The sequence below is a fragment of the Thamnophis elegans genome, chromosome 5 (assembly GCF_009769535.1).
Source record: "Thamnophis elegans isolate rThaEle1 chromosome 5, rThaEle1.pri, whole genome shotgun sequence".
NCBI lineage: Eukaryota > Metazoa > Chordata > Lepidosauria > Squamata > Colubridae > Thamnophis > Thamnophis elegans.
The window spans coordinates 28,604,393-28,665,340 of NC_045545.1; the positions used below are offsets into that span (position 1 = coordinate 28,604,393).

Here is a 60,948-nt window from a genome sequence, read left to right on the forward strand (position 1 = left end):
ATGTTGAAGAACATGTTTCCTTCTTCTGCAAAGAAATAGCTGGCAATGTCTTATTTAGTATGTTTCTTCAAATTCCTGATGTGCAGACATTGTAAATTTAATTTTGGGTAATAGCAGAATTAAAACAAAGTTGCTTTTCTATCATCATCATTATCATCATCATCACCATCATCATATACTATAAAAAGATTATAGTAGAAGCTTGTTGTGGTATCTTGTTCCTGCCTTGCTTAATTTTCTTTTCTTTTCAGTTCGTGCTTCTACGCATGTTGTCAGGTGGGAAGTGCCATCATTTGAGTTCATTAGTCAATAAAATGGCATATATTATTGGGGCGCTGTCAGTGTAAATTGTTTAGAGCGTTTCTAAAGCATAACTGCCAACAAGGTTAATGGAAAGAAATGTGTGTTAAAATCAGTTGTCAAGCTGGAGATGGAACAAAATAGATAAATAGACTGGTTTTGCAGCAGTTTAAAATGTGTTGTATGGAGACTCTAAGGGACCCACAGACAGGTGCAGAACAACAGGATTTTAAATGTTCTCTTTCTTTTGTCCCATGCTAAAAAGATTGTTCTTTAGAAGAAGAGGTATTTTTCTGGGTAGGTATCACAGTTTAGCATCGCTGTGGGGCTTGCCAAGATCTTTTCAACAGGGGTGGGATGATTGTTAATCCCTGGAGTGCTAAAGTTGCTGCTGACCTTTTATTATTGCAGCTATTATTCCTGCAATAAAGGAAATGAATGATCATTGAGATAATCAAGGAGAAGTGATGTGAAATGGTCCTGATAATAGCTGGAAGTAGATTTGCACTGAGAGGCAAGTTATTGGGGGGGGGGGGTGACAAGGAGGATACACCAGAAGATAAGTTCATGAAGATAATCTTGATCTAGCCCCAAAATTGGAAGCTCTATATAATTCAGAATATTTTCCAGCAGAAACCTGAATTTAATGGTCCTTATTTCTCATCACATATAAGTTTGATCTTCAACAACAAGCAAAGGCTTGTACGTTCACTTGAGTAACATATTGCTTACTGAAATGAAATCATTAAAGTGGTCAATTTAAACCTACATACGCATAAATACTTTGGTTCAAGTATGTCTGATTGTCAGTTTTTCAGAACTGGTTTGCCATTGCCTCCTTCCTAGGGCTAAGAGAAAGTGACTGGCACAAGATCACCCAGCTGGCTTTGTGCCTAAGGCAGGGCTAGAACTCACTGTCTCCTCGTTTTTAGCCTGATGCTGATGCCTTAACTACTACTCAAACAAATGGTGATAATGATGATGATGATGATGATGATGATGATGATGATGATGATGATAGAGAGAGGGAGGGAGGGAGGGAGGGGGTGAGGGAGGGTGAGATTTCTTTTTCCATATAACAGCTTTTTTTAAGCATAATAATATCAATTACTATTAACTAATTACAATATGCTATAATGCACAATGTTATAATTATTATATCCCCACTTTTTGATTTTTAAAAATACTATCAGTAATGATAGACAAGAAAAGCCTGCTGGATTAACATAGTATGTTGATTGGGTATCACCTGCACTCCAATGTAACAAAGATCTGTAGTGAAGAATCATAAAGAATTTTTAAAGTCAGATATTCTTCCATTTATAGATATAGATAATCCTGTAAAAAATGCATATCATCATGCAGTATTCACAATGTGGACATTTATATATGGAAGAGACTGTTGTATCCATATTGGCAATTTATACCATAGATGTAGATAATACAAAAGTATATCATATACATAATGGAGGAACTGGGGAAAGTGATAAATTTTCATTTATAGCTTCAGACAAACTCAATCATGGAACTTGGATCAATGGGCAATCAAACGTAATACAGGTAAGGATGTCTACAAGGATACACTTTTTTTGGTTGTCGGCTAAGTTTCTTGTGTGGACCAATTTGGGAGAGACAGAAAACATGCAAAGAGGTCAAGTCTCATGACTTCCATGATAGTTTCCCACCTCTCTTTCTTTATATTTTTAGAGTTTTCTACCAAATCTCCCCCCCCCCACCCCGTACATTTTTTCTTAAAAGTCTGTAAGGTAGCAACCTTTTGTATTCATAACATGTGGCTTTAAACAACAAGAAGACATTTGTTACATGAGTTGGTCTTGAAGCTCCCTGATAGTCTGGCAATGAATATCTCAACTGGTTTTAAGAGCCGTGGTTTGTATCTGAACTTTAGTGGTTGCCTTTTTAACTGACCTATGAAATTCAGCTCTGTCCCTTTAAACCTGCTGTTTGCTTTGAGATACTCATTTTCTGCCCTTATTCAGGATTGTAAGTCTGGTAAATCAGCCTCAATGGCCACCAGAGAGAGACATCTCTGGCAAAAGTTCAGAAATCAGTGTTTCGGAAAGATTGGTTTGACCAACTCTCAGGTGGATGCATGTTTTTGACCAACTGCAGTCAAATTCCAAATGACATTTAACTTCTCCCTTGCTGCGCTTCTCTTAATATATGTCAGTCTGTGTAAGCTTTCTCTTATTGGGGTTCAAGTGTGTCTCTTTGATTTCTTAGGCTTATATCTTAAATATCTAATTTTGATGTGATTCTTTGAATAGTCCTGGAAAAAAGCATGCATGTTAAAACATGCCTCTACCAATTAAAAAACAAAATAAACAAGATTTATCAACACTTGCAATGCATGTAACTCATTGATGTTGTGCATTTTACTCAGAAGTAAAGTGAGTGAGTGGGTTGCTGGTCTTGGAACATAAGGAGTTAATGACGACATGGAGCTCCTAAGTTGCATGTTTCGTAAAACTCATGGCCTAGTTTAGTAGTCGTTTGTCATAAGATGTCAGATAGGAAACCATCACTTAAGGACCGCAGAATGCAGTCAGTCAAGCAACTAATTGGTTGGACAATGGCATGAAGGTCTCTGTCCCGGAAGAGGGTACATTATCAGAATAGTTGAAGCAAGACTAGATAGATGAGCATCTCAGTGGTATAAAACTGAACACTTGGCTGAATTACACTAATGTCAACTGGGAGGGCAGCTTTGTTTTTTTTTTCTTTGGGAACTGAACATCACAACAGAAAACTGAAATATATCATTTCCCCATATCTCCAGGCTGATTTCTGAATGAACCTGCTAGTCAGTTGAATGCTTGAGATCATGAGGCCAAGCTGTAAGGGACTTGAAAGACCACGAGCTTAAATACCTCAATCTCGTTCATCTGAAATGCTTCCAAGTTCTTTGTTTCGTTCAACATACCCTTCTTGTCATATAGAATTCTATTCTAAAGAATTCTATTCTATATTGCCTTGCCCAGGCAATAGTTAAATCTGGAAATCATCATGCATATGATGATGTCAATATGATGATCTATTATCATTGCAAGTTCTCCTTTTTACCTTCATTTTACCAACAGACAGAAAGTTAAAGTGGTTCCCAAACTTCCTTTAATGACCAGTTCAGCCACCATACAAATCCTTAAAAAATGGAGATTTCCAATCCCTATTAGAGTCCACAGCCTGAAAGTCACATATGATCTCGCTAGGTAAATTATCTGGAATTCAGACAGCTGGCTTTGGCACTCGATTGTAATTCCTGAATAAGTTCAGGATTAGCCATGTATATCACACATTATGTTAATCCAATTTTAGGCATCAGATGCTAAAGTTCTACATGGGGTTAGCCTTGAAGAGCATTTGAAATTTATAGCTGGTACAGAGTATAGCAGCTTTTTGTGCCCTTCGTGTGGCCCATGTTACACACCGTTTTGTGAACTGCACTGGTGTGCTTGTGGGTGTTGGTTATCACATTTAAAGCCCTTCACAGCACTGGTCAGGTTACGCTAGGAATTGTCTCCTCCCATTGGGATTGCCCTGTCTCCCCTGTGCTGGGATAATGGGTTGCAATTTATTTACTACTGGTTCGCTCATGCACGCATGATCATGCAACACTGTCCAGGTGGGTGGGCAGAGTCTCCTGCCGCTGCCACTACCAGTTTGCCCGATCTGGGGCAAACCGGCAGCAACCCACCTCTACTGTGCTGGCAGAGGAGGCATACTGTGGGGCTCACCAGCCAGGGAATTCCAGGTGGCAGGTTTCAAGAGAAGAGCCTTCTCTGCTGTTGTTCCCACCCTCTGGAACATCTTGCCTCCCAGAGTGAGGTTGGGACCCATTCTCCTGACATTCTGCAAGAGCTTGAAGACTTGGCTTTGCCAGTTGGCCTGAGACTCCAATGAGTGAACATCACACTGGAAGTGATTGATAAACAGATCCCACCTTTCCCTACTGATCCTATTCCCTTTCTCCCCATCTTTTAGTTGCAACTGATAAATTGTATTTTTATAGTGTTTTTTTTCTTATTGTACACATGTTTGTGTGTTGTTTCATTCTTTTTAACATCATAAGCTGCCCAGAATCACTTTGTGGTCAGATAGGTGATAAATAAATTAAATAAATAAACAAATAAAGGAAGTTTGATACTAGAGTTAGAATAACACTGAATAAAGGGGTCTTATGACAGGTCTCATAGGTGTGGCCATTGCAATACCCCCATGATCACATGATTCAGGGCTGACAATTATGACACTACGGTGTTCCACAGTAACATGACCACTGCACAGAGCTGTGATGGTTCAGTGGTTAGAATGCAGCATTGCAGGCAAACTCTGCCCAAAACCAGGAGTTCGATTCTCACAGTCTCAAGGTTCACTCAGCTTTCCAGCCTTTCAAGGTCGGTAAAATGAGGACCCAGATTGATGGGGTAATGTGCTGACTCAGTAAACCACTTAGAGAGGGCTGTAAAGCACTATGAAGCTGTATATACGTAAGTCTAAGGGCTATTGCTATTTTCAGCCTTCACTGCCAGTTTATGACAAGCAAACTCAATGGGGAAGCTAGCAGAAGGTTGCCAGTAAATGTAGCTTGGTCATATGACATTGTGCCTTACAACTGCATTGTTTAGCCCTGGAGTTCTTGCTCCCAATTACCATCAGTACAGCAACACCCTGTCAATGAAAACTACCTAAATGCATTTCTTCTGTCTTGCTTGAATTCAGTTTTATTTTTTTTTTATTTTTTTTTTGGCCTCTGTCCATTCCACACCTCTACTCATGGGAACCTTGTTTAAAAAAGAAGGTAGGAAGGGTTTCATCCAACTATCAATTAAAAATTATTCCTCAAAACATGACCTTATTGAAATCAGTCTTCTTTTGGTGACTCCTGAAGTTGTATCACTTTGTGTGATAGAACCACTTTGTGAACTCCCTTGATTCCTGCTCAGGCTGTTAGATAATAGTTGGGAATGAAATGCCATAAAGGAGAAAATTAATTAGTATCCTTTAATATCACTGCGTCAAGGGGATGCGGTAGCTCACTGGCTAAGATGCTGAGTTTCTGGATCAGAAAGGTTGGCAGTTCAGTGGTTCGAATCCATAATGCCGTGTAACGGAGTGAGCTCCCATTACTTAACCCAGCTTCTGCCAACCTAGCAGTTTGAAAGCATGTAAAAATGCAAGTAGAAAAATAGGAACCACCTTTGGTGGGAACGTAACAGCGTTCCATGCGCCTTTGTTGTTTAGTCATGCTGGCCACATTGCCACAGAGACGTCTTCAGACAGCGCTGGCTCTTCGGATTAGAAATAGAGATGAGCACCACCACCCTAGAGTCAGGAATGACTAGCACATATGTGCAAGGGGAACCTTTACATTTACCGTTACTATTAAAACTATCTTTACAATAATAATGAAGGTTGGTCTGCAAAACACAATGCCTGTGCCTGTTTTAAAACACACTGCTTATCTATGCGTCTGTATTTAATATTAATATAGCTAATTTTATTTTTTTTCCAACTAGCTTTGTTTCTAGGACAGTACAGCAATTACATGAGTCATTGTTTATCTAACAATGCAATTAGCATTTTCAAGCCTCTGCTACTTAAAACACTGTCTTAAAACATATTTAAAAAGTCACCTTGCCTTAGAACTGTCATTTTTAATATGCCAGAAATTATGACCGGGAATTAGGCAGATTAAAATAATATGAGTTTCAAAGAGTTTGAAGTCATAAATAAATGGTTTATTGTGACTGTAAATAGTGTGTGTGTGTGTGTGTGTGTGTGTGTGTGTGTGTGTGTAATCATCCTGCATAGATAAGTGATTTTCTTTCCATAGTTACGCATTCTCCTTCTGTTCTCCTTTTAAGACCATTTTTTTTGCAAAATTCTTTTACTCAAAACTATTTGTCACATCACCATACGGTATGTCATAAATCCATCCCCTGAAATAACTTTAGATAGTTCTGAATGTGATGCATCAGATACAACAGGCAATACAATAGTTCCCGACACACAAGTGTCAAAAGTCAGGGTCAATATATTTTCTTTAAAAGGGGTTCTAACCATCCATGGGAATCTTCTCTGGTAGGCCGTATTTATTAATTTTATTGAAGCTCAAGGGTTTAACACTGCAAGGGGAGAACATATATACAGTATCTAAATGATATAACAAATGAAATGCTTTATCATTGTTTTATGGTGTATTTCAATAAATGAGGCTTTGTTCTATCTCCTATTCATATAGGATTTCATAAGACTTTAATAAAATGTATGCCCACATATCATTGTCATTACTATTATGCAACAAGATGGAAGAGATTCTGGCTTTTGCGGTATGTATTTCTCTGGGAAAGTTTTGAGTTTCAATTTATTGATCCCCACCAGTTCTCATCTTTCAATATAAATCAATTGAAGAAAAGGCCAAAAAACGTTATAATGTGTTTTTGTGCCCTCCTGATCCTTCCAGCAAAAGACAAGAGTATCGTAAAATGCTGACTGTGCTGGGTTTTTAGTAGAAAAAAATCAAACTATAGAACGCGGAGAAGTGAAGTGAGAGCAAAGGTCACCAAACCAATAAGAAAAAGAAGAATTTTTCCTCATTGATTAACCTCCACTGTGAGTATTAAATGCTACCCTGATTTATTGGAGCAAATGGCTTCTTTGCTTGTTTTTCACAATTCGGAAAGTATACATTGCATCAATTTGAACTTCTTGCATTAACTATTCATACACAGCATTCAATGTTCACTAGTGAATCACCTACATTTGGAAATCTGGACAGGTCATTATTGACAAGCTTAAGAAATAATAATGTACACATACTGCTTTAGTATATGTGTACAGAGGATGTAATTTTGAGAATCAGAAACTTTATTGTTTTACAGATAATATATAAACAATGAGATAAATGCTGGTTCTCTTCAGGAAAGTTCAGATATTATGCTAAGGCACCATTGGAGGGAATCCTCACTCATCCCAAAGGCAAGAGAGCAAGGATTTATTTAAAATAAATTAAAAAGGAGTTAACAGAACTTTTTAAAGTTTGGTTCCTAAGCATTATTACAGATAATGCTCCCTGTCATCTGTTCATTCTCAGATGAAACATTTTTAATTACAATCCTTATTCACAGTTTCTTTACAATGGTGTTTTACATTTTTAAAGTTTGTTTCATCATCAGATTTAAAATAAAGCGGTCGTATATAGAACTGACGGAAACATACTATTTGTGAAACCATTGATCATTTTAATGAAACTTATATGAACAGGAGATAGACTAAAGCCTCATTTACTGAGACACGCCATAAAAACAATTATGAAGCATTTAGTTTGATGGATGGATGGATGGATAGATGGATTTAGAGATAGATAGATAGATAGATAGATAGATAGATAGATAGATAGATAGATAGATAGATAGATAGATAGATAGATAGATTAGATAGCTATAGATCACTCTATATGATGTTGACATAATGCACATTTTCTTGTTTTATGGTTTGAGAAATGTCAGCTAGAAATGTGAAGAAATTTGGAAAGTTCAACACAGAAGTATGATTAGTCCCAAACTAATGAGACAAGAGAATTCAAAAGCTACTGAACAGACATCATGTCTTCCAAGGTAATATTTAAATGGAATACTCTGATTCACATTTCATAGCAATCACATTTGTTTTTCTGTTCCAACCTTCTCAAACTATAAGATGATCAGCAACAATCCCAGTCTCCCTAGCAATCAGAAATGATGGAAAGTGTAGCCCAAAATATTTAGAAGGATTCAGGCTTCACATATCCAACTGATGAATTAGCATTAAAATATTCAGTCTGGATGATGGTATACCTGATTTATGTGAAGGAAGGCTAGCAACAGGTTGAACGGTTTCTACTCTGACTGCAAAGACCTTTGATCCATAACAGATCCCTAAATCATCTTTGTGACAAGTCAAGATGCCAATTTTATCATCATACAATATTTACAATGCTGGTATACCATATCACACATTTACAGCAGTATTAATGTTTCTACACCCCCCCATCCCCATTGGAGCTTTTGGTTAATTGCAGTGCTTCTACACTCTAAAGGGAATAATTAATAATTGCACACTGATTAATATTACGATTATCAGATTAGCATTTGTTGTAATTGTTTACCCCGTGATAATTGTTTCATAATTTCACTGGTTGCTGATTTGTTTATCATTTATTTATTTTGCTTTCCTAATACGGTCTACAATAGGTATGAATTTCTGTTTAAAATCACCTAACATACTTTTGTCCTTAAAGCATACACTATCACTTTTAAAGCAACTGGCAATTTGGGAGATATTTTTCTCTATTGCAACTAACACCCCAATCTAAAGGCCCTAAGAATGGCATATTTTCCTTGCTTAGAAATGGAAAAATGGCTAAGAAATGGAAAAATGGCTAAGTACCGTATATGGAATGACTGGTGAATAATCTGAAGGGAGAAAAAAAATGAATGTCTACAGATGCAGTCAGTGGTACCTTGGTACTCAACTGCTTTGAAACTCATCAAATTTAATGAAGCTTTAGACTTCATTAATAGAATCACACTTGCTTTCCAATTTAGTAGTAAAAAAATTCCCTTCCCTTCCACAAGTATGTTCCTCTGTAGTATAAATATAAAAGAACTAAGTCTATTTAACTTGGTGAAGGGGAGGTTTAAGGGAATAATAAATACTAGAAAGAATATAATGTAGAATATAGAGTTTTTTTCTGCAGGATTAGAGATTCATGGGGGGGGGGAGTTCCCTCCTCATGAATCTCTTCTTGAGGAACTAACATGGTTAGTAGTCTCAGTATATGGAAGAATAAAGTTTGATGGCTGTTTTTTTTTTCTGATACCCTGTCCTATCAGTCTTGATTGAAATAGTTTTCCTTCCTTGATTGCTCTTTGAGCTGTTGTTTTTTCTGTTTAGCTAGGGCTGATTCTTGCTTGTCTAGTATTGATTAATAGGCATGATGTGCTTAGGGATGCTTGCCTCTTTCCTTGGCCTTCATTTGCTTCCTTTTTCAAACGGTCTGTAGATGGAGCTTATGTCAGTGTGTCTGTTAATGGTAAGTTTGTCAGAGCACATTTTTGCATTTTTGGATCAGGTTCAGGGTCTAAAATACCTGGCTCTGACTCAATCCTACCAAGACTTCATAGCTGTGGATAGTAGGGCCAGCTGAATCTGGAAATATTCCATCTCTAACCTTGGATGGAATAGCACCTGCCCATTCAAGAGTACTTCTGGACTCAAAGCTCCTGCTCAATGAGGAGGTGACAACTGTAGCCTGGAAAATGTTTATACAAATCCATCTACTGCACCAGATACGCCGTTTCCTGGACTAGGAAGCCTTTGGACAGTCACTCATGCAGGGGTAGGCTCTGGCACTCACTACTGCTGGTTCACTCATGGGCGCACTGCATGTGCACTTCCTATGTGCTTTGTGCACATATGCAGTGCAGTTAAAATTATTCTGTGCGTGCACAGAACCCAAAAACAAGATGCCGGCGCCTATGGGGCATGGTAGGTCTGGGTCGCTGCCGGTTCCAGCGACCCAGGCCGCCAAACGACTACCAGTTCAGCCAACCCAGTCCAAACTGATAGGAACCCACCACTGCACTCATGCCTTAGTTGCCTTGACTACTGCAACACATTCTACATAGGGCTGCCCTTGAAGACCACTCAGAAGCTTCGGTCCAGATTCCAGTACTTCAGACAGTGATGAATATGCCACAGTATGCCCATGTAACAACCTGTCTACAAACTGCACTGGTTGCCAGTATACTTCCAGTTGCAATTCAAGACACTGGTTATGCCTAATAAAACCCTACATGACCTAGACCCTAGTTATCAGAGGGACTGCCAATCGTTCGTGTATTTCCAGCCAGTAAGAACCAACAGGTTGGCTCTCTCCCTTCAATTAAACAATGGCTGTCCTCCAAAAAGAGGTTCCTCTGGAGATCCATGTGATTCCTGACCTGATCGCTTTCAGGAAAATCTTGAACAGGTTCTTCCAGTCCTTGTGCAAAGGTGGTTGTATAAATATATATAGACCTTTTTTCTCTCTGAACTTGAGCAAGGAAGGATAAATGACACTAATGTTATTTTAAACAGCTCTTTAATTTTTTAAAAAAATGTTCTATGTTGTTTGTTTATAGTGCATAAACCGAAACAACTTTGGAATTATTTTGCTCTCCAGTTTAATATCATTCTCACTATAATGATTCCTGTATATTGTATTCTGTGTCTGAGTGTGTGCACATGAGTGCATGCACATGCATGTATATTCTGCACTGCTTAGTGCTACAAAATCCTAATTGTACTTAAACACGTGCTTAAGTGCTTTGTTGAACTGAAGCCCAGGATGGGAATAAAACTTCATCTGGATCCTACAATCCTAAAATTGCTCTTACAGCACTTAACTGATTCTGGGCAGTGGAACCGGTGCCAGCAATGTGCTTTCAAAATTGGTCTGTAAGACCCCTTCGTGGCAATAGTATATTAAAATATGAGGATAAGGAGATTGCAACATCATTTGCTGGGTTTATATGTTGCTCCATAGAAGATGAAAAGCTCCAGGTATGGAAAAGCTCCTGCAGGGTAGGAAATGAATAATGTCAATGCAGTGATCAGATTTTAAACCCTGGACATTCTTGATTTTTAGAAGCTTTCATACTCCTCCTTTTGCCAAATTACTGCTAAAAATCTAGCAAAAAATTCTGATTTTTCTGTTCATAATTCTTTATCTAACACTTCTCTCATCAGTTACAGATGAGGCCCAGATCATAAGAGTTACAACAAACTCAATACAATCTGCGAATACAACGTTAATGTTGTATTAATTAAGTAGAGTGCTTACTTCTGTTGCCAGAGCTGAACATAGCAAGACCTTATGGCTTGGACAAAGACAGTTTATAAATTAGTAGCCACAAGCACTTATTCATGGTAGATTGTTGAGGTTTGTCACATAACCATGATCTGGAGTGGGTGTCAAAAGCTATCTTATAGCATGCAAATGTTTATCAGAACTATGATATACGTATAGCCTGATGTTAGAGGAGGAGATGGTATTCTGAAGTTGACCTTCCTTCCCTAAATCCTTCTTGCTTATCTTCTAGGTCCGTGATGGTGAACCTATGAGCACGCATGCCGGAAGTGGCACTCTCTGAGCATGCAAGCCATCACACGTTGCTCTTCTGGGTTCTGTTGTGCTGGGAAGCTGCACACTGGCCACCTGGTCTTCTTGTTTCTGGTGTGCATGCATCCCCAAAGACCAGCGGGGCGGTGCACATGTGCGTGCCAGAAACCAGAAGATTTGGCCTCAGTGCCAAAAAGGTTCACCAACACTGTTCTAGGTAATTATCTAAGTAATTACACAGTTACTTATGTAGATGTTTGTATGCCAATTGCTGCTTATATTTAGAAACTTATATGCCTATACATGGTAGGAACTGCCCTATTGCCTTTTTTCTTTTTTAAAGATGGACAGGATCATAGCTTTGGCCCAGTTCTCTGGAAAGTATGCAGAGGAATAAAGGAAAAGAGAAATGCAAGAACTGGAGCCAATAAAGAAAACGAGAGATGCAAGAACTGTAACCCACCAATCTATATGGGTCTTAATTAGTTCAGCTGGAATGAAATCATTTCCTGGGGATTTCCTTGTCTAAAGCTGCTCAATTAGTTGCTTAACTTTTGAAGTAGTGATTGGGGGCCAAGAAGGGATACCATTATTGGTGCAGTTTAAAAGAGTGTAGCAAGGATTTACTGAGGCATTAAGCTCAGGGTTTTGTTACTACTTCTAGACAACGTGAAAAAATAATATTGCTACCATTATACGCATGTTCCTCAGTGGATTTAATTTTAAAGGCTGTAGATAATCTAAAATCTTTGTGAGAAAAACAGATTGTTGTTTCAACATGGAGTAAGCTGACATGGATTTGTGATTGTACTCAGAGCAGAAAGCATATTTTGTGGAGGTTTTTATATAGAGGAAGTGTATTTGGGGTTCTGTGTATGTATGTGTATTCATTGAAACTTTTCACCAATATTCTGAAGAGTGTTGCAAATCTGGACATTCTTAATTGGCTGATTCAGAAGAGTGGGACAATTATTTTCAATTATAACATAGAACTTACACAATTAGAAGTCATGTTTTTAATAGATATTTCAAACAAGATCTGGAATATTCTTCCTCAGGATGACATCCCTAAAGAAGAAAATGAAACATTTTAATACTATACTGTGCTGAACAATTCAAAGATGGCAATCATTGCATAGTTCTGAAGTGATAAAGAATTGCTGCCAGTCCATATTTCTCTGGAAAGTTGTCTCCATTAATTTGACTTCATATTAAGAGTGTGCAAAAAAATTTTCCACATAGCACTTTCACTGCAAGCTGGTGGTATTTTGAGTATCCTAGAAGTTGTTAGGCGTTACAGTACTCCTATTCCAAGCAAACTGTTCTGTTCCAATATTTCAGGGGTTGCCACAAAGAAGAGGGGGGGGGTTCAACCTATTTTACAAAGCCTTGCCTACAAGAAGGCAAGACAAGGAATAATGGATGGGAACTAATCAAGGAGTGAAGCAACCTAAGAACTAAAGACACATTTCCTAACAATGAGAACAATTAACCAGTGGAACGGCTTGCCTTCAGAAGTTATAGGTGCTCCATCACTGGAGGTTTTAAAGAAGAGATTGGACAACAATTTGTCTGAAATGGTAGAAGGACTCCTGCTTGTGCAGAGGACTAGAAGACTTCCAAAGTTCCTTCCAATTCTGTTATTCTGTATTCTCTTTCTGGCCCTTCCAATATATACTGATGAGACTGTCAGCTTCTGATTTCAAGTGTTGTAATTACTATCTTTCAATGCCGATTTATTTCTGTAAGTGTTTCAAAAATGTTCCCTGATTTTATATAATTGTCCTCCCCATAAATGAAACATTACATTTGGAAAGCTATTGCTCTAGACTGACATTTTAAAAATATGACCACAGGGATATTGCAACAATCATAAGTGTGCAAAATAATCATGTCACTTTTTTCATTGTCGTTGTAACTTTGAATGGTCACTCAAGGAATGATTGTAAGTCAAGGACTAGCATTTCCCCTCTTTGCGTTTAGTTTGGAATCTCCAGTTAAACAAGGACAGAAGTTTAGAAAGATAAGAAAGCTAAAGTCAGACTGAGTTGATAATACTGAAACTTTTTGTTTCAGAATGGACACAGTAACTGAAGAGAAAAAGATATCTCCAGATTCACAGTGGACCAGTAATTCCCCTACAATTTTTCTTTGCTCCTTTTGATTTCAAAATATTAACCTTTAAAAACCATAGCTATTGACTCCTTCTTAAAATATCGGGACATAGTAAACTGAAAAGCTTTATAAATAACATGTTGTTTTATAGCAAAAAGAGAATGAGAACTTTTGTTATTTTGTGACCTTTACAGAATAAATGCCTTTTCAGTTGTTTTAATTAATTTTAAATGGGTTGTATTTTTCAAGCATTTTTTCATTTTTGTCAGTAAAAACAATGGAGCATAATATTGCTATTTAAAAAAATTAAAATTATGAATCGCTCTTTTGCTTTTAGAACATGATATCCTAGGTTTTGCACAGAATAAATGGTGTTATTTTTGAGTGGGTTGTCCAAGTATTTCAATTAAGTCCTAAGAGGTGTGTAAGGGGCATGCATAAGCGCACCAATGTGCTTACCATCCCCGTCCTACTGTCCCCACTTATTTGTATCCATTTCCTGTAATCATAATATGTTTATGCTTATATCTGTTATCTTATACATGCTTGACAAAATAAATTAAATTAAATTAAGAGTAACAAAATTTGCAATCCTCCAAGATACGTCCTGAATAGTACCTTCTTGAGATATTCTTCTCAAAAAAATTGAAACAACTTCTGCAACTGAAAAAGAAACATATAAATATGAGCTAGAAGTGGAAATGTATACCTATCTCTGTATCTATCCATCTGCTTCCATCCTGTATCTTTTATAAAGTGGCGATAGAATAGGGAGGTCTTAAACTGAATGTAACCATTCTTTTCCTCCTTGCAGCTGCTGGTAGTTGAATCCGTTTTTCTCTAAACACCCCTTGACTTTTTCCATTCCTTTTTTTTAATTGACTTCCTAGGAGGGATACGGCTTTTTCACTGATAAGCTAAATCAAACTATTGTTGTCACAGCTTTGAAGCACCTGAGTTCTATCCACAGAGAATAACTTCCTCTCCTTTCACATAGTCCTTCTGCAACCAAGATGTCACTACCAGATGTGGCTTCTCCAAGGTGATCCAGGTGTTTCTGCTAATGTGGATCACTTTTGATTGAGTTAAGACCAAAAAAAAGCTCAGATTGTCGGGATGCCTGGGGTTTCATTATGCTTGGGGGGCCATTTCCTTTTTTTAAATGCCTGTTTTGCATTTTATACTTTCAGCTTTGCATTAGTTTGAGCTGGATTATAATCCCCATTTAGAAAATTTACACAGTGCTGGCTGACAGGTAGTTTTTGAGTCTGAATATTTAAATTATTGTGCTGCAACCAACCACCTACTATTTTATTTTTTTAAGAGAGGCCCATCTGTGCCAGGGGATTTTCATGTAAAACAAAATATCCAGCTGCTAGAGTCAATGGAGAGACTAACCCAAATTTGGGTCAAGAGTGACACCGCGTGGCCAAATTTCTTTTTTCCACCCCCACCCTCCCCCTTGTATCTTTCCCTTTTCCCCCAATGTCTTCCCACTTTTTGCTTTTTGGCATTTGGTTCCACATTGCTTGCTTTAAAAAGACAGATCCTTGGGGCAGTACCGTTTTGGTTTCTACCCAGAACTTTGGTCAAAATATTCAAAAACCTTCTTTTTCTGTCCTTTCTAAACTATTAAACTGCAAAGTGAAAACGGAGCTGACGCTGCAGCCATGAATCTGGAAGTTAGACATTGTTCTGGCACAACACCCCCTTCCCCCCCCCCCGCCCTCGCTCTGTTGCTTGGGGCTTTGTCTGCAGCGTTTGGCTTTTGGCCCTTTTAGAAAGAAGTTCTCTGAAGATTAAACCGAGATCGCAAAATTAATCTCATTTCTGGTTTATTTCACAGCTGACCTTGAATTGAAGAGATTACAGACCACCATGTAACATGTCTCTCTGGGAGGATGACAGAATTAAATCATGGAAATGTCTAAGTTTCCCCAATGTTAAAATGTCTTACTAAAAGAGACAGGGAAGGAATTAATAAAATAAAATAAAAAGATGGAAGATCTTACTTATATTTGTGTTTGATTTGTGTGCTTTGTAGTAAGTCATCTACAGCTTTTACATCATTGCACAATACTGTAAAAAATTACACCTTGCTTGTAATAAGCAGACAAATCAAACATAATCAACAAATTTTCCATAAATGAATATGAATATATATGTATGTATGTATGTATATATGTATATGTGTATATGTGTATGTCTGTATGTCTGTATGTCTGTATGTGTGTGTGTGTTTGTGTGTGTGTGTGTGTGTGTGTGTGTGTGTATAGATAGATAGATGATAGATAGGTAGGTAGGTAGGTAGGTAGGTAGGTAGGTAGGTAGGTATGTATGTCTTTGGTTATTTGGGTTTTCTCCCGCGTAAAATTGGAAGTGTCTTGGCCAAGACACTTCCAATTTTACGCGGGAGAAAACCCAAATAACCAAAGACATACATACAAACACCCGCGAAAACCTCATAAAACGTGTGTGTGTGTGTGTGTGTGTGCGTGCGTGCCTGCCTGTCTGTCTCTATTCACCCAGCTATCTTATCCTATTCCTTATACCTCAGGCTTTCCATAAGAGGCAGAAATATTCCAGATTCTCTTCGTGATCTCTTGTGAACAGGAAAACAAAAATGCAATTAATATAAATAAGCATTCTTTTCTAATAGACACAATAAGAATTAACATTAGAAGATCCATTTTATTTATTCAGTTAGCAAATTTCTATTCCACTCATGTCTCTGGGCGGTTATAAAAATAAAACAGTAAAAGCACATAAATGTGTTTTTAAAACAAATCTTAAAACCAGATTAAAAGAAAGTTAAAAAGAACAATTGCAGAGCAGTGCCCTGGTTTAGAGGTTTAGACCCTTGTCTCATACTTAGGAGTTTGAGAGTTCTAGCCTAGGCAGCAAGAGATATTTTTCTATCTAGGCACAAAGAGAAAATATTTACTGTGAACTCTGCATAGGTGTCAGGAAGGGCATCTGATCAGAAAACGCTCAACTCTATATCAGTCGCCCAACTCCACCCTGATAAAAGGGATTACAAAATCGTAAAAGGAAGAAAAAAACAATTGCAGAGTTAAAGGGTGGAGGAAGCACCTCCAGTCTACAAACTGCTCTTAGATACAACCACCCCAGGGAGATTGGCAGAATCAGGTCTTGACGCTCTTCTGGAAGGCCAGGACAGAAGGGCCCTGCCTCGCCTCTTGGGCAACTGTTCCATAGTGCGAGGGTGAGAGACCGCCTCCTGCCAGTCACCTCAGATCCCACAGACTAGGCCTCCTCTGAATTCCATCTGCCGGCCAATGTCGGCTGGTGACTCTTCGGGGGAGGGCCTTCTCTGTGGCTGCTCTGGCCCTCTGGAACGATCTCCCTGTGGAGATCCGGACCCTTACTACCCTTCCAGCCTTCCGCAAAGCAGTTAAGACCTGGCTGTTCCAGGCAGGCCTGGGGTTGTTGAACTATCCAGCCCCATTCGAGGTTATGGCTGTTGTAGAATTTTAAATTGCTGTTTTTTATTTTATTTTTTGTATCCCCTCCCTTTTTATTGTTAGCCGCCCTGAGTCTCTTGGGAATAGGGCAGATACAAACCTAATCAAATCAAATCAAATCAATTGTAGAGAAGGCTCTCTCTTTTTTTTCTAATTATTTGTTTCTAATTCCTTTTTCTGAAAGGGCAGCACCGCAAGGGAAGGCAAAGATATTGAGAGTTGAGTGGGTATCAAATTCTTATTCTACCATTCATACTCAATAAATGTGTCAACTGTCACATATGACTACCATTTCCTGGAATAAAACCACATCACACTCATGTTAGAAGCACCAAGGGTTGAAAGGATTAGCCAGTGACATCAACGTTGCCTGGTGGATGCTCAGTTGGGAGTTCCTTTCATGTTCCTGGCAGGAGCTGAAGCAAAGGATGGGAGCTTATCCTGCCCCACGGCACCACTTAGGTCTCAAACGCAGGTTTGCTAACCTCCAACCCAGAATCCTAACCATGCAAGCCACTGTTCTCCCTGAAATATGATAAAAGTGTATTTCTGGTCCTGTTCATCCTTGCCTCAGTAGAAGCCGGATGCTCTAAACGAAACCTTTCTAATATTATTTGTTCAAACGTATTTCAGAATGATGTTTCCATGTTCTTTTCAATTTTAGGGGACTGGGATACTTTAATTATCCACATTAGCAATACCAAAAAGGTCAGAAAGGCTGAGAATCATCTCCTTGTCTTTCATCTATAGACAAAGAAATAAGCAATAAGAATTATTATGGCTCTTCTCCTAGAGACCTTCCTCATGTTACATATCTGTTTGATGATGTAGACCTAGATGTTCCATCAAGTCTTTTAAAAAATCACTATTAAACTCTTCTGTTTCTAAAATCATGTATGTGAATATCTCCTTGTCCAATGCAACTTAGTTCAAATCTGCTCCAGAATCCGTATAAATTTGATTAATAGATCAATAAAAATAAATACATTTCCCTGAATTTCTGCATAGTAGTTAAGGATAGAAAGTATTGAGGACCATTTTTTTGCTACTGATGGATGCCATTCTTCCTGAACAACATTCTGTAGCATTTTTGGTTACAGCCTATTGTTTGCAAACCTAACAATATTAATTATAGATGTTCCCAGGTGTGATGAAATCATAATCATTTCCTCGGACTCCCCCCCCCCCCGATGCCTAAAATATACCAATTAATTTTTATTACATTTTTCTTTTTTCTTTAGAAGTAAAATGTAGCGAGTAAGAATCTTTCAATAGGAACAAATTTTTACACAACCTCTTCTATTACATGAGAAAAAGGACAAAAAGATATCCCATTAATTGCACTCCATTTTCTTGCTGATGTTGCAAAATAAGTCATCATAAAATTATGAATATCTTTGCTTTTCAGAATAAATTAACCTCTTAGAAACATAATGGTGGACACAGAAGATCATCTAATGAAAGACCACAATTAAAATAATGCCCTAACCTGTGAAAGTAGAGTCCACATAATTGCATAAAGGAATTCGATTTGTTTTGCTATTTTAACCATTGTGTTCTCTCAACCAAGGAAATATTTCTAGGCTTGAATAGCAATGAACTAAGAGAACTTTTCTAGCTTTCTCATTCAGGTACGTTGCCCTTCATGTTTTATGATCCATAAGCAGCATGAACAATGTGTAGGCTGCCTAAGGGATCATGGGATGGATGTGGAGTTATTTACTTATTTGCGGAGGTGCCCCACTCTTCATGACTCTGGGAAGCATATAATTTTAAAAGAGCAATGCATTAAAAAAAAACAGTGGCCTGAAGATAGACTTACAAAGAAGACCCAATCCAACAAGAACTCCTCTCTCTCATCCTACCGCATGATGGAAAGGAAGAGAAGAAGATCTTCATCAGATGGAAAGACGATATCTGGAGAGCATTGTCCGATGTCCAGTTTAAGAGTTCTAAACAAAAAGTTCAAATAAGCTGGTGCTGAAAATTCTAATGCAGGTTTTGCTATCAAGAAAAGCTAAGGGGGTTATTTTATCATTTCTATTGTTTTTCAATGTGTTTAGCTGCTTGTGTTGGCATCTGATTTTTATAAAGAATTAAAAGTTTCTCTTTCCCTCTTTCCATTTTCCTGCATACCAGTCAGAGGTAATGTGACATCATGGACCCATATATCTAAACAAATCTGACTTTGTGTCCTAATTTGATACTGCTAGTAATGGAAAAGGACATTTGACCTAATACAGTTTATGGTCTTCTAAAACTAAAGCATCAAAATCAAGAAAATTAGAAAATGTTTGTGTTCTTTCCCCTACTGTAATTTTCTGCTAAAGTCTAACACAGCCTGACATATTTCATGTAAAGAAATAAATGTTCATTTACTCCCCACCCCCTTCTAAATTTACTATGAGTTTATTTTGCAAAAGTGTTGACAAGTTGGCATGAGATTGAGATACAAACTACCTACTTGTCAATAGCTTCATGGTATCATACATTCATTTGTTCGTTCATTTGTTGGTTTGTTTGTTTGTAATTATTCATTCAATCTGTATAGCCACCTATTTCAGTCAAGGACTCTGAGTTGTTTACAATTCCCAAACTATAAAAACAATTTAATTTTTTTAAAACCATCTAAAATAAATGTACACAGAAGCAGAGATAGTTAACCAGTTGACATTAAAATGAAGAAACAAGACCTGTGATGGGATTCAATTTTTTTTAGTACCGGTTCTGCTTGGTGGACATGGCAGAAGAAGGATACTCTAAAATCTCCATTCCCACTCCACTCCAGGGGAAGGTTACTGCAAAATCCCCATTTCCTCCCAATCAGCTGTGACTTGGGAAGCAGAAAAGAGATGGGGGCGGGGCCAGTCAGCGGTGGTATTTACCGGTTCTCCAAACTACTCAAAATTTCCACTACTGGTTCTCCAGAACTGGTCAGAACTTGGTGAATACCACCTCTGTACAAGACCCTTAAGACAGTCACTATTGCATGCTCAGGAATGCACCCAAATTTTTAAAGCCTTACAAACAGCCAACAAGGTTAGGGGCATTCTAATCTCTCAGGGGCTACTGCAGAAAAGGCCTGTCTTCTAGTCCATGCCAGGCAACACAATATCTGCAGCATACCCAATCTGCTAGAGTTTCAGTAAATAACTTCACATTTTTTATGAAACATTTTTTCAAATAATAATTATTAAAAGAATCTACCAACATAAGTGACCGATATTGCTAAATGTATAGTTGTGCATTGAGGAATTGCCATGGGAAAGATTTATAGCATTTTGCTTTTAATAATATTGACAAAATATTTAACAAAATAAAAAAAATCTGAATTTAACCACTTACTGCTTCTTCTACTTTGTTCCACTGGAGTTCCCAAAACATAGTTTTGGGAAGGTTCAGGAAGAAAATGGCTGTAAGAAAGAATTCAAATCTAAATCAAGTCAAGTTTATTACCATCACAGACCAGAGACCAGAACAAATAAAAACACTCAATGACTATCCAGTTAAAAATGCTAGAATAAAACAATAAATAACATAAAATCTACATTAAAATCACAATTTGGCATTGGATCTGTCAGTTACACATGGCCTAACTACACTATAACATCAATCCATAAACTGTGAGGCCTGCAGTCATTAAATACTAAAATGTAAAGCAATAGTAATGAAAAAGGGTTTGCTACATTAGTTGCATAAAATAGCTATGGTGGATTAATCATATGTTTCTGATGACTCCCCAGTGCTGTTGCACAAAATCTAGCCATCTTTGCTGTAGTCACAGTCTGTTGTATAAAAAAGAATTAATTAATGAAAGGGGAGCTGGAGTATTCACCATATTTACATCAAAATGTTTCCAAGTTTTTGTATTATGACAGTAAAACCTAAGGGTCGAAAAAGTTATGAAAATTAGTTTTAATTTTCCTTTAATCATCATAATACAGGAAATATCCCAGACTCCTTGCCTTCACTTGGGAATAGATAAAGTTCCATGGAGCCTGGGGAAGGGGCCAATCCTGGATCTCTTGTGCTGTGCAATGATTCAAAGTTAATTCTTCACTTCAGGCTTCTTCCCTGCCTGGCTGGGTATTTCCAACATCAGTGCAGTTCTTACTAAATATCTTTAATTTTCACCCAATTGTGTTTAAAATTAACTGAAGTCTATAAACCTCTTAGGATGCCTTTTAGGGGCGGGATGGCTCAGTGGCTAAGACACTGAGTTTGTCGATCAGAAAGGTTGGCAGTTCAGTTGTTCAAAACCCTAGCGCTGCGTAACAGAGTGCGTTCTCATTACTTGTCCCAGCTTCTGCCAACCTAGCAGTTCGAAAGCATGTAAAAATGAAAGTAAAAAAATAGGAGCCACCTTTGGTGGGAAGGTAACAGCATTCCATGTGCCTTTGACATTTAACGTCTTTGGACAGTGCTGGCTCTTCGGCTTTGAAACAGAGAGAGCACCGCCCCCTAAAGTCAGGAACAACTAGCAAATATGTGCAAGGGGAACCTTCACCTTTATAAACCTCTTGTTAATGTTGTGCCCATAGATATCAAAGTAGTGGGTATGTATTTGTTGCTTTCAATTACTTTAATACGTCACTTAGGGTTTTTGAGATTTACTGAATATCTTAGCTTGAATGAAACCAATAGATTTGGATGCTTGTGGAATCGATGTGCTGGCCTCTGGCTCTAATCAGTTCTTACTGTGGTTAATAGCTTCTGAAATTTTCTTATTTAGAGACAGTAATTCCACCAGATATAATTTATTAGGCATAATTACTTAATTCTGTACAATTTAGTGCCTCTTTGATTTTGGCTTGCTGGGAAATGTGATAGAAACTCACATAGTTTCTATGTGAGTTTCACAACATACAAGTATTTGTGATTTGTTTGTTAGATTCTGGAATAAATTATCCATATCCATCAGGACTTACATTCTATTTATCAATAGACACATAGCACAGGCTGGTTGAATACTATTGGATGGCTAGCTGAATTCTGGAAATGAATGATTATGAAAGGGAATGACTAGATGGATCTAGAAATTATGAACATGTTTAGGAGAGGGAGATGATCAAACACTCTAGAACAATCGTAATGGCCCTATAGGGAACATCTGACAAGATGTTTAGGTGTGTTGAGGTTGAGGCTAGCTAGAGCCAGACATTTGTTTAGTGATTTCACAGGAACAGTTTCTACTCATGAATGTACTCTCTAAACAAGTCCACCTAACACCTATTTTGTTGCTCTTCAGTTGCCAAGCAAAGGTATTTTCATTCTCTTATACCTTTAATTGAGTATACACTTAAGTTGTATCTTAAAGTCACTTTGATCTCTCTGGATATATTTTCAAATAAAAGTGTTCTACTTTTTGCTATTTACAGTTGCAGTTATGGCAGCTGGACTTTGTTGCTTTGTTTTCATTTGGGTTTTTTCTCTGTGGATGGATATCACCCAAAAAGCTTCTGCTGCAGAAAGACATATAAACCAAATAAATGAATAACAGCCTCACATCGTGCTTGTGAATGCTGCAGAGCTACAGTAACTGGTTGCCTGTGGCGGGAGGCAGGATGTTGAACTAAGTGGGTTATTCTAGGAGGACTCTTTGTTCTTATGTCCCTGGTAATCTAGTCTGCCATCTGCACTGGTTTAGATAATGTAACTGTAGTCATAAGGATAATATTAAGAAAGTTAAAATGCAGTTTGTTATAGTTAGAAGTGAAACTGGGAACACAATACAGCGTTTTATCCTCACACATTTGCAGGGGAGAGTAACTGGAAATATCGTGAAATAATGCAAAAGTATTATAGGTGAGCATGAGAGTTTACCCAAGTTTACCAAATTCAAATTATGGGCTGATGTAACTGCTTTGTGGCAGTGAATGGTAGCACATATTCTAGTCTCAACTGAAGAAAGGAGAAGGAGAGGGAGAGGAGAGGAGTATGGGAAGGAGATGGGAAATCAAGGAGACTGCTTACTCAGCCAGGGCAGAAATGCAAGTGGTTGCCTATGAAAAATAGAAGGGTTGAATGGAGCATGAGCTTCTAGAGATAAGGATAGTTCATTGACTTAATAGGCCAATGGGTTAACTGCAAGATTATAAACTTTACTTTGGCAAAAGCTGGTATGAAGCCCTTACTCAGAACGTCTTCTCAAACAAGGAAGTTACCTTTGCTTCCTCTTCCTTCACCACAGAAAGGCCTATAGAAGGGGCTCAAGAGGAGGGGTTTAGAGGGGGGAGATGATGTAAGAAATATAATTACAATACAAGTTATGTCCTGTTTGCTTGTGTGTTGTGACATCAGCTTTTCAAGAATTAAATGAGACATGCTAGCCAAATTGTATGCCAGCCACTCCACATTTCCCCTCTTCCTCCCAAGCCTTGATCAGAATTTCAGATAGTAAAAGAATGGTGTCATCCAGTGGTGGGATTCAAAACGTTTTACTACTGGTTCTGTGGGCGTGGCTTGGGGGGTGGCATGGCTTGGTGGGCATGGCTTGGTGGGCATGGCAGGGGAAGGATACTGTAAAATCTCCATTCCCTCCCCACTCCAGGCAAAGGTGGTATTTACCGGTTCTCCAAACTACTCAAAATTTCCACTACTGGTTCTCCAGAACTGGTCAGAACCACTGAATACCACCTCTGGTGTCATCCCCACAGTAAGGCAAAATCATGTAGCCAAGAACTATATCATCAACCTTCCTCCTCCTTCTCCTCCTCCTCCTCTTCCCAAGAAGTTTCCTTAATTTGTTTTGCTTTAATCCACTTTCTTCCAGTCCCTGAGCTTTGTACAGCCTCATAATATCCCATGTAAAATGGTTAAAATCCTCATAAACACGTATCCTTTTCATGGTTGTTGAAAAGTTGGAAACTGGACAGCAAAGGACTGGTTTAGTCACACTTGCTAATAAACTCCTTGTTCCAGCTGGACTGACCTTCCCCAGAAAGCCCTGGAGGATCATTATCACTAAATTGAAACAAAATACATTGACAAACATTTTGCCTGGAAAGAATAGAAAGCAAATGGAGGCCTGAAACTGTATATTTCCTCAATTAGACTTTTATACTGTTTACAGTGCCTTGTAAGAATTGAAAAACATTTTTGTTTTGTTCAACTGTTTTTCATACAAGGAAATAATCATGCAGCTTTAAACAATTTTTATTAGATTTAAACAGGAAAGAGAGAGGATGTAGCCTTTAAAAGAACAAAACAAAACCCCAAAGCAACTAAAACAGCAACTGTTTTATTCCATCACTTTAAAGCCCTTTTTAAAAAGTAAAATGTTAAGTTAATTTGGTAAATTTAAAGAAGACAAAGAGACTAATAGCAATTTTTAGTGGATAAATTAAAATCATGCAGTCCAGATTAAAATGAAAACATACCCCCCTTTTTTCAGTCATCAGCCAGTTCTTCGCTGTTGGTCAGGATTAAATCCAGGAAAAGGAATCTGTTTACTCTTTTTCCTTCATGTGCAGAGATTTGAACTTGTCAGCAAGGAACTAAAAAATTATATTTTAGAAATATACATGCCAGATGTCAGAATAGTTGAAATCTTCCATTACTGCTATGGCTCATTTCTGTAAAAGTTGTTTCTCCTATTCTTTGAATTCACAGATATTACATTTCAAATTTTTTAAAAATAGGACAGGTTCAGAACATTCTAAATCTCTAAAAACATTGGCTTTTTTAAATTTAGGCTGAGAAGAAATCCCTGAATTGCAAGCTGTTTAATTCCATAACCTTTTTTGTTCTTGATCAACATATCCAAAAATTTTCACTATTTGTCCAACTCCTATGATCTTTGAGTCAGCAATCTTTTCTCCAAAATCTTGTGATTTTTTCCCCACAGGAGAATATAAAGTCTAATAAGTTTCAATACTTCCCCCTTGGGTGAAGAAAAGGCAGCTATCTCTCAAATTACCGTATGTTTCGGACTATAAGATACACCGGAGTATAAGACGGACCAAGATTTTGAAAAGGTACATTTTTAAAAAAAACGTTTTTGCCCTCCCTAGCCCCCAGGAGCACTCTGCAGACCTCCCAACCCTCTGTGCGCCTCACTTTTTTGTGAAAAACAAGGCATGCAGAGTTTGGGAGGCCTGCAAAGTGCTCCTAGGGGCTGGGGAGGGCAAAAATGTGATGCGTGGGAAGTTTGGGAGGTGAAAAACGAGCCTGTTTTTCACAGAAATTGGGTGTGCACAGTGTTTGGGAAGCCTGTAGAGTGCTCCTGGGGGATGGAGAGGCAAAAATGAGCAAAAAATGGGTCCATTTTTCATGAAAATGGTCCTTTCCCCCCCCCCAAAAAAAAGCGGTGTGCAGAGAGTTTGGAAGGCCTGCAGAGTGCTCCTGGGGACTTGGGAGGGCAAAAACACCCCGGTTTTGGGGGGAAATGGGCCCTTTTTTATTCATTTTTGCCTTCCCCATCCCCCAGAAGCACTCTATAGGCCTCCCAAACCCTCTGCGTCCATTTTTGTGAAAAATGGGTTGCGCGGGGGCAGGTTTTTGGGAGGCCAAAAATGCTGTATTCAGTGTATAAGATGCACCCAGATTTTCACTCTGTTTTTTGTTGGGGAAAGGTGCACCTTATACTGCGAAATATATGGTGATTTTATCAGTGTTGCTCTCAGAAACCTCTTTCAGCAAATGCAACGGATCAGTATTCCACAAACCATACCTCCTCTACCTACTTGGGGACAACCAGGCACATGTCCTTTGACATGCACACTCTGAGAGAAGTAGCTCCAACATACTCAGAGAACATCTGTTGGAGAAGTCTGAAGAAGATAGGGTTGAACATTAGTGTTCTGTCCTCACTACACATTACTCTGTGTACAACTTGACATGCAGCTAAATCCATCTATCCTCCAATAGAACAGACCATGTGTGTAAATCTGGATGCTTTATAAAAGGAACAGGATGGGTTATAGAAACTGGGAAAATGCAAATACATACAATAATAACCCAAATACAAAACAAGCAGCGTTGAGTTACTGGTGAGCATAACAATTAACAAATACAGATAAATCTAAATCTCACCAGCCCTGTTGTGTGTATGGGATGTGGATTTGCTGTCAGCATTACTGCCAGTTCAGTGCACGCAAAAACTTTGTGCATGCGCGCTCGCTTCCCTCGTGCACACGCCAGACACGCACTCCATGCACATGCACATTTGCAAATAAAAAGATTTGCACATGCGCAAAACCTTAAAAATGAAAAAAAATGCAATGAAAATTGTTTGGTGCATGTGCAGAACCAAAAAACAAGATGGTGTTGCCGTAGGATAACTGGTTCATGGGTATGGCAGGCCTGGTTCGCTACCAGTTCCAACAGAACCAGGCCACCAAGTTGCTACTTATTTGGCCGAACCAGTTTGAACCGGTAGGAACCCACCTCTGATGCTACAGATTGGACTGGATTCTTCCTGGTGCTTCTGTTTCCTTCTGATGCTAAAGGAAACGGAATCTGGCTTCGCAGGATGCACTTGTTTTGGGAGTCAGGGTTTATGGGTAGATGACCGTTAAAGGGCCGGGTCAGCTTCCAAACAATAGAGATTGGTATTTGGCCCCAGCCATTAGATGAGCCCAGAGAATAACAACAGTATATACACAAATTATATCTGGGGGCATTACATAGGATCAAACTGGGAAGCCAGTATTTGTATGGAACATAATATTAAATGAAGCTGATTTCACTGTTTATAAAATGTTATTAAGAATTCAACTGAAAAAGTTGTTTGTAGTGATTCTATTCTACTTCAATATAATCTGTGTTCAATGGTGAAATTCAATTTTTTACTACTGGTTCTGTGGGCGTGGCTTGGTGGGCATGGTGTGGCTTGGTGGATGTGGCTTGGTGGGCATGGCTTGGTGGGCATGGCAGGGGAAGGATACTACAACATCTCCATTCCCACCTCACTCTGGGGCCAGCCAGAGGTGGCATTTGCCAGTTCTCCGAACTACTCAAAATTTCCGCTACCGGTTCTCCAGAACCTGACAGAACCTGCTGGATTTCACCTCTGCTGTGTTTTCAAGTACATGTAGTCTAGTGGAGGGCCTGGTGTCATGCACATGGATGCGCACAGTGCACGCATACATCTTACCGCTTCCGCGAGCTCTGCAACACTCCAGCTGCTCAGTGGAGTGTCGCACAGGTGCTGTACGCGCTGTGCACGTGCATGAAAGCGCCAAAGACTTAAAAGACCAGTAAGGAGCTCGGGCGGGTGGGTGGGCCCTATGGAGCACCGTACCAGAAGGGTATCCGGTGTTCCAGGCAAGCTCCAGTATGCCTGTACCATGGCATAACGCCTGCAACCCACCATTGAGATAGTCCCTGTTCAGCATTGTTCAATGACCATTCAAAGTTACAACAGCACTGAACGAGGGGTCTTATGATTGTTCAGAGTCCCAATGGGAGTGGGCGGCATACAAATTTCATTAAACTAAACATTAAACTTCATACCATTGCAGCATTCTTGCTGTCATGTGATCATGATTCGGGTACTTGGCAACCCGCAATGCCATGATCACCATTTGTAATCTTTACTCCTGACTTCCAACAAGCAAAGTCAATAGGGAAGCTTGCAGGAAGACACTGGAACCTTTCAGGATTCACCTAATGATAGCAACTGAAACTGTTGCAACTGGAATTGGAAATTGGTGTGGTCACATGACATCACACTGAATGACTGTATTGCTTAACAATACAACTGTCGGTCCCCATTACCATCGTTAAGTTATCTATATATGACTAGAAGTTTTAAAGCAGTTTGATTAAACTAATCAAGGAAAAAAATATTTTCTCTCTTTCTAAACAACAAAAGTAGGATGCTAAAATACTGTAATTTTTTTTAAAAAAACATTAAAAATTCACACTTCTAGTTGGCCAATGTAGCGTAGATTTTAAATGCAATTTCACAGCTACAGAATGTGAAAAAATTAAGTAATTAAATTCTTAATTTTACTGCAATCTTCCAAATGTTCTACCAACATGCTACACACATGCCAATAAACAGATGTGGTGTCAATTTTATACTACCAACAGATGTGCTGTTAAGTACCTTTATTGGCAGCATAATTTGAACGTTATGGAAAAAACTTTCTTCAATAGAAATTTAAATAAGTTTTTAATATCTTTCTATTTTTTTTCTTGAAAAGATACTAGAAGGTACTTAAGATATCTTCTCTTTTTCTGTTATCCTGGATATTTCCTTCTCATATATAAATGCTCAAAATAATCTTTTTGTGTTTGGTTTTAATTTCATTTAACTGTAGGTGGGTTTTTTGTTTTAATTTTTGCAATTATTAATAGCCAAGGTGTGGGTTCCTGCCAGTTCTAACCTCTTCTATAGAAAAGGTTCCACAAACTTACAGTGCCATTTAGAACCAGTTCCAGCTGCCTCCCCCCCGCCTGTCCACACATCATCAAGATGAAGAGCGAGAGGAGGAATTCTGGGAGTTGAAGTCCACAAATCTTAAAGCTGTCAAATTTGAACACCCCTGTGGGTTTTTTTCTAAAGGGTTAGGGGTGCAAGGGTCTTGTAACTTGACAGCTTTAAGACTTGCGTGCTTCAAATGCCAGAGTTTCTGAGCCAACATTTTGGTTGCTAAGCAAGAACATTGTTAAGTGAGTTTCACCACATTTTAGAAGTTCGCCATGCCCACCCAGTCACATGGCCAGCAAGCCACTCCCACCCAGTCACATGGTCGGCAAGCCACTCCCACAAAGCAGGCCACACCTACAGAAGAGGTTCTAAAAAATTTTGAAACCCACCACTGCCTCAGTCCCAGTTTTAAAGTATCTGTATCTCTTTATGCAGCCCTTTTGGGTAACTTAAATGTTCAAAAGTCAATCATATCTTTCAATGGATTCACTTAATGTCAAACTGCCTAACTGAGACTCTTCAATTTAATTAGAAGATGTTAGTGCTTAAAAAGTAAAAAAAAAGAAATTTGTGTAGTAATGTAATGTAACTGTCAGTGTTCCAAATACCATGTAGAATTAAATCAGAGTTGAAGGCAAAACTATGCTTAAAGTTCCAATTTAATAAAGCAGGCATGTTGGCACATAGCTGTGGGGATTCCAAGTCTGGAAGTTACATCAGAATCCCACCCAGTTAAAAGTTCATGATCTTGTCCCTACACCCACAGTCCATCACATGGTCCTTCTTCCACGCTGGCGTCCATGCCCAGCTTCTTTCGGTCAGGTGTGAAAGTGTGGAGACAAAGGATGACCTTGGCTTCTAGCAAAGAATGAAAAACAATACATTCCAAAATCCTACTCCTTCTAATCCCCCCTCCCATTGACTATACTTAAAGAAACAGCATAAGGAAATAAGAGAAAGTGTGGCAGGCCAAAATTCTAAAAGGAATATAAATGCAGGCCTACGCAATAGCATCACTTTCTAGATGTGTTTTTACATGTTTTGTATTGCACATTTCCTTGCAAAGTTTTATGCCTATTTAAATTTTTGTATAGTTTTTCAAAGTTTGAATTAAAAATCATATCACATTTCTCAACCATTCATACATGTGCGTCAAGGGTGGGCTCTGGAAGGCACCACTGCTGGTTCATTTGTGAGTGCGCTGCACTTGCATGCACAGTGTAATAAAAATTGTTATGCACATGCACAGAAGCAAAAACCAAGATGGTGGCGCCTATGGTCACTGCCGGTTCCAGCAACCCAGGCCACCAAACCACTACCAGTTCTGCTGAACCGGTCCAAACCAGTAGGATCCCACCACTGATTTGCGTGATATAGATAGAAGATGATAGATGATAGATGATAGATGATAGATAGGTAGGTAGGTAGGTAGGTAGGTAGGTAGGTAGGTAGGTAGGTAGGTAGGTAGATAGATAGATAGATAGATAGATAGATAGATAGATAGATAGATAGATAGATAGATAGATAGATAGATAGATAGATAGATGGCAGAAGCAGAGAGAGAGGGGGGTTGCAGATCAATATGAGGTTAAGCTGACAATTTATTTGCATCATGTATTAAAAAGCAGCACTATCTTTTAAAGTGGGCCATGGACAAAGTATTGGTATTGGTATTGGTATTGGTATTGGTATTTTATTATTTGTATGCTGCCCTTCTCCGGGAGGACTCAGAGCGGCGAACAATTCAAAGGGGAAAAAGAGGGGGAACATAAAAGACAAAATACAAATAATAAAAGTAGACAACAGTCGCACAACCATACATGTCGAGAGGGGAGGGAACTCATCACCCCCAGGCCTGCCGGCAAAGCCAGGTTTTGACGGCTTTTCGGAAGGCCTGGAGAGAGGTGAGGGTCCGAATCCCTGCGGGGAGTTCATTCCAGAGGGCCGGAGCTGCCACAGAGAAGGCCCTCCCCCGTGTAATAGCCAGGTGGCATTGGCTGGTAGATGGCACCCGGAGGAGGCCAACCCTGTGAGATCTAATGGGTCTGTGGGAGGTAATTGGCAGCAGGCGGTCTCTCAAGTACCCAGATTCAATACCATGAAGGGCTTTATAAGTTAAGGGCTTTATAAGTTAAGTCCCAGGGCAACCAAAATACCAATCAGTGTTTGAACAGATGAAACAATACTTTTCATTCATTCCAGCTTCTTGAAGTTCTTTCTTTCCTACATTAGTGAAATCATAAAATATAATACAATAATGCATTGCATTTAACTTTAGTCAACAATGCCAATGAGAGAGAGAGAGAGAGAGAGAGAGAGAGAGAGAGAGAGAGAGAGAGAGAGAGAGAGAGATGGATGATTCCTAGATGATAGATGGACATATGGATGGATAGATAAATGATGGATACATAGATGATTGATGGATAGCCAGATAGACAGAGTTAGATTCCCCCCCCCACTCTTTTTTCCTGACACTCTGAATTAACACAAAGCATCAAGCTTTGGAAGTGATGATGAAACATTCTCTTATCATACACACCACACACCTTTTAAATGAATATACCTTTTATTCTCACTTGTAAGAATCCATGAAGATTTCTGGGGTTTGGTTTCAGTACAGTATATAGTTGTGATACAAATATGCTTCCAGGAAGGAAGTCCAGGACCCTTTATAAATGAAACTATCATTATTGTTGATACATTACCTTAAGATTTCTTTGATTTTTTTAAAGAAGCAAAACAATACCGAGTTTCTCTGAAAATAAGACATGGTCTTATTTTCTTTTTACCCACAAAATATGGCTTGGGCCTTATTATGAGGGGAGGGTTTATTGTTTTCGGGTTGCCGGGCAGCTGCTCTCTTCCGAGCAGGCTCCAAAAGAGCTGGGCACAGCCTCATGGCGAATGGCTGTGTTGCGCTGTATCAGCAGCGCAACGCAACAGCCATGAAGTGACCACGCTCACGAGCAGCCACCTGTCAAACCCCCTTTCCAGCCAGGCACAGCGCCATTCACTGACCTAGGGGTATCGCCAAGCCGTGTGAGCGCCTGTTTGCCGCCACCCGGCTCCCGTGGCTTGGCGCCTTCAAAATACCAGTGAATGGTGCTCTGCCGGCAGCTGGCCCACAACCATAGAGCATACGCCCAGAGCGGCCACTGTCAGAAGACTTGGTTTGGAAGCCACAGAAAAAGCCATGCGACAGTGGCAGCAGCAGATGTGCCCTGGCTCTGCAGGGAGAACTGGGCCAGGGCATCGTGAGGCTGGGAGGCATGCGAGCTAGAGCGGAACAGCCACTCGCGTAACCCCCCTCTCCTGCCATACAGAGCGCCATTCACTGACCTAGGGGTATCGCAAAGCCGTGTGAGCGCCTGTTTGCCGCCGCCCGGCTCCCATGGCTTGGCGCCTTCAAAATAACAGTGAATGGTGCTCTGCCGGCAGCTGGCCCACAACCATAGAGCATACGCCCAGAGCGGCCACTGTCAGAAGACTTGGTTTGGAAGCCACAGAAAAAGCCATGTGACAGTGGCAGCAGCAGAGGTGCCCTGGCTCTGCAGGGAGAACTGGGCCAGGGCATCGTGAGGCTGGGAGGCATGCGAGCTAGAGCGGAACAGCCGCTCGCATAACCCCCCTCTCCTGCCATACAGAGCGCCATTCACTGGCATTTTGAAGGCGCCAAGCCCCAGGAGCCTGGCAGCGGCGAACAGGCACTCACACGGCTTGGCAATACCCCTAGGTCAGTGAATGACACTGTGCCCGGCTGGAAAGGGGGTTTGCCGAGTGGCTGCTCATGAGCGTGGTCGCTTCATGGCTGCTGTGTTGCGCTGCTGCGACAACGCAACACAGCCATTCGCCCATGAGGCTGTGCCTGGCTCTTTTGGAGCCCACTTACAAGAGAGCAGCCACCTGGCAACCCCCCTCTTCAGCTGGGCACAGTGCTGCTCACCAACCTAGTGGTATCCCAAAGGTGCCAAGCCACGAGAACTGTGGGGGAGGCAAAGGTGATCACGGATCAAAGGTTGTCCAGGGGGCTTATTTGCGGGGGAGGGCTTATATTTTTGCCCACAAGAAAAATGTGGCATGGTCTTATTATCATGACATGTCGTATTTTCGGGGAAACATGGTATTAATATTTTTTTCTTGTGTACATCAATTAGTACTGACAGTACTTGCAACATTAGCTGACCTGTATTGTGAATGATGTTTTCAAGCTTCAAGAACAAACAAAGAACGATGGCATTTCCCAGAATGAAAATAAAACAAAAAAAACCCGTGTGCATCTTTAGATTGTATACATTTATTTATTTCATTTTCATTTTCATTTTATACAATCACTTATATACTGTGCGTAAAAAAAAAAGAGAAAAAAAAAAAAAACCCAACATGACACTTCATTCCCCCATACACCCTCTCTTCTCCCCCTCCAACTTTCATTTCACCCCTCCAGCATTCCCCTCTTCTACTTCCCTTCCCCCTCAGACATCTCCCCCTCCCTCCCTCACCCTCCTTACATTCCCTCTCACTCCCTCTTTACTTCTCCCTCCTCTTTCCCTCTTCTCCTCGCTTTGGTGTATCCATACATTTCAGTTTGTTTTTTTTTTTTAAAAAATATATATATATATATATATATATATATAAAAAATAAAGGAGAAAAAGAAAAAAAGAAAAAAGAAAAACGAGCCGCAGTATACAAGTGAATTCTTATTGTTCTAAGAATTGAAACTGTAATTCCACCCTCCCCCCTCCCCCCTATAATCCCCCCTCCCTAACCCCCTTACGGCTTCACAGGTCCCATACCCGGCATAATTCTTTAACAAGCATTTGAGTATAATAAGGCCAGCTAACTTTAAAATTAAAAAAATAAAATAAAAGTAAAGCCAAAGAAAAAAAAAAAAAAGAGAATAGTAAAAAATACAAAATAAAAAAAAACACACACACACACAAAAAGAAAGGAAAAACAAGAAGGGTCAATAAACCCACTACGTTAACACAGCTTCCCATTATCTGTAAATCTTAAACAATGTTGCTCATTCCAAATTTCGGTTATTTTACTACTTGCAGGGTTTCAAACTGTATTAGAGCCAGGTAAGTTGATCAATTAGGATTCCCCAACTAAAAGTCTCATTGCTTTGTCTATCTATTCAGACCTTTAATTTATCTTTTTTTTATCCGAATATCCAAACCTTTCTATAAAACCATTAAACTCAAGTACTTCTTTCATTTTTCATTTCCAACACCTCCCTTTCTATCCTTACCCACCTCCACATGTAAATTTTTTTACCTTCCACCCTGCCTTTATCCATATCCACATATATATTTTATCCGCATCCATTGCTCCTCCCATATTTACTCCACTTTCCTGAAGACTCTCCGACCAATCTTTCTTGACCTTATATTGAAATAGCAACTCAAACAAACATCAGCTTGCATTCTAGCCCCAGGTAGTCTAATTAAGCTTTTGCTACCCTTCCCTCTCCCACGCGCCTCCCAACTCCGTTCGTCCCAGACCACAACTCAAAAAGATCACAATCTCCGCTCTCCTCGCCTAGGAAAATAATTCATGCGCAATTTGAGTTAGAGTTCAGACAAATCTTATATACAATATGTGTCCACAATCAGCAACGCTTCTTTCAGTCTCCATGTCTCATCATCGATATGCAACTTTTCCATTTTATCCCAGACGGAAATCATAAAGCTTTAAGAACATCGCTAAGTCTTTATTCTTTAGTCTTCTGCCCTTCCGGAAGAGGAAAGCAACACCCTCCGCCTTGTAGCCACGTGTCTCGCTGTTTGTCTTCTCCTTCTCCTTGTCTCTCTCCAGGTCCGGATGAATCAGGAAGTCCCGCCTTCAGGGTCTCGTAGTAAAATTCTCGGGCTTCACAGACAGAATTAATGCGGTGTTTTTGGTTGCCAAATGTAACTGTAATACCAGCTGGGACTTCCCATTTGTATGGAATCTGAGAATTTCTGAGTTCTTCGGTTAAGAAAGCGTACTCTCTCCTTGTTCTTAATATTTGAGATGGTATCTCTTTAAAAACAATCAAGTCCTGTCTATCAATTCTCAACCTCTTGCTGTAAAGCCTCTGTATTATCTCATTTCTGGATTCCCTTGTGGTAAAGTATATAATTATGTCCCTCGGAAGCTGTCGCTGTTTTGCTACCCACGAATTCTGGCGGTAAATTCTTTGAATCTGCCAATCAAAGTTAAATCCCGGACTTCCCACCAAGCGGCTGAAAGCCTCAAAGAAGATCTGTTTCAAATTCTCCTGTTGGTTTTCACGCAATCCTCTAACTCTTATGGCAAAGGCAGTCTTATTATAATTTATCATGACAAGTTGTTTTTGAGCATTTTCAATTTCCTGTTGTAACGTTTGAATTTTGGATATCAAATTAAGATTAGTTTCTTCCAAAAGTTCCAATTTGTCCTCCGTTTCAGCAATATAATCTGTCATGACTGTCATTACTCCGATCATATCCTTCTTTGCCTGAGCAATTTTAGCATCAAATTGATCATATAAATCCGATATCAGTTGATTAATTTCCTGTCTGAAATCATTAAGCGTTTTGAGAAGAAATTCTTGTGTTAACAAATCTCCCGTGGAGGGTGTAGGAGGCAAGGGTAGCGGCTTCATAGCAGTTTTTGGAGATATGTTATTAAGGAAGCGCTTCTGTTTAGATTTGGGAGCCATTCCAGAGTAAAAATAAAAGACAAGCAATCAAGCGAGCCAAAAATCAAAGTCTCTGCTCCCCTCAGTTAATCTTTTAGCAATTAGTACGGAGAAGCCTTCAGGAGGGTAGGGCTGACTAAGTACGTCACATCAAACACAAAAGCTCTTTTGGAGCCCACTTACAAGAGAGCAGCCACCTGGCAACCCCCCTCTTCAGCTGGGCACAGTGCTGCTCACCAACCTAGTGGTATCCCAAAGGTGCCAAGCCACGAGAACTGTGGGGGAGGCAAAGGTGATCACGGATCAAAGGTTGTCCAGGGGGCTTATTTGCGGGGGAGGGCTTATATTTTTGCCCACAAGAAAAATGTGGCATGGTCTTATTATCATGACATGTCGTATTTTCGGGGAAACATGGTATTAATATTTTTTTCTTGTGTACATCAATTAGTACTGACAGTACTTGCAACATTAGCTGACCTGTATTGTGAATGATGTTTTCAAGCTTCAAGAACAAACAAAGAACGATGGCATTTCCCAGAATGAAAATAAAACAAAAAAAACCCGTGTGCATCTTTAAATGGCTCTCTTTATTAATATGATATGGCAAATGTTTGCTCTGTTTATTAAATCAACATGAAAGGTTAATTATGCTAAGTGACTATGGGTAGAAAACAATTCTTGGAAGATGCTTTTTAACAACAGGTTGGTAGTCTGCAGGAGCCATCTGTTTCCCCCAAATGTTAAGGTACAATCTTAAATTTGTGAGGTTAAAAAGTACAGATTGCAGAGCAGTTTAGGAGATATAAAATCCGTGCTGTGATGATAGGAAACCACTGATTCTCCTTGACATGAAGCCTGGTAGGTTTGCCAAGTTTTATGAAGATGGTGGTGGGCTGTGAATAATGGGTGGAAACTGCTGGCAATAAGTTGTTTATTTTTTAAAATACAATTTAATAATGATGAGAGTCCATATCTTGATTTTAAAAATCCTGAAGATGCCCAATTCACTTGTATGAATCCTTAGTGCTTTTCAGAAACTAGCTTTGTTGTTTTCTTGCAGATGTTTCATTATCCAGCTAGGTAACATCATCAATGCTAGTCTGATGGTGTTACCTAGTTTGGGTAATGAAACATCTGCAAGAAAACAACAAAGCTCAGAGAGCACCAAGGACCTCTTATTCCAACCCTGAGCTAAAATATTCCCTTTTATTGGTGTCACTGGTGTCCAGGGCTTAAAATGCTAAAATTGAAGGGGGACATAAATATTGATAACACTCATGCCTGTCATTTTTGTTGGTATAGAGCTTTGGTGGTGCAGTGGTTAGAGTGCAGTACTGCAGGCTACTTCTGCTGACTGCCAGCTGACTGCAATTTGGCAGTTCAAATCTCACCAAGCTCAGCCTTCCATCCTTCCGAGGTGGGTAAAACGAGAACCAAATTGTTGGAGTCAATATGCTGAGTCTGTAAACTGCTTAGAGAGGGCTGTAAAGCACTGTAAGGTGGTATATAAGTCAAAGTGCTATTGCTATTGCTATTCCTATATAAAGCTCAATCTGCCTACAATTATCATAGAACTGTCATTAACAGACCATTCCATCCAATTTTAAAATAGTTAAGCTAGGACTTAACTATGTCCCACATCAAACTTTTGTTTGTACTTCTAAACTTTTTGCTTCATAATGGATATAGCATTCCTCTCAACTCTTTTTATTTAGCCTTTTTAAATTCTAACCAATCTCCACAAACCTATCAATTATGTATGTAATTCTGAATTCAGTTCCATTAAATCCTTAGAGCTCACTTTTGATTGATCAATAATGTAAGGATGGCAACATTTGATCTAATCTGTTTGGACCAAAAAGACCATTTATTAGTTGCCCAGAGTCCATTAGAGTCGGGCGGCTAATATATTCAAGTAAATAATACTGATCTTTACTGCATTTGTTCATCATCTGAGCATTGTGGTTTAAGGATTGGGGTAAAGGTTACATTCATTGGGATGAACTGTTCTTGATTTGCCCACACCATTCAGACTCTGCTTTTTTTGTTGTTCTAAACCTTTGCAATCTGTGAGTTTCAGAGAAAGATTTTGCTTGCCAACCATGTGGATAGGCAAAAAAGATCACCTCCCTTTTGAGCCCTTTGGTATTGCATGCACTAAGCCTACAGTCTGCTAATCTAATTATTTGAAATGCACGCCTCTCACTGCATTGACTATGGAATGACAAGCTCTGCCCAGCCCAGCAACAATACACTGTGTCCTTAGTAACAGCAGCTTCCTTGCTATGGTGATTGTGAAAAGCAGTTCATTTATGGTGGCTGATTGCCTATTGCTTTTGAAGACTGCACAGAGGTGGGTGTCTCAAAACCCGAAAGGGAGAAAGGAAAACATATGCTTAAGGACAGAGTGTTGTTTCTTTTTGCTGAGTGTGATCTTAAGGGAACAAATGACAAACTTTCTTTAAAAGCTATCTCACACTTAGGGAAAGTTAAATCTATGTGAGGATGCAATTAGGCCGTTCAGAATAAGATAATTGGATCCTTGTGAACTAATCATGAAAGGGGAAAGTGAGTTAGATCTGATTGTTTCATGGACAGGAATCTTCTAGGGAATACTGGAACCTAGATTGAGAAGTTAACAGAAGGCAACAGCAAGACAATTAATAGTGATGTCAAGAAAGCTACATGGAGTTAGACGTGTCCATGAAGTCAACAGGAACTGAGTTCATCTCAAAGACTTTAGGTATTTTAGTAAATTCTAATTGGTTATTTCCATGGAAATATTATGAAAACATTGTATTAATCTAGCTCTGGTATCGGGGGAAGAGAGAGAAAGCTAACTATAGTAAAGCAATGTCATTATGAGGGGAAAAAGAAAAAAAAAGTACTTCAAGTTTACTCCAGCATTATATGAAGAAGTTGGGAGTTCTGGAGACATTTCCTAGACTTTTTAAGTATTTTCTGGAAAACCTTTGCCAAGAAATACAACCCAAGACAGCCTGGATTTGTAGTATTTTTCTACCATTAAGATTCTAAAGCTGGTTCCCCAAAGTGGTCAGTATCAACCCACAATGGTTGAAAGGATTACTTAAGGGAGTGATAAATGTCTGAGGGTCAAAGGGGGATCTGTAAATGTCTGGAGTCCGTAGGTAGCTAATAAATGATAGAAGGGCAATTGGGATCAATTAATCTTTTGTTGTCTCTGCAAGACAGGGGTAGATGGTCATCCATCAATGAAAGCAGCCTGGAGTTGTCTCTATTATTGTTATAGTTATATAACAATATACTAAAAAGTTAAATTATTTTCCTATAATAAATTATTGGAATTAAGTGGAGAATTTGAAATTTTATGACAGAGTCAATGAGCTGAAGAATTTGGGGGGTGATAATTTGCTCCATTGTTTTGTTCTGTTATTAACTGCTGCAAACGCTACTAATTTGAAAAGTAAAAAGGGGGTGATTTTTTTCAGACTGTTAATTAACGACAAAAGGTATTTAGAAGGAAATTATTTTCCTATGTCACATTTGCAGTTATATTTAAATAATAAGACTGGAAAAACCTCTAAAGTTAAAATCCTGTAGAGGTTTCACTACAAGAAAGTTCCATTGAATTTAAGAGTCCTTGCTGCTTCTTGGAGTATCATAGGATTACACTGTACAGCAGTCATTTCTTTAGATGCAGAATTATGAAATTTTAGATGCAACTATTATGAAAATCTAATATCAATTACAGGGCAACCTGTAGGTTGGTTGCTTCTCAAGCTGAATCCCAATATGGGTACAATATAAATCTCAAATTATTAACTAATGTTGCTATTGTGTTAGAATTGGGCCAATGGTGTGGGAAATTCTTTCAGGATAAATGTATGATATGAAAAATACAGCCTTTTAAATTTGTTCACACTTAATTTACTTTCCTGGGCTTCCTTTAAACAAGGCATTTAATTGATAAACTCTTCAGCCAAGTTTTTGTTATTTCATTACTGAGTTAATTGATATTCATATATTCCTAAACTATTTGCAGAACCCGTCTACCCACTTTCAGTTTCCACTTTTAAAGAAATAAACTTCTCCAGGGAAATTACAGGAAAGTGATCTTTTAGGGAGAGCAAGACAGAACTGGGAATGGCTTCAGTAAGAAATCTACCTTATGGATTTGGTGCAAATTACGAGACTGTAATAAAGATAATCGGGAGCAAATATGTCCGATGCCTTGTAGAGAAAAGTGATGGGTAAGTATGATCTCAGGGAAATGTAATTTTGGTTAGAATTCATAGCATTATGTCTTTAAATAAAATATCAAAGATGCCAAAAAACATATATTGTAATTAAAATGCAGTATATGCTAATAAGTGCATTAAATTATTATGTGGTTAATCTTTGGTGAGATTCACAGCCTTTGGGGCTGGTTGGTAGTTCAACAGCTCGAGTCCTAACCAAGGACCTAGGTACTGTTAAGGTGACGTCGGAAGATATAAATTGTTCCAAGTAGGGTGGTATTTTGTAGAGTCAGAACATACAAGTCAGGTAAATTTAGAATTTTCAAATAGCGAGATAGTCTTTTAAGTATTGCTCCAAGGGCTCCAATTACAATTGGGACAACACATGATTTCTTTTTCCACAGTCTCTCAACCTCAATTTGCAAGTCCTGGTATTTTGTTATTTTTTCTTGCTGTTTATCTTCAATTCGTGCATCACCAGATATTGCAATGTCAATGAACCATTCTTATTCTTTTCAATTATTGTTATGTCAGGTGTGTTGTAGGCCAAGTGCCTGTTAGTCTGGATTCTGAAATCTCACAAGATCTTGACTTTCTCATTCTCTAAAACCTTCTCAACCTGATGGTCCCAATGGTTTTTGCTGTACTCAAATCCAAACTTTTGGCACACTTTCCAGTGAATATTCTTAGCAGTGCGGTTATGGCATTGTAGGTAGTCAGTTTGTGAAATTTTGCTGCACCCGCCGATCACGTGGTTGACTGTCTCATCTTTCTCATTACATAGGCGACATTTGCTGTTGGTGGTAACATGTTGAATTTTGCCTTCATGCAGTTTGTGGCTAAGGCTAAGTACTCCTGATCTTAACCAGTTCCAAGTTAGTTTTTGGTCAGCTTTGCCCTCAATACTTTTCAAGTATTGGCCATGCATAGCTTTGCTTTTCCAATTTTCAGCTCGCTTCTCAATTACTTCTTTCTTATATTCAGCTTTTAACTTAGTTGTCTTCAAAAGGCCTCCTTTATTTACTTCCTTAATCATTGTTTCTTCACTTTTCTGGATGTAATCACTCAAGCTGTGTCTTTCTTCTTCCACAGTCCGCTTTACTTGTAGGAGTCCTCGACCACCCTCTGCTCTTGGTAGATACAATCGGTCAACATCACTTTTAGGGTGCAAAGCATGATTTATTGTCATAAGCTTTCTTGCTTTTCTGTCCAAATTGTCCAACTCCATCTGGGTCCAGTCAATTATTCCTGCAGACTATCGAATTGCAGGTATAGCCCAGGTATTTATGGCTTTTATGATGTTTCCTGCACTCAGTTTGGACTTTAATATCTTGCGAATTCGTCGAATGTACTTGGCTGAAGTTAATTTCTTGATTTTATTGTGCATTAAGTCAGAGGCCTCTAAAATCCCCAAGTACTTGTAGCCTTCTTCTGGTTTTACTGCCTTTATCATTTCTTCATTCTCAAGTTGTATTCCATCATCTTCTAGGACCTTGCTTGCCTTGGTTGCCATTGTTGCACATTTGTCAATTCCAAACTGCTTACCAATGTCTTGGCTAAATTCATTTGTGCTTTCAATTAATACATTCCATTCAGCTTTTGTTTTACCAAACAGCTTCAAATCATCCATGTACACCAACTACATTTTCAGTCCTTCCTTTGCAAGTTTGTATCCACAGTTCACCTTCTTCAAAATGGTTGTCAGTGGTAGCATTGAGAGTATAAAAAGTAGGGGTGAAAGGAAATCACCCTGGAAAATGCCTCGTTTAATTTCAACTTCACCCAGTTCTTCTCCATTAGCCATAAGCTTCATTTTCCAGAGGTTCATTGAAGTTTCCATGAACTTTTGTATGTTGCTGCTGATGCCAAAGATTTTCATGCATTTCTTGATCCAGCTTTGGGGAACTGAATCAAATGCTTTCTTATAGTCTATCCAAGCCATGAACAGGTTGCTTCATCTTTTGTTTGAATTCTTTAGGATTAGTTTGTCAATCAGCAATTGGTCCTTTGTTCCTCTCGAATTTTGCAGCATCCTTTCTGTTCTACAGGAAGCAAGTTATTTCTTTCCAAGTATCCATAAATTTGATTTGCAATAATACCAGTAGGGAGCTTGTATGTTGTTGGCAAACAGGTGATTGGCCTATAGTTTTCAGGGTACTGTCCTTTTTCTTTATCTTTTTGGATCAAAAATATCCTTCCAGTTGTTATCCATTCATCATTTTCAGGTGTTTTTAAGGTCTGCTTCATTTGGGCTGCCAATCTTTTGTGCATACTTGTAAGTGCCTTTAGCCAGAAACCATGTAGCTCATCTCGTCCTGATGCACTCCAGTTCTTCTCTTTTCTTGACTGCCTTTGCACCATTTCTTTTGTTATTTTCACATCTTCCATTTTATGCACTTTAATAGAATCCTCAACCTGCTTGATCCATTTTGCATTTCTGTTGTGCTTCTTGTTGTTTTCCCACAAATTCTTCCAGAATTTCAGAGCTTTCTCTTTATCAGGCTTTTCATTTGTTGCTACTCAATCTCCACTTTCTATGCTCTTATAAAACTGGTGCTGATTTGCTCTGAACTGTGAGTTTTCCTTGAACTGAATTACTCGATTTTCTTACCGTTTAATCTTTTCAGCAATGGCAACAACCCTCTGCTTCTTCAATTACTACCGCAATCTCCTTATTCTCCAAATCGTATCTTGCTTCCAGGCTGCTTTTGACCTGCTTGTTCTTTAGCTGACCTTGCCTTAGGTTCTTCAAGTTGCTCAAGTCTCCACGAAATCTTTTGATCTTCAATTCCAATCAAATTTTCCACTTAGGCTACCCCTTCTTGCCTCTTTGGTTCCTTTGTATTTGCATTAAATTATTATTATTATTAATAATAATAATATTGTTGTTGTTATTATTATTTAGCAGCAGCAGCAGCATCAGGACATTTAAGAGAATAGGGAAACATTTCGTTTTTTAATCCATTGCAGGAAGAAGATCATATAATATTACACAAATTAAAGGGCTCAAATAGTTCTACCTCAGTTTTGAGTTATTTTTAAATGACCAGGAAGGAGGCTACATTGTTTATTTTTAATTGTTATGCCATTTATAAATCCAGAACTCCTCTATATATACCGTCATGGAAGTGATGTGCATGCGAGAAACCATCCCCTCTTCCCCTGCTCCGGTCACCTATACCAGTCTGCCAAGTTAGAAGGGTTGGGGACCACTGTCCTAGATGCTTTTGACACAAATTTAACTTGTTTATTTATATATTTATTTATAATATTTAACACCATGTTGCTTGTACCTTTATGATTTATATTGTTTTATTTATTTCCTAGTATGATTTGATTGCTTATTAGTAACCTATGACTATCACTAAGTGTCATATCTTATGATTCTTGATGAATGTATATATACTTTCTTTTAATGTACACTGAGAGCTTATGCACCAAAGGCAAATCCCTTTTGTGTCCAATCATACTTGGCCAATAAAGAATTCTATTCTATTCTATTCTATTCTATTCTATTCTATATTGCTGGTCCAAGATAAATATTCTCTAGGTATTCAGACACGTTGTAGGAACTAAAATCATGTTGGATTCATATTAACCAGGGATCGTTAAACAGGACAATCTCTGAATTCTTTAAGTTCAAATTATTTCATCTCCCCTTCCACTGTTTCAGCCTTGAAGCCACTTATGTACACAATTCTATAAATTATATAGAATAACTTCTCTGAAATTTTCACCAAAGACTTCCAAGTTTAAAGGAAGTGTGCCTGGTGTAGCTCTGCAAATTATATAACTTTTTGTAATTTTCATGAAAGACTTTGTGGTGTAAAGGATAGGTTTATTTTCCTTTTTCACCATGCCATTTTGCTTCTATTCAGACTGATTGAATGAGCCAAAACTTCATTTCTTTGGTATCTTGTTAGATGGCTTAACTTTAACTGCAGTTTTCTATTTCAGGGCAAATCCTTCTTATGGTTGTCATAATGAGAAACTTTGATGGACCAACCATTTGCCCATTCCTACACAACAGTATTTTCCTTGTACTTTGCATACATTGCTCAGAGTAGGGAGAAATTCTAAGAGATAATATTTCCTTAACATTTGTCTTTCAACAAAATATAATAAAACCATTGTAAGACAATGGTACAGAGGTCTAGAGTTAGCAAGTGAAGGAAGCATCCGCAATGTGTAAGATCTGAAATCATACAAAAGGAAGAAATAGAAGAGAACATTGATGGACAAGTTTTTTTCTCCACCACCTACTATTAATCATAATCTATTGTTAAATTGACCATGGAGAGCACTTGCCTATAAAGTCACCAAGAATTGGACATAACTAAATGGTCAAAACAACTAGAATTTTTAAATACTACTGGTTATTATTCCTCATCAGCTGATTGATAAGTAGAGGAGAACATCTATTTCAAATATTCATTCTGGCATTTATTCATTTGTCAAGCCTATTTTTTCTCTGCTTATTGGAAGACATAAAACAAGGCTGCTGTTACCACCATGAGCTCAAAATCTAGTCATATGCTTCCTAGTGATGACACCACGTGTCTCTTAGTGATTCAGCAACAGATATAGATATAATTAGTTTGCCTTTTGGGGGTACATCCATTGATTACACTACTTCATTTTTGTCTAATAAAGAAATGTTTCATAAAAGAAAATTTTTGGATGTAAATGGAGAAAAGATAAAGTAGTTACATCTCAGTGCCAAAATATATATTGAATACTTCCCACCCACAGGAAAGCAAAGGAGATTGTGAAGCCTGAGGCACAGTCCATGCTCCAAACTTCACCTCTGTGTAATATAAGACAGAGAAATGGAAAATTTCCAGACCGCAATAAGCCACCTAATCAGCAAATCAATAATGATGTGAATATTAAATCTCAGAACAAAGATGGAATGGAAAAATATACATCCAAACAAACAGAGACAAATATTATCAGATCTGTGGACAACAAAGTAAGTTTACAACTGCTGTAGTCCCTTCATTTTCTAATTCAGTTACAGATAGGAAACAGTCTTGGGATCAGCCCTACTAATAGACCAACCTTTCATAGGTGACCTTCAATGGGTGACCACAGAGATATCATGAGAGTAAATGAGGACATGGAATGAAGCAAACATGGCAGGGGTGTCAAACTTAAGGCCCGCGGGCCAGATCCTGCCTGTGGGATGCTTAGATCTGGCCCGTGAATCTGGTCTGTGTGGTGCTTAGATCTAGCCCACGGGGCCACCCTGGAAACAGTGAAGGACAGCCCTGCAGTGCCTCTGCTAGTGAAAACTGAGGTCAGGCATGACACAGGTGGCATAGGCACTGTTTTTGGCTGTGATGCAGAGGTGGGTTCCTCCCAGTATGGTTCAGTACGTCAGAAGAAGTAGTGAAAATCTGGCGGACTGGACCGGACCATTAGCAATGGCGGTGTGGCCATGCCCTTGTACCAGCGAAAGAAAGAATATCCTGCTGTCCTGGAACTGCACTGTGAGGTAAGGGAAGAGGGTCTTGGCAGAGACCTTCCCTCCCCCTTCAGAGATCCCATGTGGGGAGAGAGGAGGCAGCCTGGTTTGAACGCGGGCTACACCCTGCAAAAGTTTTCCTAGCCCAGGATCCTGGGAGAAGCTCGTCTGCCTAGAGTTGCCAATCTTTCTGCCGGCCCAAGAGGAAGCTTCTGCTGCACCCTCTATAGGCACTGCAGAGGTGCACAACTTTCCATTGGCTTTTCCCTCGGTGGCGCAGATCTGGAGCCCTTAAGATGCCACCATGGCCAGATTCTCCCCCTGGCTGCAAACCACCGCAACCAACCAGACAGCAGCCTGAGTAAGACGAGGGCACGCGGGGTGAAGAGCACTTTCTCCTTCTCTTCTCTGGTGACCTTGCAAAAAAACAGGGTCTCCCTCCCAGATGCTCCCGGCCTATAAAGGTGGCAACAGAAGCTTCCTCTTGGGCCAGCAGAAGGATTGGCAACTCTAGGCAGATGAACTTCTCCTGGGATTCCGGGCTAGGAAATTTCTTGCAGGGTGTAGCAGCCCTGTATGGTGGGGAATGGGGTCCTGCCAATCTTGGGAAAGGAGGCACACGATAGCAGAGGGTGAAGGTGCTCCCCTTCGCCCTTGGTAGAGGGGTGGGGTGCTTTATTGCATGCCTCCTTTCTTTCTCCACCTGCCCCAATGAGTGAAGAGACACTGGCCCCAAACTGCCCACCTGCATTCAAACCAGCCCACATCCTCTCTCCTGCATGGGCTCTCTGGAGTGGGAGGGAAGGTCCCTCCCAAGACTGGCTTCTTTCCTTCCCTCCTGTGGTGTCCATCCATAGGGGGAGGGCACGGACTGTTCGACAGCGATGGAGAAAGGGAGGCTTCTTTGCCAGCCTTCCAGCTGGCAAAACAGAATTTTTCGCCAACTGGAAGGGATGTGAGTGTGAGAGAGAGTGGGGGGGAGAGAGAGCGCGAAAGAAAGAAAGAGAAAGAGTGAGAAAGAAAGAGAAGGGAAGGAAGAAAGAAAGAAAGAAAGAAAGAAAGAAAGAAAGAAAGAAAGAAAGAAAGAAAGAAAGAAAAAAGAAATTTTGACCACAATTGAGCCCAAAAATTTGGTTGCTAAGCAAGAGCATTGTTAAGTGAGTTTCACCACATTTTACAAGTTGGTCACACCCACCCAGTCACATGACCTCCAAGCCATGCCCACAAAATAGGCCATGCCCACAGAATAGGTAGTAAAAAAAATTGAAACCCACCCCTGGTGTGATGGCTTCCTACAGCCCACTGCTAGCAAAAACAGAGCCTGTGGAGGTGTATGTGGCCCGCATGGGCTCCATTTACAGCCGTAACAGCCTTCTGCAGCCCTTTGCCAGCGAAAACAGAGTCCCAGGCTCTGTTTCACTGGCAGAGGGCTGCAGGAGGTCATCATGGCTGAAAAAGGAGACTCTAGAAGTGACGTTGAACTGGCCATAATTCCAAAATTCCAAGAGCCCACCCTGAAGAGACTAGACTGGGGGTGATTGCATGAATAGGAATAAGGCAATTGCTTAATAGTAGAGTATGGACAAATTATCTATTAAGTGGTTGTTATTGTGCTATTATTGCCATCAATGGACAGAGATGCATGTTGGATAGGACAAAAGACTGGATAAATCTTTTGTTAAAAAACATTCTTCCCTCATGCATACATGTATCTCATGATGATTCAGGCCTTCAATTCTTTCAGTTCTTCTCTTCCAAATGTGATATTAATAGTTTTTGTATAATGCAGGAGAATGTGTCAATTTGTGGGGGGAAAAACACCACCAACCACAAGCTCAGCCCTTGCCATGGTCATGATCTTTCATCCTTTCATCCTTTTTTCCCCCTGTTAGTATTTGTACTGATTTTACAGAATGACAATTGATTTTTATTCTCTTTTTTTTACTTCCTGTTCATTATTTAAGCAACTGAAACCAGTAAATTTGTATTGTGTTACTGCACCCGGTGGAGATAAGTCTTTATCTTATATTCACTCTACCAAAAAACCAACTTTTGAAGCTCAGAATTCAAAATCATTTCAACAACAGGTAAGTAAATATGATTAAATTTTCAGTAGTTGCACTTGGTTTCACAAGCATCTTTTAGAGAGTCAGAAAGGGATGCGGTGGCTCAGTGGCTAAGACACTGAGTTTGTCAATCAGAAAGGTGGGCTGTGCGCCTTTGGCATTTAGTCATGCCGATCACATGACCACAGAGACATCTTCGCACAGCGCTGGCTCTTTGGCTTTGAAACAAAGTTGAGCACCTCCCCCTAGAGTCGGGAATGACTAACAAGGAGAACCTTTAACTTTAGAGAGGCAGAAATAGTCCAATATACTTTACCACAGTGGTAAAACTTTCTTACTAAAGTATTATATAAAACTTGTTTACTGAAGGCAAATAGTTTTATTATAGTATACCCATGGCTTTAGCTGTGTATAGTATCCTAGGTCTTTTCTGGACTGATTTCAAAGTGTTGGTAAATTAATTTTAAGCTATATTCAGATGATCTGAAGGATAACCACACATAACTACCTTGGTTTTCTACCAGTGCTTTTTACTAGATCTTTGATCAGATGTCATGCTAAATGAAATGTGGCACACATCTACCATAAAGAGGGCCTTTTCAGTTATGGCATCTCACTTTTGTTCTTTCATAAAACTTTATGATCGTGCATAAGTATATCTAATGATTCTACATAATTGGGAAGTTTCAGCAGTGTAATATTAGTTTTATCATCTGCTGCTACTTTTGCGTGCTTTAAAAAACATCTCGATCACAAATATTTATTTTTAATATTTATTTATTATTAAAGCAAGAGTCAATTTGGTGTACTAGTTAAAGTGTACTGAGCTAGAAATTGGGAGACTTAGTTCTAGTCTTGTCTTAAGCACAAAGCCAGCTTTGGGCCAGTCATTCTCTCTTAGCCCAAGGAAAGAGGCAATGACAAACCACTGTGAAGAAATGTTGCCAAGAAAACTGCAGGGACTTGTCCGTGTAGATCAGTGTTTCTCAACCTTGGCGACTTTCAGTCCTTTGGACTTCAACTCTGAGAATCCCCCAGCCAGCATAGCTGGCTGGGGAAATTCTGGGAGTTGAAGTCCACAGGACTGAAAGTCGCCAAGGTTGAGAAACACTGGTATAGATGCTTGGAGCCAAGACTGATTTAGAGGTACACACATATCCATATCCAAGGACATACAATCAATTAACATTGTTTGGATATAAAAATCAATTCTTCAAAGCTGCTTGGAGAAGATAGTAGACATCTAGTAAATTCTATAAAGGAGGCCATAATTAGAGACTGGGGAGATACCACAAAATTCTATTCTATAAAAATTCTATCTAATCATCTATCATCTCATTTATCCAGCCACCTTTCCCACTTAAATGACTTATCATAAAATAGATAAAAATGCAAAATATAAAACAAAAAACATAGCAGCCAAGTTTCTTAATAATTGTCAACAAAGACAAAACATTGGCTCATTACACTTCTGGGTCTAGATCTGGGTATAAAACCAAGTTTTTAGATCCTTGCAAATGGCCATCAGGGTAGGGGTTAACCTAATCTCAGGTGGAATGATGTTCCACAGAGTGGGCATCATGGCAGAAAGGTCACTCCTCCCAAGCCCCATCAGTCGACAGACCTTATCTGATGGTCTCCATATCATGACCATCCTACTAGATCAGGTGGGAAATATAGAAACAATTGGGGTAGTTCTGTAAATAAAATAATGATATTTCTTTCATTAGGGCATTCTGCCAGAGTTAACAGAGACAAAGGATGATGATGATTCTCTTCTAGTTCTGCTCAGAAAGGAATTTGAGCTGCATCCTATAAGTCTTACTGCTTTGGCCAGCCTGAATGAAGAACTCAAGGAGATGGATCCCAGGAAATCAGGATTTCTGTCTCAGGTCCAATTGAGCACACTGCTTCTCAAACATGATATCCCGCTACAATTACCAACCGTCAAACTGCTTTTCAACAGGTGTTCACAAGCTAATGACCAAGAACTGGTATGCTAGTATAGGATTTTGAACTATATATCAAATTTATAATGTTGAGCTCATTGGAAAGGAGCTTTTTAAAGACTACTTTATTCGTAGTATATTGATTCGTAGCATATTGATGGCCCAGGTCTGGAGGAACCTTAATTTATAACCACAAATGTGGTGTTGGGGGGAAACATCATGTTCCCTACTACTGTAAGAGATAATAGCCAATGGAATTGACCTTTCATAGAACTGGAAGGTTGTTTGTCAATTTAGGTAGCTCTGAAGGAGGATTCAACAAATCTTGTGTGAATAAGGCTACCAAGAATTTTCCTATAGAATATAGATAGATAGATAGATAGATAGATAGATAGATAGATAGATAGATAGATAGATGGATGGATGGATGGATGGATGGATGGATGGATGGATGGATGGATGGATGGATGGATGGATGGATGGATGGATGGATGGACGGACAGACAGACAGACAGACAGACAGACAGACAGACAGACAGTTATCATAGCTAGATAGCAATAGCACTTATATTCTTCTTCATAGTGCTTTACAGCTCTCTCTAAGCCATTTACAGAGTCAACCTATTGCTCCCAACAATCTGGCTCCCCATTTTACCTACCTCGCAAGGATGGAAGGCTGAATCAACCTTGAGACTGGTGAGATTTGAACTGCCAAATTTCCATCAGGCAGCCTGCAGCAGAAGGAACTGCAGTACTGCACTCTAACCACTGCACCACCGTGCTCATAGATTATAATAGATAGATAGATAGATAGATAGATAGATAGATAGATAGATAGATAGACAAAAAGAATTGATAAATAGATGATGAATAGATGATGGATGGATGGATGGATGGATGGATATTGAGGATTAGAGGCAGCATGTGTCCTCAAATACCAATTGCAAAGAGACAAGAGCATAAACTGTTAAAGTGTTCCTCTCTTGCCTTTGGCTTAACCATAGCGATCTGGCTGATAATTATAGAAAGTCAGTTAATAATAGACTCTTTCCAGTATTGACCTTTGGTCTGAAACTAAGAGGCTTTTCTTCTGTTCTGATCCCATGGATTTCAGCAGATCCAGGCTCTTCAGCTATACTAAAATTAGATTTAGTTTATTAACAGATATTATACACAGTTCAACCAATAGTAGTTATATTTTCTACACCATGTTTTTTTCCCCTTCTGGAATTTTGAATGCCAGTTTTAAAATTAGCCTTTGAAATTACATTTCTTTATGTTTCTTTTAGATAGATTATGAAAAATTGATCCAGTTATTAACACTCCAGGCATCAAGCAAAATGCAACATACCCTTCCTGAGAAGAATGAAAATAAAAAGAATCCAAGGTTCTATTTTAATTTTGCATATTATATTATAAATATCAATTAAAAAGCATGAGAGAGGAATATTCTGTTTTCAGCTTCAGTTTGATTAGCAATAGCCTAAGACAACAGTTTTAATATGTAAATGTTAAATGTTTTTTAATATGTAGCTTCTTTTTCAAGAATGCAAGATAAGTTGTCTCCTCATACTATCACTCTTTAGCTCTTGGACATCAGAAAATACATTTCTGGCACTGAAGCAGATACTAAAAGAATACAATGGAGAGTTGGGTTTTGAAAAATTAATCCAGAGTTTTCTTCAAGAAGACCAGATTTGCTCAGGCCTTCTTTCATTTCCTGAGGTAAGGGACAATTTGAGGGACAACCTCTTCCTAACCTCCTCTGTCTATCCCATCATGTCCAGCAGAAAAAAAGTATGGTGTGGTCAGCAGTGAAATATGCTGCTGGTTGCTTTGCACGCATGCACGCCTGAGACACGTCTGCACAGCACTAAAAAAGGAACATTTTGAAGCTTTTCGAGTCTGCGAAGGTAAGTAGAACAGCGAGGGAGGAATCCGCTGTGCCACGCGATTTAGATTAGCTAGAGAGCAGGAAATCCAACAATTCTAGCTAATATAAATTGCACGTCACAGCTGATCATCAGAAATACCAGTGCTCCTGAACCAGTAGCGTTTTTTTTACTACTGGTTCGGGCGAACCGGTCTGAATCAGTAGCATTTCACTCCTGGCTGTGGTTCCATCTGTTAAGGAGCCACATCTGGTGGAACCCAGGAGAGGGACCTTTTCTGTCACAGCATCCATTCTATGGAACATCAGCCATTAAGCCGTGGTGAGATTGGCCCCATCCTTCAGGAAGTCCTTTAAAATATAGTTGTGTCAACAAGCTTGAAGATCTCAAGGAAATAGTGAATTGTGAGATACCTACATTGCCTGTAACGTTGAAGATGCTTTCTCTTTGTCTTTATGGTGGGTTTTTTTTTAATTGTAGAAGGTTTTTAATGTTCGGGTTTTTTTGCCTTATTTCTTAATTGTATGCTGCCCAGAGTCATATTTGCGAGATGGATGGCTATATAAATATGATGAATAAATAAATGAATGGGTAAATTTACTAGTCTATTTATTTTCAGTACTAGCATAAATTTAAGTTGGGAAATCCTGCCACGCTTGCTTTGTCACTTTTATTAGATATTATAGTTCTTTTAAAATATTGTTAGTATGCCTTTGTTTTTGTCTTTTGAATGCTTTAGGTTTTAAGCTTAAATATGATGGCAGCCTAAGTGATGCAGATTCATTTGGATGTCAATACATGAATCTTTATATAATTTTATATTAGTTTTTGATCTATGTTGCATTGATAAAATAATATCAGAAGTAGTTTTTTTTTTTACAAAAAGGGGAAAAATACCCAGCAATATAGAAACCCACTCTCCATTACAAGGCTTTGCACAGGAAGAGGCACATAACAGAATAACAGAATATTGTATCAGAGTTAGAAGGTACCTTGGAGGTCTTCTAGTCCAACCCCCTGCACAAGCTGAAAACCCTATACCATTCTGGATAAATCACTGCCTTGCAATGCATGTCAGGGTTCCGATGGATGCCCTAATTAAATCATGAGCCCCGAGCCAAGCTTCAAAAGAAATCTAGTTATTTATTAGGAGCAACATGTCAGCATATACCTAAGTGAAGCCAGCTATGACCCCACATAATTTACAGCCCAATTATGGTCCTCCCCCATCACATGTAAATCACATTCCCCAACAGAGCACTTTCACTGGCTGTAGAGAACACCCTTCTCCAGCTGTTACAGGTAACCTGGGATACAGCCCTGAGAAAGGTATGCATGAAATGTGCTTCTGGTTGTGGCTGCCATGCTGCTCCATCAGTTTTCCCCTCTCTTGCTTATGGCAACTCGAAATCAGGCCAGGGATGTTTTGCGAGTTGACAATGCATAGAATGGATGTCCAGCTTTTTTAAAGTAATAGGAATCCCATATCACAGTTGGCCCTTCTGCTGGGCAGAATGAGGCAATTTCCCAAAGCAGATGAACTCTGAATTTCATGAAAAGAATGCAAACTGTCATTTTTTCAGTGTATTAAGATTTTGTTTGCTGTTGCTGGCATTTTCAAGCTCAGATGCCTTAGCTAATCTTGGCTACAGTCAGGCTCCTTATTTTTGCTTTTCACTGTTCTTTTTAATTCCAGCGCTATCCAAAATATCACTGTTGACTTACATGTTTCAGAATTCAATTCTCTGGGAGGTTTTTGTGGCAGGTAATATTTAACTGTTATATGAGGACTATGAGAAGGTGAAATACGAAGCAGGTCTGAAGCTGCTACATTGAGCAAATTCCAGCTCTTTCAATACTTTGTGTGCAAGGTCCTAAGAGGAGTGGGTTTTGAATGCCCTTTACTCTAAAAAGACATGATAAATTTTGTTTTCTCAATCATGCTGTATTTTTATACGTAGTTTTTTGGTTTATAGCTTGTCAATAAAATTTCATGAAAACATGTAATTTTCAGGTAGAGGATATTTGCCAGAAGCACGGACTAATTCTACATCCTGGGATGATGGAAACTTTGGCCAATTTATGTGACTTTGGTAGAAGAGGCAGAATGCAGTGAGTTTTAATGGAATGCTTACTTTTTTTATCAACAATAATTTGACACTATATTCCTAGAGATCACAATCCTAGAAACAGAGGTGGGTTCCTACCTATTTGGTCTGGTTCTGCCGAATAGGTAGTAACTCTAGCAGACACTGACTGTACCGTTCTATCCTCCACGGCGACATCTTAGTTTTCCGTTCTGCACATGAGCAGAACAATCTTCATTGAAAAAATTTAATCCCTCCCCTTTTTAATGTTGTGCACATGTGCAGACCATTTTAAGTGCAAATGCCTCACCCACCCGCCCCACCCAGTTATTCCTCACCTCCCAGGTGGCTTCCCTGCCTAAGCTGCCACGTGATGCCTGCCCTGCATCTATTGGCAAAATGTATGGCTAAATTGGCCACGCCCACCCAGTCACATGACTGCCAAGCCATTCCCACAAAATAAGCCACACCCACAGAACCAGTAGTAAAAAATTGGAAACCCACTACTGCCTAGAAAGGCCATTTGATGTCCTGGTTGAGGTGCTGGCCTAGACTAGAAACCAGGAGACTGAATTATAGTCTTGCTTTAAGTATGAAAAACTGGCCAGTTGACCTTGGTTCGGTCACACGCTCTCAGCCCAATTCACAGGGTTGTTGTTGTGGGGAAAAATAGGAGGAGGATAAGTGAAGGAAGATTATATTAAGTAGGTTCACTAGCTTGAGCTGCAAATGAAAAAAGGGTGGGGCAAAGATATAAAAATAAATACAACCTATAGATCAGCTCTGAACATAGCATGACTGAAATGCTGTGATGCTAGAAATGAAGCACTTACAGTGTTTATGGAAGTGACTAGATTTGTCCAGCGAGCTCCAATTTCCATTAACTAGTTCTTGCTGTTATTAAAAAGGGCATTGGCAACATCTCTCTTCTAAGATGGATACTAATGTACAACACAAGGAAGAGAAATTTTTTTTGCATCTCTTCCTTAATATTTGGTGTCTGTGCAAAGCTTAGGCAAACTCAGAGTTAAGACCTCCAAATGTTTTTGTGTTCTATTATAAATAAAATAAATTGTGTGAAATATGTGTGTCATCAGCATTAATTTACCTGTGCATCTTCTAATTTAATCTCAACTTCCATTGGGAATAAAACTCTGCTGTAATTAGGTAAAATCCAGCTCTGAGCCATTTCCTAATTAAATGTATTTAAGTTTGATAAATTATCTCAGGTTATTCTGGTCTTTAAGATGTTCCAGTAGCCTAAAACAAAGTCCTGCTAAAGAAATAAAATAAGGTATAGAAAGATAAATTGAAACTGAAATCCATGCATTTGATTGCTATGTTGTGTTTTTGTGATAACAAGAGGCTGTAGATGGCATACCTGTAAAGGTTTTAAAAGTTTTAATGGAAGGTTCTCCAGTTCCCTGTTCTTGCAGGAAACTCTGAGATTTCTCCAACTCAATTGTATCTAGCACATCAATATTTCTCTCTCTGGGCACAGTGAGTAATTATCTGCTGCAAACTCTGCAATGGTGACAGGAAGAGCATCTGGCCAGTAAACACACAGCTCCATTCAGTTGCCCCGATTCCACCCCTATAAAAGGGATTACCGGGTCATTAAAAGACCCCCAAAAATTGTACGTAGTGCAATTTTAGAATTTAGAATTGTTAGAAATTCTAAATTAGAAATTTTAGAATTTTAAAGATTAGATATAAGAATTTAAGTGGCTATGAGGTGATTAATTAGACACTAGTATGAATGGGGCCATCTATGCTAAGCACAGGTAGATGAAAAGGCCTGGAGTGACATATAGAATAACCCAAAATACCTGGGATAGAACAGATGGCTTAATTCAACACACTGGTTCTTTTTGCTGTCAAACAAATCTGCTTGCATTAATTGTATTTAACTTTAATATATTTCCATGTGTAGATGGAAACCATTTGTAGAGTTGCTGAAGAAAGTTCAAACTGGAATGAATCCTGCTTTGCTTGTTTGTAAAAGTAAGGAATTAACTGCCATTTTTCAGCATATTAATCAAATTATTATGATAATACATTTTACATCCCTGTAGAATGTTGTAATGTACTACACATTTGTTCATGGTAAGTTTATTCTATTTACTAGTGCCCTATAGATGATGAAACCTTTTCAGAACAGAAAAGTAATGATGATCCTGGTTTCATGTAAACCTTACATATATTCATATAAACTTCCCTTAGAATGGGCATGATATTTCCTCCAAACTAGGAAGTTATGTTTATTTTACGAAGAAAGATCATCATGATGGTCACTAATAAAACTTTCTATTAATGGCTATAAAATGTTTGCATATAAACAAGTCTAAACAATTTATTTTTCTCATAAATTAATAGAAACTTTACTTTCCAATGCCTGTAATTCATTAATCTTATGTCCCTCTGGGTCTTCTTTGTTAAGTAGCCATTTTTGCATTGTCTTTTAAAAAGCATACAATTCGCATCACTAGAATTTTGGAAAGTTTTGTAGTGCTAAGATCATCTGTGTTACTTAACTATGGCTGTCATACAAGTTCACAGTTTGTGATGCCAGCTCTAAATGGCAGAACTCCAAAACCTCTACTATTCAGCCATAAGTTCTCTTTTGGCCATTGCTTGGTCTCAATATATTTACTCTCTCGTTTCACTTCCGTCCTGCTATCCTGTTGTCAGCTAATTTGAGTGCTTTGACAAAATAGTTAAATATGTTCTCTCTTTTCCTAACATTTGATCATTTGTCTTGGCATGGATTCAAAGTTGCCATATAAACAAAAATTAGTAATAATTCTGCCACACAATTTTCTTCTAAATGGAGTCTCTGGCAAGATAGAACTTGGACAGTTTTGTTTACTCTTAGGATTATAAAGAGTCACATTACAGTTTGACCTCACAGTCTAAAACAAGTTTCAACAAGTTAGATTTTTTTTGGCATACATTCAATGCAGCAATTTCATGCAAGAATAGATGTTTTGATGGCTTTCTTCTACAAGTACATTCCTATGGCGGTTCTCTTTGCAATACGTCAATATTGTTTCAGCTGGTACAGGAAATCCGTCATGTAGCCTAAATGAATAATGCAACTTCGTCCAAAGAAAAGTGAAAAGCTTGTCTGGATAACCATAGGTTAGACCAGTGGGTCTCAACCTTCCTAATGCCACGACCCTTTAATACAGTTCCTCATATTGTGATGACCCCCAACCATAAAATTATTTTATGTTTTCCATATTTTTTCGAAAATACGTGTTTTCCGGTGGTTTTAGGCGACCCCCCTGAAAGACCCAAAGGGGTCCCGACCCACAGGTTGAGAACCACTGAGTTAGACAATACAGTGAATAATATCACCATTCATGTTAACAGCATATTTCATATCAGAGGTGGGTTTCTGCCAGTTCACCGCAGATTGGGCGAACCAGTAGTGGTGGCAGTGGGAGGCTCCACCACCCACGCAGATGCTTCTGCGAGCATGCACACGAGCGAACTGGTAATAAAATAAATTGAAACCCACCACTGTTTCATATGTGATAATACTCTGGGTTACAATGAATATTTTTTTAAAAATGTGAAACATGGGAATTTAAGTCATTGTGTAAACATGAGGACTGCATTTTCTACAATTGCTTTTCATTGTTTTATAAGTTATGATGGAGATAATGTCTCATCTAGCATGCTTTCCCCATGCTCCGTGATGTTTGCCCTTTGCTTTCTCATACTTCCTCAAGGAGAAAACAGAAGAATAGTGCTTCTAATGTAGTTTCTTCCAATCCAATGTCGAAAAGATCTCTTAGGATTGCAATCCCATTTGTTCTAAGAATTTTGGGAATTGTAGTTGCAATGTGTCTATAGATCATAGGTTGAGGAAGGGCACCAGGAGTTTATTCCCAAGAGCTGTAGTGGCGCAGTGGCTAGAATGCAGTATTGCAGGCAAACTCTGCCCATCACCAGGAGTTTGATCTTGACCGGCTCAAGGTTGACTCAGACTTCCATCCTTCCAAGGTCGGTAAAATGAGGGCCTAGATTGTTGGCGGTAATATGCTGACTCTGTAAACTGATTAGAGACTCCTGTAAAGCACTGTGAAGTGGTATCTAAGTCTAAGTGCTATTGCTATTATTCCCAATGATGCTGTAGTCTTATAATACCTCCTCTATCTACTGTTGTTAAATTGTTAAAGAACACCCACAAAACAGCCAGTCTGAAACTATTCTCATCTTCATTGGTTTCTCAGACCATTGCAAGACATCTGTTAGGAACAATTAGAACAGTTGGGCATTTGATTTACAGAGCGCTGGTAGAGAGATGGATGTGAAACATTGAGTTAGATGGTGCATTAATCTAATTATGTTTGAGAAAGCACTCTGGCATATTTAATATTCAGGGGATGACTAAATGCGAAGGTGAGCCAATTGCAATCATTGCTACAGAAACCGATCAGGATGCAACAGTTGGCCTTGAACTTTAACCATCTGGCTATAGGAAAACCAGCTGCGTTTCCAATGAGGACTGCTTTTCATTTCTGGGACTTGATTCATGCTTTTCCATCATTTAATTTTATGCTGTACAATCTGGTCTTCTATCCATAATGTCCAATCAATATGAATGACAAACTACAGGATTTAACGGAAGGATATGAAAACTGAAATCAAGAGAAATGTGGGAATGAGATTATGGTATGATGAAAAAGGACAACTCTTACAAGGTTGACAGTTTAAGGGAGAAAAACACAAATGAGCTTCCATAAGTAATTACAGCAATAATTAAAGCACCATCATCGTCTCTGTAACTATACATTTGCCCTGCCTTCCCTCCTATCATTACCTTTTCATTTCTCTTTTGAAAAATGGATGCTGTTCTCCCTTTTTATTAGTTCGAGTTGGTTTGTCATTGAAGAGCTCCTGTTCAGGATTTTCTATTCTATTACATCACAGTCAAATATATTTACATTTTCAAAAACAGAATTAAGGAATTTGTACCGTGTTTCCCCGAAAATAAGACAGGGTCTTACTTTCTTTTGACCTTTGAAATAAGTGCTTGGCCTTATTTTTAGGGAGGTCTTATTATTTTTGAGGTGCAGGAGGTGGCGAGCATGGTCACCTCATGGCTGCTGCTGTATTGCAAGACTTTCAAGGAGGGCTTATTTTTGGGGGAGGGCTTACTTTAGCACATGCGCTCAAAAGCCCGATTGGGCTTATTATATGGGGAGGTCATATTTTCAGGGTAGGTGTCCAGATCAGAGGTGGTATTCTGCCGGTTCAGACCAGTTCTTCCGAACCGGTAGTGGAAATCGTGGGTGGCCCCACCCACCCGCTCCGACTCTATGCTATCCCATTTACGCATGTTTTGAAGCCAAAGTGCATGTGTGAAAGGCTGAGGGCATGCATGGACGTGGAGACGCTCACATTTGCGAACCGGTAAGGAAGTTACTGTAAGTGAATACCACCCCTGGTCCAGATGTTGCTGAACTACACGTCCAGCATTTAAACAGTTCATGATGTTGAGATATGAACTTCATCGACATTTCTGCAAGTTCAGTACAGCTCAAATTTTTTTATTGTACAATTACAAACATATCAGGAATTAATAAGTGTTCAAACTATTAGCATTTATAGCTTCAGAAATATCTTCCTATCACTTTTGAGAGAAACCATTGCTTGATAAATTGTGTCATTAAACTACTCTTTTAACTGAATAAACAAAAACCTCATAGTTGTTTCCATCTTAGGAAGAACTGAGGAGAAAACTGAAGATAATTCTCAGGTACTGTAAAATCCCTATTGATAAATCCACAAACTCTTAATGGAAAATTATGCGTTACTCATCATTTAATTGGTTTAATTAATTTTGACACAATTTCCTATGCTAGAACTTCTTGTTGATAAAACAGTAATATTGTTTTATTAACACAAATTGTTTAGAAGTTTTGTATATCCATTTCTGTCTATTAAAACCTGTTGGAATCCAGTGTAAAAAATGAGATTAAACCCTCAGCATTATCTAGGATAGCCTCCCTGCAGCATGGTGCCCTTAGGAAATATTTCAATTTTGGCCCACTTGTTAAGAGTTGAAGATGCCAAATGAAGAAGGTTGAACTTGGATGTTCATAGAATGCAAATGCTTGCATTATATAAGTGATCTTGTCACAGAAAGCCACACATTTGATACGTTGAATGAAGAAATTGTATATAATAATTGCTAAATGTTGGGAGGAGTTCTAACAGTGAACTAAGCACAGTTCTTCATCACAATTTTATTATGACAGCTGACAAATCTAAACTTCTGATAATATAACATGTTCCTTTGAAGATTAAAGAACAGTATAAACTTCAAACAGCTAATCCATGGAATTTGTATGATGCCAGTGACTCTGAAGACCAAGAGGCCTGGATAGACCGATTCAGAAAAATGGAGAAAGCCCTTTATTTATCTGATGTCAAAAACACAGGTAAGGCTGATCCCACCCAAACAAAGTTCTGCTTAACTAACATTACTGAAGATAGATGGCATATTTTACTTTCTATCTACATGAGCACCACTGGATGATTCAAGCAAATTGTAATCCTTTCCAAGCTTTAATTTCTGTAATTCTGAGAAAGCACAGAGGCACAACTGGGTTGAATGCATTGCCCTCGATCATGTCATCATATGCACTGCCAGCTCCAGCGCTATGATTCCATGCTGTGTAGGTACTGACAAGGAGCTTGATCAGGAAACATAGTTAATGCATGGAGGCTGATCTTATCTAGGGCGTAGAGAACCTCTGGAAGAGCTTGTCAATCAGAAAGGTCGGCAGTTCGGTGGTTCAAATCCCTGGCGCTGGAGTAACGGAATGAGCTCCCATTACTTGTCCCAGTTCCTGCCAACCTAGCAGTTTGAAAGCACATAAAAGCGAATAGATAAACAGGTACCTCTTCAGAGGGAATGAAACAGTGCTCCATGATGTCATGCTGGCCACACAATCTCAGAAAGGTCTTGGGTCAGTGGCCTTGAAACAGCGATGAATTAACACCCCTCCCCCCCCCATAGTCAGCAACAACTAGCGGAGTAAAATCTGCAGGGAATCCTTTACTTGTTTATTTTACCGTTGCTTCTACCTCTCTATCCCCACTGTGGCCCAATCATTCCAGAAGGGGACATTTTTCACATTTCCCCCTCATTAAAAAATGAATAAGAATTGAGCACAGCAGTCACAGTAATTCCTATAACACTAAACTATGCCTTGACATTACACTGAATCTTTTCAAGGATACCCCACAATATGTTATTACATCTGATTCAAATAGAAAAAACTTTTTTTTAATGAACTACAGGCAAGCTGGAAAAAGAAAAGGCCAAACGTTTGATCCATAACTACAATCAAATTTATGACCTGTGCCTCAGTCCTCTAAAAATTGATAAAGCATTTCGGCCTTTTCATTATGGCCAAGACCTGCCACTGCAACCCTTACTACAATACTTGAAGGAGCTGTAAACTCTACCAAGAGAGAGTTTTCTCATGGTTGTCTACCCACTTGCTAATTCAGTACCTAAACAATCCTACTTTTAATTTTCAACTGACATAAAATTATATATATATGCATACTGTAAAAATAAAAATCCCTTCTCAGTAATACTTTTAAATAAAGCTTTCTGTGTGAAATGTATTTGCTACTAAGTCTGGATTGTATATATTTGAAATATTGATTGAAAATTTGACAAATTTTCAAAATTTGTTTTGGAAACACATCTCCACAGCAAAGAATTGCTTTTTGGGTCCTATGCTGGCTTTGTTATTTGTAATGATAGAACTCAATTCAAACTCAAAAAAGTAGCAAAATAGTTGTAGGAATTTGTTTTGAAAATTCATTTTTCCAAATGGCATGTTCATCTAGAGGAATTTTCTACATGAAGATTCAGGTTTGTCTGCAACATATGGTAAGGAATTCAAGATGGTGGCCCAATGCTGAGAATTCAAAGTTATGAATATTTTTTACATGTGTTGCACATGTGATATACCATACCAGGGACGTGCAGTCACGTCAGGGCAGGGGAGGCGGGGTCTCACCAGTCTCCTGAGAGAAAGGAAATAATTTTAAAGAATTTTTAAAAAATAATTAAAGCCAGGGTAGTTGCTACCAGATTCCAAGTCACAGTGGCTTGGTGTCTGCTCAG

The 60,948-nt window shown here is 39.0% G+C and overlaps 1 protein-coding gene across 1 annotated transcript; it reads left to right on the top strand.

The window, feature by feature from the left end:
* Positions 1–39,231: 39,231 nt before the first annotated feature.
* C5H1orf87 (chromosome 5 C1orf87 homolog) lies at positions 39,232–60,390 on the top strand. The gene is made up of 11 exons (XM_032217815.1): positions 39,232–39,338; positions 44,079–44,298; positions 46,758–46,880; positions 48,590–48,853; positions 50,098–50,195; positions 50,395–50,533; positions 52,715–52,812; positions 54,721–54,791; positions 58,523–58,557; positions 59,104–59,242; positions 60,108–60,390. Exons 1-11 carry the CDS (start codon positions 39,232–39,234, stop codon positions 60,266–60,268), a joined length of 1,455 nt encoding a protein of 484 aa, XP_032073706.1. The 3' UTR covers positions 60,269–60,390.
* The last annotated feature ends 558 nt before the right edge of the window (positions 60,391–60,948 follow it).

Bases quoted from the DNA above. Each gene is read 5' to 3' on its own strand.
- C5H1orf87 (XM_032217815.1), top strand. From the start codon at position 39,232: ATGGCTTCAGTAAGAAATCTACCTTATGGATTTGGTGCAAATTACGAG. The intron at 44,299-46,757 runs GTAAGTTTACAA...TCATTATTTAAG, and splicing joins TCAGATCTGTGGACAACAAA to CAACTGAAACCAGTAAATTT. The intron at 54,792-58,522 runs GTAAGGAATTAA...TTTCCATCTTAG, and splicing joins TGCTTTGCTTGTTTGTAAAA to GAAGAACTGAGGAGAAAACT.